We start from the raw sequence: 52,273 nt of genomic DNA on the forward strand, positions 1-52,273 counted from the left end.
TCTGCAGCACTCCACCCATCAGGCATTTTGGTGGAGTGGCAAGACGGAAGCCACTCCTCAATAAAAGGCGCAAGACATCCCAATTGGAGTTTGCCAAAAGGCACCTAAAGGACTCAGACCATGAGAAACATGATTCTCTGTTCTGATGAAACCAAGATTGAACTCTTTGACATGAATGCCAAGTGTCAAACCTGTAGGAAACCTGGCACCATCCCTACGGGGAAGCATGGTGGTGGCAGCATCATGCTGTGGGGATGTTTGTCAGCAGCAGGGACTAGGAGACTAGTCAGGATCGAGGGAAAGATGAACGAAGCAAAGTACAGCGAGATCCTTGATGAATACCTGCTCTAGAGCACTCAGAACCTCAGACTGGGGCGAAGGTTCACCTTCCAACAGGACAACAACCCTAAGCACACAGCCAAGACAATGCAGCAGGGGTTTTGGGACAAGTCTCTGAATGTCCTTGAGTGGCCCAGCCAGAGCCCGGACTTGAACGCTATCGAACATCTCTGGAGAGACCTGAAAATTGCTGTGCAGCGATGCTCCCCATCCAACCTGACAGACCTTGAGAGGATCTGCAGAAAATAATTGGAGAAACTCCCCAAATACAGGTCTGCCAAGCTTGTAGCGTCATACCCAAGAAGATTCAAGTCTGTAATCACTGCCAAAGGTGCTTCAACAAAGTACTAAGTATACGGGTCTGAATAAGTATGTAAATGTGATATCTCAGTTTGCAAAAAAATCTAAAAAGTAGCTTTTGCTTTGTCATTATGGGATATTGTGTGTAGATTGATGATGGGAAAAAAACGATTTCATCAATTTTAGAATGAGGCTGTAACTTAACAAATTGTGGAAAACATCAAGGAGTCTGAAGAGAAGAGTGCACTGTAATGTAAATATTTTACTTATTTTGTTCATACCACTTCACTTCATTGAGTGAAGAAGGGAAAAAAATCATTCACTATGCCAGATACACGTAGCTTTCTTCCAATCAAAAAACAAAACATATAGAGGTAGCAACCGAGATAGCGAAAGAGAGATATAAATAAAAAAGACACTTCAAGTACTTCTAAATATAAGTATATCTAAATATACATTAAATACATTAAATCATGATATCACGCTGATATTTGTTATTTTTTGAATGTCTATAAAGGCTCGTAGACATAATATACAGTGCCTTCAGATAGTAGTCACACCTCTTGAATTAGTCCAAATTTTGTTGTGTTAAAGCCTGAATTTAAAATGGATTAAATTCAGATTTTTTTTGTCACTGTCCTACACACACAATACCCCATAATGTCAAAGTGGAATTATGTTTTTAGAAATGTTTACAAATGAATTCAAAATTAAAAGCTGACATTTCTTGAGTCATGAACCACTTTGTTATGGCAAGTCCAAATAAGTTCAGGAGTAAAAATGTGTTTAACCTGTTTGGGCTAGGGGGCAGTATTGAGAATTTTGGAAAAAATATGTGCCCATTTTTAACTGCCTCCTACACCAACTCAGAAGCTAGAATATGCATATTATTGTTCAGGTTTGGATAGAAAACACCCTAAAGTTTCTAAAACTGTTTGAATGGTGTCTGTGAGTATAACAGAACTCCTATGGCAGGCAAAAACCTGACAAGGTTTCATGCAGGAAGTGGCCTGTTTGTCAAGGAGTCGTGCGTCTTGCATCTGTTTATTGAAGAGTAAGGATCTTAGCTGTAACGTGACAATTCCCAGGGCTCCAATAGGCTCTCAGAAGCTGGGAAAATCATGAAGGTTGACGGGGCAGCCTCAGGCTGAAACAGATTATCGCGTTATTCAAGTGTCCCATTAGGTGACAATGGAATGAGGAGCGTGCGCGATTAGCCCCCGTGGAGTATTTTCATTAGGCTGTTTAGTTTATTGCAGATTCCCGGTCGGAATATTATCGCTTTTCTACGAGATAAATGGCATAAAAATTGGTTTTAAACAGCGCTTGACATGCTTCGAAGTACGGTAATGGAATATTTAGACATTTTTTGTCACGCCATGCGCCATGCGTGCGACCGTGGATTACCATTCTGATAGTGTCTAGAACGCACGAACAAAACGCCGCTATTCGGATATAACGATGGATTATTTTGGACCAAACCTACATTTGTTATTGAAGTAGAAGTCCTGGGAGTGCATTCTGACGAAGAACAGGAAAGGTAAGAACATTTTTCTTATAGGAAATGTGATTTTGGTGAAGGCTAAACTTGCTGGGTGTCTAAATAGCTAGCCGTGATGGCTGGGCTATGTACTTAGAATATTGCAAAATGTGCTACATCCGAAAAGATATTTTAAAATCGGACATATCGAGTGCATAGAGGAGTAATGTATCTATAATTCTTAAAGTAATTGTTATGCTTTTTGTGAACGTTTATCGTGAGTAATTTAGCAAACTGTTAGTAAATTCCCCGGAAGTTTGCGGGGGGTATGCTAGTTCTGAACGTCACATGCTAATGTAAAAAGCTGTTTTTTGATATAAATATGAACTTGATTGAACAGACATGCATGTATTGTATAACATAATGTCCTAGGTGTGTCATCTGATGAAGATCATAAAAGGTTAGTGCTGCATTTAGCTGTGGTTTGGGTTTTTGGTGACATTATATGCTAGCTTGAAAAATGGGTGTCTGATTATTTCTGGCTGGGCACTCTCCTGACATAATCTAATGTTTTGCTTTCGTTGTAAAGCCTTTTTGAAATCGGACAGTGTGGTTAGATAAACGAGAGTCTTGTCTTTAAATAGCTGTAAAATAGTCATATGTTTGAGAAATTGAAGTAATAGTATTTCAAACAATTCAAAAATTGCGCCACTGGATACAGGTGGCTGTTACGTAGGTGGGACGAATTCGTCCCGCCTAGCCCATAGAGGTTAACAACTCACATAATAAGTTGCATGGACTCCCTCTGTGTGCAATAATAATGTTTAACATGATTTGTGAATGCCTACCTAACCTTTGTACCAACACACATACAATTATCTGAAAGGTCACTTTGTCGAGCAGTGAATTTCAAGCACAGATTCAATCACGAAGACCATGGAGGTTTTCCAATGCAAAGAAGGGCACCTATTGGCTGATGGGTAAAAATCAACAACAACAAAAAGGCAGACATTGAGTATCCCTTCGAGCATGGTGAAGTTATTCATTATGGACGGTGTATCAATAAACCCAGTCATTACAAAGATAGAGACGTCCTTCCTAACTCAGTTGCCGTAGAGGAAGGAAACCGCTCAGGGATTTCACCATGAGACCAATGGTGACTTTAAAACAGTTACAGAGTTTAATGGCAGTGATAGAAGAAAACGGAGGATGGATCAACACCTTTGTAGTTACTCCACAATACTAACTAACCTAAATGACAGCGTGAAAAGAAGGAAACCTGTGCAGACTAAAGATATTCCAAGACAGCATCCTGTTTGCAATAAGGCACTAAAGTAAAACTGAAAAAATAAAAACTTGTCATCGGCAAGGACTAGAGAATTTTTTTAGGATAAAAAGAAAGTAAAGCACAAGCTAAATCCTAAAGGAAATCCTGATTCAGTCTGATTTCCAAAAGACACTGGGAGACAAATTCACCTTTCAATAGGACAAAACCCTAAAGCATAAGATCAAATATACACTGGCGTTGCTTACCAAGATGACATTGAATGTTCCTGAATGGCTTAGTTACAGTTTTGACTTAAATCGGCTTGAAAATCTATGGCAAGACTTGAAAATGGCTGTTTAGGTATGAATATTTTCTGAAGGCACTGTAAATATATTAATTTTAAGAGAAATAATCCAGGTACTTCATGTTGGTTTGACCTGCGTCACAGCACTTTGGGCCCCTCTTCTGAGCAGCTTCTTAACCGATACCTTAAACTCCTCCGTCTTCAGAACGTATATGATGGGGTTGAGCATTGGTGGCAGTACCGAGGTCAGGGAGAGGTTGATGATCCGGGCGTTGGTTGGTATGATGGGGTGGAGGACGTATGTTAAAATAACAGGCAGGTAGAATATGGACACCAGTATTAGGTGTGAGGTACATGTCTTTATGGCTCTGAGTCTGAGAGACAGAGAGACAGAGAGACAGAGAGAGAGAGAGAGAGAGAGAGAGAGAGAGACAGAGAGAGAGAGAAAGAGAGAGAGAGAGAGAGAGAAGGAGGTGGTCGAAGAGAGGGAGTGAGAGAGAGGTAGAGGGAGAGAGAGAATGTGTGCCAATATAGTATGTGATTATCTATACAGTTTAATTGCATTCTCAATATTTCCCAGCATGTATCATTCTTGTAACAAGTCCATCACTCTAAAAACATATTTCTGAGGCCTCACACCAATCAGCATATGGGCCGTTCTGGCTTGGACAAGTCTACTTACTGACTTGACTTGACTTACTTATTCCAGTCAGTATTACTTCTCACCTGTCCTGGGGCAGTGTGATGGTAAACAGGGCGTGTGTTATACAGATGTAGGATGATATGATGAAGATCATTGGGAGATAGAGAACTATACAGGTGTTGATTTCGCTCATCACTATGTTAGGGACCACATCAGAACAGGGGGCCGCCAGACGGAACAGGGGACCGTGGTCACAGAAGTAGCTGTTGATCACCAGAGACCTACAATACAATAAATTATACAACATTTTATTACCCAGATATTAGAGCGAACAACAGAAATGTGTCTTTAGCAGGTTCACCTCCTTACCCACTGGAATTTCTATGACATTCAAGATGAACTGAGGTAAAGACAACATTAAACAATCAACTTTTACAGACAACCTGACAGATGACAACAACCACATAATATATATATTTTTTATCTCCTTTATTTTATTAGTTTACTGTAAAGTGTTTTGAGATTTTAACTTTCAATAAAGTTTGATTTGATTTATCTCTACAAGGTGTTGATGCTGAACAAAGAAGAGCTCTCCTGTATGTGTACCAAAACATTCACGGGCCATTTTCTCAAAAGTCAGGTTACAAGTTTATCAACTTTCAAAGCAGAATTACTTTCCCATTGTTCCACAACTGTATGATATACCATTTTCTAGTTCTTAGCCATTTCTAATTGTTGCTCCATAAGACAGAATCGAGGTGCTGGGTCACATTTAATGAGCTAAATGTAAAAAAAAAACTGTTGATTTCACAGGTTAAAAAAGGAATGGAAAGGAACAATACCAGAACTTTTTGGGGGTTCGAACAGGTTTAGAAATGTATTTTTCTGGTTGGAACAAAAATAGTTGTTCTGTTCAGAATGAAACGATTGGAAAATAATTTAGATTTTAATCCCTGATTGTATAGATGGGTGAGAAATTAAATGAATCAATTTTGAATTCAGGCAGTAACACATCAATATGTGGAATAAGTTAACCTGTTGGGGCTAGGGGGCAGTATTTGCACGGCCGGATAAAAAACGTACCCGATTTAATCTGGTTACTACTCCTGCCCAGTAACTAGAATATGCATATAATTATTGGCTTTGGATAGAAAACACCCTAAAGTTTCTAAAACTGTTTGACTGGTGTCTGTGAGTATAACAGAACTCATTTGGCAGGCCAAAACCTGAGAAGATTCCTTACAGGAAGTGTCCTGTCTGACCATTTCTTGCCCTCCTTGATCATCTCTAACAAATACATGGGATCTCTGGCATGACGTGACACTTCCTACGGCTCCCATGGGCTCTCAGAAGGCGGGAAAAAGCTGAACGATGTAATTCCATCCCCAGGCTGAAACACATTAGCGTGTTTGGCAAGTGCTCTATCAGAGGGCCATTAGACTGAGGCTCGTGCATGAGGGGATAGCATGCTTTTACTTTCACTCTCTTGTAAAAAAAAACGATATCCCGGTCGGAATATTATCGCTTTTTTACGAGAAAAATGGCATAAAAATTGATTTTAAACAGCGGTTGACATGCTTCGAAGTACGGTAATGGAATATTTCGAATTTTTTTGTCACGAAATGCGCCATGCTCGTCACCCTTATTTACCCTTTCGGATAGTGTCTTGAACGCACGAACAAAACGCCGCTATTTGGATATAACAATGGATTATTTGGGACCAAACCAACATTTGTTATTGAAGTAGAAGTCCTGGGAGTGCATTCTGACGAAGACAGCAAAGGTAATAACATTTTTCTTATAGTAAATCTGACTTTGGTGAATGCTAAACTTGCTGGGTGTCTAAATAGCTAGCCCTGTGATGCCGGGCTATCTACTGAGAATATTGCAAAATGTGCTTTCACCGAAAAGCTATTTTAAAATCGGACATAGCGAGTGCATAGAGGAGTTCTGTATCTATAATTCTTAAAATAATTGTTATGTTTTTTGTGAACGTTTATCGTGAGTAATTTAGTAAATTCACCGGCAGTGTTCTGTGGGAATGCTAGTCACATGCTAGTCACATGCTAATGTAAAAAGCTGGTTTTTGATATAAATATGAACTTGATTGAACAAAACATGCATGTATTGTATAACATAATGTCCTAGGGTTGTCATCTGATGAAGATCATCAAAGGTTAGTGCTGCATTTAGCTGTGGTTTGGGTTTATGTGACATTATATGCTAGCCTCTTAACGATACCCTAGGATAGGGGGCGCCACAGCGCATTTTGAAAAAAATTCGTTCCCATTTTCAACGGCCTACTAATCAAACTCAGAAGCTAGGACATGCATATACTTATTATATATGGATAGAAAACACCCTAAAGTTTCTAAAACTGTTTGAATGGTGTCTGTGAGTATAACAGAATTCATATGGCAGTCAAAACCCCGAGACCGATTGAAACAGGAAGTGGAGTTCTGAATTGTGGACTCGACTTCATCACTTTGCCTATTAATCACACCGTGAGCAATGGTTCACTGAGCACTTCCTATTGCTTCCACTAGATGTCCCCAGTCTTTTCACAGTGGTTTGAGCCTTATACAGTCGAAACTCAGTGAATGAGACGCATTGGAAATTGGTCACAGGGGATGGGCCATCACCATTATGACGTCGGCGGCCCAGTCTACCCCCACCTTTGGAAATGTTTCAAAACACTCTGCAATCGTCCCCGTCGAATCTTATTGGCTCTCTTGGTGTTACAGGCCCTGAAGATGAATGTTTTACAACGTTTGACATGTTTGAACGAACCTAGAGGAAGTAAAAAGTACATTTTCTGAAACTACTGTCCCGCGCACGTCGGATGATTTGGAGATAGCCCTAGGACACGCTACCAACAGCAGGCTAATGGAACATGAATTATGGACTTTTTCGACCGAAAATACATCTGTTGTGGACCTGGGATTCCTGGAAGTGCTTTCTGATGAAGACAACTAAAGGTAGGCGATTATTGACAATATTATACAAGATCAGATGTGACTTGCGATTGTTCCAAGATGGCGCGGCGCTAGTTTTCCAGGCTCATTTTCTGAGTATCGCATCTCCTTTTATCGCAAAGTGTGATTACCCAGTAAAGTTAATTTAAAATCTGGTATGACAGGTGTTCTCAAGAGATATTCATCTATAAATGTTAGATTGACAATATAAATTAAAAAAATTGGTTTCGAATAGTAATAAAAGGATGTATGCACTGTTTCCTGGGACGCATTTGAGGGGAAAATGGTTAGTCAATGTCAAATGCTGTTTTTATATATAAATATGACCTTTATTGAACAAAAGAATGCATGCTGTGTGTAACATGATGTCCTAGGTGTGTCATCTGATGAAGTTTGTAAAAGGTTAGTGCTGCATTTAGCTGTCTTCTGGGTTTATGTGACATTATATGCTAGCTTGAAAAATGGGTGTCTGATTATTTCTGGCTTGGTACTCTGCTGACATAATCTAATGTTTTGCTTTCGTTGTAAAGCCTTTTTGAAATCGGACAGTGTGGTTAGATTAACGAGAGTCTTGTCTTTAAATAGCTGTAAAATAGTCATATGTTTGAGAAATTGAAGTAATAGGATTTTGAAGGTTTTGAAAATCGCGCCACAGGCTTAAAGTGGCTGTTACGTAGGTGGGACGAATTCGTCCCGCCTAGCCCAGAGAGGCTAGCTTGAAAAATGGGTGTCTGATTATTTCTGCCTGGGTACTCTGCTGACATAATCTAATGTTTTGCTTTCGTTGTAAAGCCTTTTTGAAATCGGACAGTGTGGTTAGATTAACGAGAGTCTTGTCTTTAAAATGGTGTAAAATAGTCATATGTTTGAAAAATTGAAGTTTTTGCATTTTTGAGGTATATGAATATCGCGCCACGGGATTACACTGGCTGTTGAGTAGGTGCGTCCCACCTAGCCCATAGAGGTTAAGTGGTATGCACTGAATGTACAAAACATTAGCGACACCTTCCTAATATTGAGTTAAACCCCCTTTTGCCTTCAGAACAGCCTCAATTTGTTGGGGGCATGGACTCTACAAGGTGTCAAAAGCGTTCCACAGGGATACTGGCCCATGTTGACTCCAATGCTATCCACAGTTGTGTCAAGTTGGCTCAATGTCCTTTGGGTGGTGGACCATTCTTGATACAAACGGGAAACTGTTGAGCGTGAAAAACACAGCAGCGTTGCAGTTCTTGACACAAACCGGTGCGCCTGGCACCTACTACCATACCCTGTTCAAAGGCACTTAAATCTTTTGTCTTGCCCATTCCCCCACTGAATGGCAGACATACACAATCCATTTCTTGCATGTCTCAAGGCTTAAAAAACATTATTTAAATTAACATGTCTCCTCCCATTCATCTACAATGATTTAAGTGGATTTAACAAGTGACTTGTCACGCCCGCTCTGCCTCCCCCTGGAGCTCGAGGGCGCCAGGATCCCCAGCATTACGCACTCAAGCCCCCATCAGTACCCACACCAGCCTTCCCCCGTCACGCGCATCAGCGATTATTGGTCTCACGTAGACTCAATTACTTGTGTCATTACCTTCCTTATATCTGTCTGTTTCCAAGCTCTGTTTCCTGCTTCGGGTGTAATTGTCTCATGTTCGTGTTACCCGTGTTCTGACGCTGTTCCTGTCTTGTTTCCTTGTCTGTTCCCAAATAAATGTCTGACGACCCGTACCTGCTTCTCCTGTCCCACGTCGGTCTTTATAGAATCCTGAAGCCATCACACGAAGCATCGGGGAGTACTGGCGTTCCGGTTGGTGGTGACGGCGGTCCTGGGTCACCGCCGATGGAACTGGGGGTGCCTAGCCAGCTCGTCTGGCTTCCACTCCCTAGCTGGCTCGAGAAGTTTCCTTGACCCGGTTGGCTCGGAAGGAGCCCATCCCACTTCGAGCCTCAGCCGGCTTGCCAGGCTCCCAAGCCCCTGCCGGTCCGTGGGGAGTTGACCCCCAGCCGGCTTGCCCAGGGCCCATATCTCGGCCGGCTCGCCCAGGTGGGACGCTGGGTGGCGCCCCAGGAGAGTGGGGTACTGTCACGCCTGCTCCCGGTCTGCCTACCCCTGGCGCTCGAAGGCGCCAGGATCCCCAGCATTACGCACTCAAGCCCCCATCAGTAACCACACCTGCCTACCCACTGTCACGCGCATCAGTGATCATTGGACTCACGTGGACACAATTACTTGTGTCATTGCCTTTCCTATACCTGTCTGTTCCCAAGCTATGTTCCCTGCTTCGGGAGTAATTGTCTCATGTCCGTGTTGTGTTACCCGTGTTCCGATGCTGTTTCCTTGTCTTGTTTCCTTGTCTGATCCCGAATAAATGTCTGACTCCTCTCCTGTCTGACGAGGGTCTTTATAGAATCCTGAAGCCATCACACGAAGCATTGGGGAGTACTGGCATTCCGGTTGGTGGTGACATCGGTCCTGGGTCACCGCCGATGGAACCGGGGTGCCTAGCCAGCTCGTCTGCTCGGGTTTCCTGCCCCGGTTGGCACGGAAGGAGCCCATCCCACGTCGGGCCTCAGCTGGATCACCAGGTCTTGTTCGCCCAGCCGGCTCGTCAGACTGTTACGTGTCCGCCGGATCATCGGGCTTCCATGCTGCAGCAGGATTAACAGGCGTTCATGCCTCAGCTGGATAGTCAGGCTCCTACGCCCCTGCAGTTTGATGGGAAGTTGACTCCCAGCCGGCTTGCCCAGGTGGGACGCTGGGTGGTGTCCCACCTGGGCGACTTTCCTTGTCTGTTCCCAAATAAATGTCCGACGACCCGTAGCTGCTTCTCCTGTCCGGCGTCTGCCCTTACATGACTTCAATAAGGGATCATAGGTTTAACCTGGATTCACCTGGTCAGTCTACGTCATGAAAAGAACAGATGTTGACCAGAACGTCTTTATCAAGTCCGACAATAAAACAGCGGGAGCATTCATCAACGTAAGGAGAATTATATTTTATCATGAATAGATTTTTTTGGGGACCAGCAAGTCATTGGACACTACGTCTGCAACCAATAGTTTTATGTGATTTAACAGATAAAGCTATAATTCACAGAAGCTATGCTTTTGTAGTGGAGTCGTTGCACTACAACACAATACATACTAACCTACAGAAAGAGAGCCGGGTGATGAGACACACAGAGATCAACAGCATCAACACAGCAAACGTCCAGGCGGCGCCCGTCAGCTGGAGCATGGACCTGTGAGTGACCATCATGTGGTACCTGGAAAGAACATTACAATGGAACTGTGTGAGTTGATGACACAAGCCCCTCTGGTCATTTAATAGGATCTCTGTGGGGAAAAATATGTTCAACTTTATCTTGTTATTATCGTCAATGGTTGATTATTATTATTTTATAATTATTCAGTCGGGATTCCCACATTTTGGGGAACTTGCAGGGGTCAGCACGACCAGAGTGCATTTGCCGAGCCTCACCCTGGGTAAACCTCCTTTGTGATCAAGGTGTCTCCCCTGCCAGGTAACTATATCCTTATATATGATTTTAGCTGCAGTGTAACCATGTTAAATCGTAATTTTTTATATAATACATTTAATAAATACATTTGAATAAATTGTCAAATAAATCAAATTATTCAATTAAAAAAAAAAAATCATCCCAGAAGGGTCAAATAACATAATCTTTCTGAATGTTATTTTAATTTAGTTAATCATTTGATGTATTATCTGAGACCTGAGCGGGCAGCAGATGGCCACCAGTCTGTCATAGGAGAGGATGGTGAGGTTGAAGGACTGCATGGTGATGAAGAGGAAGACGAAGAAGAGGCTAGTGAGACACTGGTCGTAGGAGATGAGCTGTCTGCTGAACAGGAACATGTCCAGCAGCTTGGGAACCAGGGCCGTGCTTTCACACACGTCTGTGAAGGCCAGGTTGAACACAGCAATGTACTTGGGGCTGTAAGGTTAGAACATAAATATATTTTAAGTCATGTAACGGAGATCGGGGAGCAGGGCAGGCTCCCACACGTGTCTGTGAAGTCCAGGGGAACTGAGACTTCAAAACGATAGAATGTCCAACAAAGGAAGTTTTACACTGTATTGTGTTAATGAGATTAAAGAGGGCAGATTACCTGTGGAGACTGCGGTCCAAGTAGATACCAGTCATGACGAAGGTGTTGCCCACCTAGACCCACCGCGCCACACACACACACACACACACACACACACACACACACACACACACACACACACACACACACACACACACACACACACACACACACACACACACACACACACACACAGAGCAAAAATGATCCAACATGGATAAACAGGTACATTCATCAGGCCATTGACTATGGGTGGTGCTCTATGTCCCCACATAGTTGAGCTGAAATAACACCAAAGTAATAGGATTTCTGTTCTATAGGAAAGTTTATCACCTGGACCAACAAGCTGACGCTAACCGCATGTAACACCCAGGACCAGAGCTAGTTAGTAACACCGTGGACCAGAGCTAGCCAGTAACACCCTGGACCAGAGCTAGTCAGTAACACTCTGTACCAGAGAACACCCTGGACCAGAACTAGCCAGTAACACCTGGACCAGAGCTAGCAAGTAACACCCTGGACCAGAACTAGCAAGTAACACCCTGGACCAGAACTAGCCAGTAACACCTGGACCAGAGCTAGCAAGTAACACCCTGGACCAGAACTAGTCAGTAACACCCTGGGCCAGAGCAAGCCAGTAACACCCTGGACCTGAGCTACGGCCTTACCAGAGAGATGATGTAAACAAAACAGAGGAAAAAGTAGTAGTATTTCATGTAGGGGATGTCTATGAAACCACTGATTAAGAAGTAAGTGGGTCGGATGATGGTGTTGATGTCTGTCTGGTTAGGGTCAGAGGTCAGGGAACTCATCCTGACTGGAGGTGTTAAAGTCTCCCTCTGGCTGATGATAATCTGTGGGAATACATAACCATGAATACATTATTACAAATAAAGATATATTCAAAACTGTACATTAATTCACCTGTTGACAAAAATACAATTGAAGCATCGTTAGTGCAAAAGGAATGGTCCAAGCTCATCAAAAAGGTTCATTACAAATAATTTACAAAAATGTATAAATTAATATTATATTTCAATTGTTTTTATGTATTCAATGTTACCGCATTCGATACCAGTTGCTAAAAAAAGAGTTAAACAACTCACTTCAGACGTCAAACTAAATACCAGAATGTCAACATCTCCATCAACTACTAAAGCCACTTTTTATCATGTAAATGTAAAGTTGAACCCACCTCCTCAGGTGATATGCTGAACCTGACAGCCCAGGTCTAGTGTGAGTACCTGGGCAGAGACAACAGGCTTATATACTGTCTCATCTTTACCTGCTGGTCATTAGTAGAACACATAGAGTTACATCACTGGTTCCCAATCCTGGTCCTGGGGACCCAAAGGGATGCACATTTTAGTTACTGCACTAACACACCTGATTCAGCTAATCAACTCATCATCAAGCCTTTGATTAGATGAATCAGGACAAAAACCTAAATGTTGTTGACCCTTTGGGAAGCACTGAAACACGGAATGACACGTATAATAATGTATATTGTTCGGTCTACAATAGGCTACGTTATGTTAGTTTTACAATAGCCTACATTATGTTGGTTTTACAATAGCATACATTGTTAGTTTTACAATAGGCTACATTATGTTAGTTTTGTAAAATGTGAAATGATACTTGACTTAGATTGAGTGAAGTAAAACGGTTGTATTCTCCAGCTCAGACGTAGCATGAATCAACTAAGGTTTGCCTTCCACATCGGACTGTGTTGTTAGATTGCTATCAAATAAAATCAAATGTATTTATAAAGCCCTTCTTACATCAGCTGATATCTCAAAGTGCTGTACAGAAACCCAGCCTAAAACCCCAAACAGCAAGCAATGCAGGTGTAGAAGCACAGTGGCTAGGAAAAACTCAGTAGAAAGGCAGGAACCTAGGAAGAAACCTAGAGAGGAACCAGGCTCTGAGGGGTGGCCAGTCCTGTTCTGGCTGTGCCGGGTGGAGATTATAACAGAACATGGCGAAGATGTTCAAACATTCATAGATGACCAGCAGGGTCAAATAATAATAATCACAGTGGTTGTCGAGGTTGCAACAGTTCAGCACCTCAGGAGTAAATGTCAGTTGACTTTTCATAGCCGATCATTCGGAGTATCTCTACCACTCCTGCTGTCTCTAGAGAGTTGAAAACAGCAGGTCTGGGACAGGTTGCAAGTCCAGTGAACAGGTCAGGGTTCCATAGCCGCAGGCAGAACAGTTGAAACTGGAGCAGCAGTGTGGCCAGGTGTACTGGGGACAGCAAGGAGTCATCATGCCAGGTAGTCCTGAGGCATGGTCCTAGGGCTCATATCCTCCTCCAAGAGAGAGAAAGAAAGAAAGAAAGAAAGAAAGAAAGAAAGAAAGAAAGAAAGAAAGAAAGAAAGAAAGAAAGAAAGAAAGAAAGAAAGAAAGAAAGAAAGAAAGAAAGAAAGAGAGAGCATACTTAAATTCACACAGGACACCAGATAAGACAGGAGAAAAACTCCAGATATAACAGTCTGACCCTAGCCCCCCGACACATAAACTACTGCAGCATAAATACTGGAGGCTGAGACAGGAGGGGTCGGGAGTCACTGTGGCCCCATCCGACAATACCCCCGGACAGGGCCAAACAGGCACGATATAACCCCACCCACTTTGCCAAAGCACAGCCCCCACACCACTAGAGGGATATCTTCAACCACCAACCTACCATCCTAAGACAAGGCCGAGTATAGCCCACAAAGATCTCCGCCACGGCACAACCCAAGGGGGGGTCGCCTACCCAGACAGAAAGATCACGTCAGTGACTCACCCCACTCAAGTGACGCATCCCTCCTAGGGACGGCATGGAAGAGCACCATAGCGTACGCCAGTGACTCAGCCCCTGTAATAGGGTTAGAGGCAGAGAATCCCAGTGGAGAGAGGGGAACCGGCTAGGCAAAGACAGCAAGGGCGATTCATTGCTCTAGTGCCTTTCTGTTCTCCTTCACACTCCTGGGCCAGACTACACTCAATCATAGGACCTACCGAAGAGATCAGTCTTCAATAAAGACTTAAAGGTTGAGACCGAGTCTGCGTCTCTCACATGGGTAGGCAGACCATTCCATATAAATGGAGCTCTATAGGAGAAAACCCTGCTTCCAGCTGTTTGCTTAGAAATTCTAGGGACAGTTAGGAGGCCTGTGTTTTGTGACCATAGCGTACGTGTAGGGATGTACGGCAGGACCAAATCGGAAAGATAGGTAGGAGCAAGCCCATGTAATGCTTTGTAGGTTAGCAGTAAAACCTTGAAATCAGCCCTTGCCTTAACAGGAAGCCAGTGTAGAGAGGCTAGCACTGGAGTAATATGATCAAATTTTTTGGTTCTAGTCAAGATTCTAGCAGCCGTGTTTAGCAGTAACTGAATTTTATTTAGTGCTTTATCCGGGTAGCCAGAAAGTAGAGCATTGCGGTAGTCTAACCCCTGACAAAAGCATGGATACATTTTTCTGCATCATTTTTTGACAGAAAGTTTCTGATTTTTGCAATGTAACGAAGATGGAAAAAAGCTGTCCTTGAAACAGTCTTGATATGGTCGTCAAAAGAGAGATCAGTGTCCAGAGTAACGCCGAGGTCCTTCACAGTTTTATTTGAGACAACTGTACAACCATCAAGATGAATTGTCAGATTCAACAGAAGATCTCTTTGTTTCTTGGGACCTAGAACTAGCATCTCTGTTTTGTCCGAGTTTAAAAGTAGAACATTTGCAGCCATCCACTTCCTTATGTCTTAAACACAGGCTTCCGGGTAGGGCAATTTTGGGGCTTCACCATGTTTCATCGAAATGTACAGCTGTGTGTCATCTGCATAGCAGTGAAAGTTAACATTATGTTTCCGAATGACATCACCAAAAGGTAAAATATATAGTGAAAACAATAGTGGTCCCAAAACAGAACCTTGAAGAACACCGAAATGTACAGTTGATTTGTCAGAGGACTAACCATCCACGGAGACAAACTGATATCTTTCCGACAGATAAGATCTAAACCGGGCCAGAACTTGTCCGTGTAGACCAATTTGGGTATCCAATCTCTCCAAAAGAATGTGGTGATCGATGGTAACAAAAGCAGCACTAAGGTCTAGGAGCACGAGGACAGATGCAGAGCCTCGGTCTGACATCATTAAAAGGTCATTTACCACCTTCACAAGTGCAGTCTTAGTGCTATGATGGGGTCTAAAACCAGACTGAAGCGTTTCGTATACATTGTTTGTCTTCAGGAAGGCAGTGAGTTGCTGCGCAAACAGCTGTTCTAAAATTTTGAGAGGAATGGGAGATTCGATATAGGCCGATAGTTTTTTATATTTTCTGGGTCAAGGTTTGGCTTTTTCAAGAGAGGCTTTATTACTGCCATTTTTAGTGAGTTTGGTACACATCTGATGGATAGAGAGCCGTTTATTATGTTCAACATAGGAGGGCCAAGCACAGGAAGCAGTTCTTTCAGTAGTTGTCACGTCCGTTGTTGGAATGAGACCAAGGTGCAGCGTGGTAGGCGAACATTTTACTTTATTAAAATGAACACCGACAAAACAACAAAATACAAATGAACGTAAAGTTCTGCAGGCTACAAAGCAGCTATACAAAATCAAGATCCCACAATCACAGGTGGGAAAAAGGGCTGCCTAAGTATGATCCCCAATCAGAGACAACGATAAACAGCTGCCTCTGATTGAGAACCATACTAGGCCAACAAAGAAAAGAAACATATATATGCCCACCAAGTCACACCCTGACCTAACCAAATAGAGAATAAAAAAGGCTCTCTAAGGTCAGGGCGTGACAGTAGTTCAGTTGGAATAAGGTCCAGTATGCAGCTTGAAGGTTTAGAGGCCATGATTATTTTCATCATTGTGTCAAGAGATATAGTACTAAAACACTTGACTGTCTCCCTAGATCCTAGGTCCTGGCAGAGTTGTGCAGACTCAGGACAACTGAGCTTTGGAGGTATATGCCGATTTAAAGAGGAGTCCGTAATTTGCTTTCTAATGATCATGATCTTTTCCTCAAACATGTGATGTGGTTAACTGATGCGTAAAATCCCACAGATGTCAATTCAACATCTATTCCACGTTGGTTCAATGTCAATTCATTGAAATGGCATAGAAACAACGTTAATTCAACCAGTGTGTTCCCAATTCAGCTACCTTTGCAGGAGTTGTAAGATCTGGCATGCGTCAGCAACGTCTGAGCAGGGGAACACAACCAACATGTCAGAGCTGACTGCCCTTGATGTTGCTGTTGTTGTCATAGGACACACTGCAGAGCCCTTTCAGAACTACATTGTACCAGCCCCATAGGCTGAATAGGCTACAATTTATACTTAGCTGAGACAGGAGGAAGGAGTGAGAAAGAGAGGAGGTAGGAGAGAGAAAGAGAGGAGGAAGGAGAGAGGAGGAAGGAGAGAGAAAGAGAGGAGGAAGGAGAGGGAAAGAGAGGAAGTAGGAGAGAGAAAAAGGAGGTAGGAGAGAGAAAGAGAGGAGGTGGGAGAAAGAGAGAAAGAGAGAAGGTAGGAGAGAGAAAGAGAGGAGGTGGGAGAGGGAAAGAGAGGAGGTAGGAGAGAGAAGCGAGGAGGTAGGAGAGAGAAAGAGAATAGGAAGGAGAGGGAAAAGAGAAGAGCAAGGAGTAGGAAAGAGAGGAGGTAGGAGAGAGAATGAGAGGTGGAAGGAGAGGGAAAGATAGGAGGTAGGAGAGAGAAAGAGAGGTGAAAGGAGAGGCAAAGAGAGGAAGTAGGAGAGAGAAAAAAGGAGGTAGGAGCGAGAAAGAGAGGAGGTAGGAGAAAGAGAGAAAGAGAGAAGGTAGGAGAGAGAAAGAGTGGAGGTAGGAGAGAGAACGAGAGAAAGAGAGGAGGTAGGAGAGAGAAAGAGAGGAGGTAGGGAGAGAGAAAGAGAGGAGGTAGGAGAGAGAAAGAGAGGGAGGTGGGAGAGGGAAAGAGAGGAGGTAGGAGAGAGAAGCGAGGAGGTAGGAGAGAGAAAGAGAAGAGGAAGGAGAGGGAAAAGAGAAGAGCAAGGAGTAGGAAAGAGAGGAGGTAGGAGAGAGAAAGAGAGGAGGTAGGAGAGAGAAAGAGAGGAGGTAGGAGAGAGAAAAGAGGAGGTAGGAGAGAGAAAGAGAGGAGGTAGGAGAGAGAAAGACAGGAGGTAGGAGAGAGAAAGAGAGGAGGTAGGAGAGAGAAAGAACTGAGGTAATGAATGTCTGCTCAGGTCAATGCTAGCTGCTCCATGACATGATCTGCTGCTGGGTCTTCAGGCTTTCTCTCCAACCCTGCTCTAACACACCAGATACTACTAATTGGCTGATCATCAGGACCTTGATCCCGACAGCGGATACACATGCTAAAAATGTATGCGATCACTGTACTATCGTCTGCTAATGAAATTATTTTGGAGAAAAGATTGTGCCTAGATCGGATCATTGTAGAGAACGGGCCTAGATCGGATCGTTGTAGAGATCAGGCCTAGATCGGATCATTGTAGAGAACGGGCCTAGATCTAATCATTGTAAAGATCGTGCCTAGAACGGATCACTGAAGAGAACGGGCCTAGATTGGATCGTTGTAGAGATCAGGCCTAGATCGGATCGTTGTAGAGATCAGGCCTAGATTGGATCGTTGTAGAGATCAGGCCTAGATCGGATCATTGTAGAGAGTGGGCCTAGAACGGATCACTGTGGTGATTGAGTCTAGATCGGATCGTTGGGGAGATCGGGCCTAGATCAGATCATTGTAGAGGTCGGGCCTAGATCAGATCATTCTAGAGGTCGGGCCTAGATCGAATCATTGTAGTGATTGGGCCTAGATCTAATCATTGTAAGGATTGTGCCTAGATCGGATCATTGTAGAGAGTGGGCCTAGATCGGATCATTGTGGCGAGTGGGCTTAGATCGGATCATTGTGGAGAGTGGGCCTAGATCGGATCATTGTGAAGAGTGGGCCTAGAAAAGTTCATTGTGGAGAGTGGGCCTAGATCCGATCATTATGGAGAGTGGGCCAAGATCGGATCATTGTGGAGAGTGGGCCTAGATCGGATCATTGTAGAGACTGGGCCTAGATTGGATCATTGTGGAGACTGGGCCTAGATTGGATCATTTTAGAGAACGGGCCTAGATTTGACTCTTTGTGTTACTCAGTGTTATCATAGAGGATGACTACTAGACCTCTATCTATAGTATCATAGAGGATGACTACTAGACCTCTATCTATAGTATCATAGAGGATGACTACTAGACCTCTATCTATAGTATCATAGAGGATGACTACTAGACCTCTATCTATAGTATCATAGAGGATGACTACTAGACCTCTATCTATAGTATCATAGAGGATGACTACTAGACCTCTGTCAATATGTCAACACGTGAGTCTCCTACTGAGAACACAGTCAGTCTAACGAGATATCTAATGAGGACCTGTTTATCCATACTGCTTAGAAACGCTCTCTGCAGATGATGACACAGGGATGGAGGGAGGGAGGGAGGGAGGCAGGGATGGGGAGGGTGGGAGGGGTGTTTGTTGACACTGTGTCTCTAGTCTGCAGAGGATGACACAGGGAGGGAGGGAGGGAGGGAGGGAGGGAGGGGAGGGAGGGAGGGAGGGAGGGAGGGAGGGAGGCCGGGAAGAAGGCAGGGAGGGGTGTTTGTTGACACTGTGTCTCTAGTCTGCAGAGGATGACAGTTACAGTAAAGCTGACCTGTGAGAATACCGCTTTCTCTACAGAATACTAACGTCTACATATCTCATTAGTTCAGTGGTGTAAACAGAAGTGGAGGGAGGGAAGGAAGGAAGGAAGGAAGGAAGGAAGGAAGGAAGGAAGGAAGGAAGGAAGGAAGGAAGGAAGGAAGGAAGGAAGGAAGGAAGGAAGGAAGGAAGGAAGGAAGGAGATCAATGTACACAAACAACAAGTGTGCAGTTAAAATTGGCAAAAAACACACCGATTTCTATCCTCAGGGCAGTGGAGAGAGATAGAGATCCAGCCCCACCCTCTTTATATCAATGAATTGGCAAGGTCACTGGAACAGTCTGCAGCACCCAGCCTCACACTACTGGACTCAGAAATCAAATGTCTGCTGTTTTCAGATGATCTGGTGCTTCTGTCCAGAACCAAGGAGGGCCTACAGCAGCACCTAGATCTTCTGCACAGACTCTGTCAGACTTGGGTCCTGAAAGTGAAAATCAGTTAAGACAAAAATAATGGTGTTCCAAAAAAGGTCCAGTAGCCAAAACAACGAATACAAATTTTATCTAAACACTGTTGCCCTGGAGAACACAAAGAATTATACCTACCTCAGCCTAAACATCAACACCACAGGTAACTTCTACAAGGCTGTGAACGATCTGAGAGACAAGGCAAGAAGGGGCTTCTATGCCATCAAAAGGAACCTAAAACTCAACATCCCAATTAGGATCTGGCTAAAAATAATTCAGTTCGTTATAGAACCCATTGCCCTATATGGTTGTGAGGTCTGGGGTCCACTCACCAACCAAGAATTCACAAAATGGGACAAACAACCAATTGAGACTCTGCATTGCAGAATTCTGTAAAAAAATATATACTTTGCGTCCAAACAATGAAATACCATACCTGCTAATTATCAAACTCCAGAAAAGAGATTCTAAAATTCTAGAACCAGCTGATGCCCAAACATTCCATCACAGAGCCATCACCTACAGAGAGATGAACCTGGAGAAGAGTCCCCTCAGCAAGCTAGTCCTGGGGCTCTGTTCACAAACACAAACAGACCCCACAGAACCCTCACCTACAGAGAGATGAACCTGGAGAAGAGTCCCCTCAGCAAGCTAGTCCTGGGGCTCTGTTCACAAAACACAAACAGACCCCACAGAACCCTCACCTACAGAGAGATGAACCTGGAGAAGAGTCCCCTCAGCAAGCTGGTTCTGGGGCTCTGTTCACAAACACAAACAGACCCCACAGAGCCCTCACCTACAGAGAGATGAACCTGGAGAAGAGTCCCCCACAGCAAGCTGGTCCTGGGGCTCTGTTCACAAACACAAACAGACCCCCACAGAGCCCCAGGACAGCAACACAATTAGACCCAACCAAATTATGAAAAGCAAAAATGTACTATTTGACACACTGGAAAGAATCAACCACAAAAACTGAGCAAACTAGAATGCTGTTTGGCCCTAAACAGAGAGTACAAAGTGGCAGAATACCTGACCACTGTGACTGACCCCAAATTAAGGAAAGCTTTGACTATGTACAGACTCAGTGAGCATAGCCTTGCTATTGAGAAAGGCCGCCGTAGGCAGACCTGGCTCTCAAGAAAAGACAGGCTATGTGCACACTGCCCACAAAATGAGGTGGAAAACTGAGCTACACTTCCTAACCTCCTGCCAAATATATGACCATATTAGAGACACATATTTCCCTCAGATTACACACATCCACAAAGAATTTGAAACCAAATCAAACATTGACAAACTACCATGTCCGTCAGGTAAAATACCACAGTGTGCCATCACATCAGCAAGATGCGTGGACCGTTGCAATGCGATACGGGCAACCAGTGGAACACAAATAACATTGTAAATACCATGTATCTGTGTATTTATCTTCCCCTACTATTCGTACTACAGCCATTGGCACATTGCTAAAAAAAACACTGTACACAGCTGATAATATAACACTTGATATGTCTTGATCTTTTTCAAACCTTCGCGCAATGTGTTGTTGTTGATGTTGTTTTGTGTCCTCTCACTTTTGTTCACTGTTTATTTTCACTTGCTTTGGCATTGTAAAAAAAATATAAAAAATCACAGGATCTGATGTCACTGTTTCCAGAGTTAACAAACAGGTGGTCATCCGAGAGCCAATTAAAATATGTTGACACACCTGAAGAGAGTGTTTACAAGTAGACAGCTGGGGACAGACACACACACACACACACACACACACACACACACACACACACACACACACACACACACACACACACACACACACAGCAGTCAGCTGAGGATGACTGGTGACACTAATGACACTATGACACTGGGACTGACAACACTTAAAGTATTCCAAAATATATAGCTGTCAATAACAGCAATATACGGTAACATTGTCATCTTGTCTCATCTAAAGTCCTAGTTTGAAGTTGGGACCATTCATCATCGTTACACGTTCAGCTCCATCTTGAAAACGTCACTGCTGACATGGGGGGGGGGGGGGGGGGGGTATCAACAGTGGACTGATGAACAAAATACTAAAATATATTTTGTTAGTAAAGAGATCCTTTTAAATTAAACCAAGCTCTTCGGTCCTGTGTGGCTTAGACAGACATCCCAAAATGGCACCCTATTCCCTATATAGTGCACTACTTTTGACCAGAGCCCTATGGCACCCTATTCCCTATATATAGTGCACTGCTTTCTATGGACCCTGGTCAACAGTAGTGCATAATATAGGGTGTATAGGGTGCCATTGGGGATGTCTTCCAGCCACTCCACTTCATCCCTATAGGCCTCAAGAACCAGGTCCTAATCAAGAACCAGGTCCTAATGAAGAACCAGGTCCTAATCAAGAACCAGGTCAGAACCAGGTCCTAATGAAGAACCAGGTCCTAATGAAGAACCAGGTCAGAACCAGGTCCTAATGAAAAACCAGGTCCTAATGAAGAACAAGGTCCTAATGAAGAACCAGGTCCTAATCAAGAACCAGGTCAGAACCAGGTCCTAATGAAGAACCAGGTCAGAACCAGGTCCTAATCAAGAAACAGGTCCTAATGAAGAACCAGGTCCTAATGAAAAACCAGGTCCTAATGAAGAACCAGGTCCTAATGAAGAACCAGGTCCTAATGAAGAACCAGGTCCTAATTAAGAACCAGGTCCTAATGAAGAACCAGGTCCTAATTAAGAACCAGGTCCTAATCAAGAACCAGGTCCTAATGAAGAACCAGGTCCTAATGAAGAACCAGGTCCTAATTAAGAACCAGGTCCTAATGAAAAACCAGGTCCTAATTAAGAACCAGGTCCTAATCAAGAACCAGGTCAGAACCAGGTCCTAATGAAGAACCAGGTCCTAATGAAAAACCAGGTCCTAATTAAGAACCAGGTCCTAATCAAGAACCAGGTCCTAATTAAGAACCAGGTCCTAATCAAGAACCAGGTCCTAATGAAGAACCAGGTCCTAATCAAGAACCAGGTCAGAACCAGGTCCTAATCAAGAACCAGGTCAGAACCAGGTCCTAATGAAGAACCAGGTCCTAATCAAGAACCAGGTCAGAACCAGGTCCTAATCAAGAACCAGGTCAGAACCAGGTCCTAATGAAGAACCAGGTCCTAATCAAGAACCAGGTCAGAACCAGGTCCTAATCAAGAACCAGGTCAGAACCAGGTCCTAATTAAGAACCAGGTCCTAATCAAGAACCAGGTCCTAATTAAGAACCAGGTCCTAATCAAGAACCAGGTCCTAATTAAGAACCAGGTCCTAATGAAAAACCAGGTCCTAATTAAGAACCAGGTCCTAATCAAGAACCAGGTCAGAACCAGGTCCTAATGAAGAACCAGGTCCTAATCAAGAACCAGGTCAGAACCAGGTCCTAATGAAGAACCAGGTCCTAATTAAGAACCAGGTCCTAATTAAGAACCAGGTCCTAATCAAGAACCAGGTCAGAACCAGATCCTAATCAAGAACCAGGTCTTAATTAAATGAAAACATCCAGTCATTAAATAAGGGTCGTTATAGTGACGAATGATGATGCTCTGGGAATACACATAGCTTGAGGTTATTGACTACAACGGCAGGTAGCCTAGCGGTTATGAAAATTGGGCCACTAACCGGAAGGTTGCTGGTTCAAATTCCTGAGCCGACTAGGTGAAAAATCTATTAATGTGCCCCATGAGGAAGACATTCATCTCTTATAGTTCCTGAGAGTCACTCTGATTAAGAGCGTCTGCTAAATGACTTACAATATACTATACTGGTGGAGATTGTGACCTTCCAAAGCTGTGTGTAGAATAGTATAGCTATTCTAGCATAGCCCTAACTTCTTGACTTAATCATCTATCACCTTCTCCAAAAGCACTTGTGGGTTCGATGGTAAAGAATCATGTTACGATCAAATTATTTTCTATGGATTTTAATCCATCCAAGTAGCAGCAGCACAAACTTTAGTGACACAACGGCACGTTATCTCCTCACTTCACTTCTTTTGTCACTCACACATCTCTCACGTGAATCTCTTGTCATGCGCAGGTGAGTATGGGAAGGGTGTTTTCAGAATAAGAGCCCGAACATGAATTGTAAATGGCGATGTCATAACAAAAGTCTCAATTTTTGTAATTTTATTTTACCTTTATTTAACTAGGCAAATCAGTTAAGAACAAATTCTTATTTTCAATGAGTGGGTTAAATGCCTTGTTCAGGGGGCAGAACGACAGATTTGTTCCTTGTCATTGTAATTTTCTTTAACGGCCTAGGAACAGTGGGTGTAATTTACATTACATACAGTAGTTCTGATTACTAAACATATATTTCTGCATACCAAACAATGGCTAGAAATGATGGGTCAGGACCCACTTGGAGGTCACAGCTAATTGTTTTGGTTCTGGCTTTAAAACATTTTTATTGTATTTTTTCCTCTAAAGTCATATAAGAAAGCTTGAACAAAACCAGTTTCAAAAGTCATGAGCCAATAAGACCACGGACTGCTGGCTTCATCCGTCCCCTCTAACCATCCCCTGATAACCCATCAACTAACTAGGAAAGAGAATAGAAGAACAGCAGTACTGTAGACTGAGATGTCTGGATTTCAATATCACACAGTGTGTATCTATAGGAGGAAAACAAATGTAGTCCACTGGTTTATTCATGCTATGCTATGCTATGCTATGCTATGCTGTGCTGTGCAGTGCTATGCAATGCTATGGAGCTATGTTTTTTCCTGGGCTCAACACCTACAGTCCCCAGGTTCAGATGTCTATTTATTAGACTAATGGTTTTCCCTGAATCCCCCACCTCTCTTATTAAGGTTAATAAACGTCATCAGGGACCAGGATTAGTGCTTTCTCATTGAATTGATAGTCCCCACTGATCCTCTTAGATCCACTCGTAGAGTGGTCAACCAGTTGGCTCCATACAGTTGATGATTTGCAAGGTATAAGCTATCTCTAGATATACCCAGGCAATTCCAACAAGAAGGCACAACTTTGACGGTCCCACCCGCTTCCTACTGCAAGAAGGAACTGTGACTATCAGATTGTAACGGTAGAAGATGATGGCGTTGCAGTGAATAGCTGCAGTCTTACGAGCTCCGGACCAAATTTAGCTATTTTGTGTTTGTTTTTTTTACTCTGATCTTAACTTTTTTTGTACATATTGTTGGATGCAGAAACGTTGGTAAATACCCATTAAATTGCTGGTAGTTTATACATGGAGTGTGCGACTTTCTTTATTTTGATAGTTGATAGTTTATTCGCCGTTAGTCAGCACCTTCCACACAAACTACTATTCTGGGCGTACGCCAGCTCATGTTTTTTTTATATACATGTTTCCGCCATCATTTCCAATGACCGAAAACTGGTACCCGTGTGTATATAGCCAATTTATCGTTACTCATTCTGTATTTATTCCTTGTGTTATAATTTTTTCTACATTTTTCTCTCGGCATTGTTGGGAAGTAAACATTTCACTGTTAGTCTACACCTGTTTTTCACAAAGCATGTGACAAATACTCTGCATTGTTGAGGAGTAAACATTTCACTGTTAGTCTACACCTGTTTTTCAAAAAGCATGTGACAAATACAATTGTATTTTATTTGATTGGAAGTGAAAACCTAAAGTGTTGGGGCCAAATTTGTGGCCTAAAGTAAATCTACAACACAGCATGATGTAGCCAACAACAGTTCCATCATCACCTGCATGGCTACATGTAAACAAGTGAGGTGATGACTCAGCCATCCCAGGTGTACCAACACTCTAATTAGGTCTCTGATGACCACCTGTTTGTTGACGATGAATCTGAGGAATATGACAGGAACACTAGACCAGGTGGGAATACCGCTCTGCTTGTTACTGAGCGCTTGTTAGGACAGAGAGAGCGAGAGAGAGAGAGAGAGAGAGAGAGCGAGAGAAAGAGAGAAAGAGAGAGAGAGACAGAGAGACGGAGATAGAAGAGATGAGAGAGAGAAGGAGAGAGAAGTTAGAACGTTTTAATGTCAAAGTGTTAAACACCAAGGCCAATGCAAGTCAGCCAGTTTGTTCCAACTTGCAGTTTACTGCAAAGCTCTTTAAATAAACTACTGAAATTGTGGGACTAGACAAGGCTGTCCCTTCTCCCCCATTTTATTAATTACTACTGCACTGTTGGAGCTAGGAACACAAGCATTTCGCTACGCTAACAATAACCTGCTAAATATGTGTATGTGACCAATAAAATTTGATTTAATTTGATTTATTGATGAGAACATGAGGACAGTGAAATGGGAAGACAGGCCAATGAGAACATGAGGGCAGTGAAACGGGAAGACAGGCCAATGAGAGCATGAGGACAGTGAAACGGGAAGACAGGCCAATGAGAACATGAGGGCAGTGAAACGGGAAGACAGGCCAATGAGAACATGAGGGCAGTGAAATGGGAAGACAGGCCAATGAGAACATGAGGGCAGTGAACCGGGAAGACAGGCCAATGAGAACATGAGGACAGTGAAATGGGAAGACAGGCCAATGAGAACATGAGGGCTGTGAAACAGGAAGACAAGCCAATGAGAACATGAGGGCTGTGAAACAGGAAGACAAGCCAATGAGAACAGGGACCAGAAAGTCCTGACCCTTGGTCACTTTTAGAAAAATAGTGTTCCTATACAGGCTCAAAACATAGACACCTGTGTAGAAGGTCAGCTTCTCAGCTGTTAGAGACTTGTACTGCATCCCTACAAGTTATAAGACAGGCCCAATATTCCCCAATGAAAATGTATTTTGAGAAGCCAGTTCAGACAGCCAACCCATCAGCTGAGTTTGCACCAATCGTATTCACCACTCCTACCTTAGCATGGTGGTCTATTTAAGGTGACTAGATCTGATCACACATCCTCCGTTGTTGCGTTGCTGTTCACAACCTGTGTGCTGGTGTTTCCTGCTGGCCCACCATCATGTCCAGCACCAGCACCACCATGATCTCTGTCCTGCTGGCCCACCATCATGTCCACCACCAGCACCACCATGATCTCAGTCCTGCTGGCCCACCATCATGTCCACTACCAGCACCACCATGATCTCTGTCCTGCTGGCCCACCATCATGTCCAGCACCAGCACCACCATGATCTCTGTCCTGCTGGCCCACCATCATGTCCACTACCAGCACCACCATGATCTCTGTCCTGCTGGCCCACCATCATGTCCACTACCAGCACCACCATGATCTCTGTCCTGCTGGCCCACCATCATGTCCACTACCAGCACCAGCATGATCTCAGTCCTGCTGGCCCACCATCATGTCCACTACCAGCACCAGCATGATCTCAGTCCTGCTGGCCCACCATCATGTCCACTACCAGCACCAGCATGATCTCAGTCCTGCTGGCCCACCATCATGTCCACTACCAGCACCAGCATGATCTCAGTCCTGCTGGCCCACCATCATGTCCACTACCAGCACCACCATGATCTCTGTCCTGCTGGCCCACCATCATGTCCACTACCAGCACCACCATGATCTCTGTCCTGCTGGCCCACCATCATGTCCACCACCAGCACCACCATGATCTCTGTCCTGCTGGCCCACCATCATGTCCACTACCAGCACCACCATGATCTCTGTCCTGCTAGCCCACCATCATGTCCACTACCAGCACCACCATGATCTCAGTCCTGCTGGCCCACCATCATGTCCACTACCAGCACCACCATGATCTCTGTCCTGCTGGCCCACCATCATGTCCACTACCAGCACCAGCATGATCTCAGTCCTGCTGGCCGAGGTCAAAACCATCTCCTACTACTCTTGCATATCAAGCATGTACATCTACCACCTGGGTGACATCACAGAGTGTCTGTCCCTGTCCCTGATGACTTTGGACCAAACCATCTCCATCAGCACCCCTCTTAGGTACCACAGCATCCTGACCAATTGTGTTAGCAATAGCTTCCTGGTTCATAGTGTTCTCAGGAATTGAGCTTGCTTGGGCAGACTTTGACAGCCTTCCATACTGGCAGCCAATCATTCAATACAGGTTCTGTGAATCCCTAGCCTTAATCAGGGCTGCCTATGTCAACCCTGAACCTTACTTCCTGATGCCTACCATTCTGGCTCTATGGCTCATCACTGAGAAGTTTCCCTTAATTCTAGTGACGTACGTCAAAATAATTTACCCATTACTGAGACTGCTGTACATCATTGTGGTGTCACATCATTGTGGTGTCAAGTTACTACGCTCTAAAGTTAGACTCTGGGTTGTTGACCAGGACAGACCCGAGGCTGAGTCTGACGGAGCGTAATACCTTACTGGTTATAGCCCCGTTGTTACCTTCTCTGATCAACCTTACAGTCTACTGTCCTGAAGACAAGAGATTAGAGAGACTGGTTGTGATACTCTCTAGAAACAGAGTCACAGCATTAAAATAATACAGGGAATGGGAGGGGGCGAGCATTGATCCTGGGTCACTCTTGGGAAATGCAAACATGCTACACACGGTCCAATATGGGTATCACACTTGGGGGAGATTGTAACGTGTCTCATTAGTGAGGATCGCTACAATAATCTAATAAGGTAGCAACCTTTTGATGCTTTCCAGTAACCTGACATAGACCCTGACCCTGACATAGACCCTGACCCTGACCCTGACCCTGACCTAGACCCTGACCTGGACCCTGACCTGACCCTGACCCTGACCCTGACCTGGACCCTGACCCTGACCTGGACCCTGACCCTGACATAGACCCTGACCCTGACCCTGACCTGGACCCTGACCTAGACCCTGACCTGGACCCTGACCTGACCCTGACCCTGACCTGGACCCTAACCCTGACCTGGACCCTGACCTAGACCCTGACCCTAACCTAGACCCCTGACCCTGACCTAGACCCTGACCCTGACCGTGACCCTGACCTAGACCCTGACCCTGACCCTGACCCAGACCCTGACCTGGACCCTGACCTGACCCTGACCCTGACCCTGACCTGGACCCTGACCTAGACCCTGACCCTGACCTAGACACTGACCTAGACCCTGACCCTGACTACAGAGAGCAAACAGAAGCACCGTGACCTCCGTCCAGATCTCCAGCTGTTGAAACACAGTGACCTCCGTCCAGATCTGCAGCTGTTGAAACACAGTGACCTCCGTCCAGATCTCCAGCTGTTGAAACACAGTGACCTCCGTCCAGATCTCCAGCTGTTGAAGCACAGTGACCTCCGTCCAGATCTCCAGCTGTTGAAACACAGTGACCTCCGTCCAGATCTCCAGTTGTTAATCTTCACTCGCTACACTAGCGGCAGCTGTGTGATAGTCTTGGAGTCTCAAAATAAGAAACATCTTTTTCCAGAAAGTACATGTATTTAACATGTACCAGGAATTTGACATGGTGAAATGGTGCGACAACAATAAACACAATACACAGACAGAATAGAAAGACGAAGAGTTGACACCTGATCCACATTCAGTATATGCAGCAAAAACAGAACAATTATGCATAGTGAAAAGGATGCATAAACACATTTACAGTAGATGATGTACAATATGGAGTGGATATACACACTCACTGGACAGTTTATTAGGTACACCCATCTAATACCGGGTCGGACCCCCTTTGCCTCCAGAACAGCCTGAATTCTTCGAGGCATGGATTCTACAAGTCGGAAATGCTCCACAGGGATGTTGGTCCATACTGAAGCAATGGCAATATGCAGTTATTGCAGATTGGACGGTCGTACAGCATCGCCTCCAACCTGTACCGTTGACACCAGGCAGGATGGGTCCATGGATTCATGCTGCTTAAGCCAAACACTGACTCTGCCATCAGCATGATGCAACAGGAAATGGGATTCGTCGGACCAGGGTATGTTTTCACACTCCTCAATTGTAAGAAAGTGTTTGACCTGGGGAAAACCCCATACATTTAATGTCCTCTTCTTCTTCTCTTCAGGTCGACGGGGTCATCAGAGTCCAGGTTCAGGTCGGCGGGGTCATCAGAGTCCATGTTCAGGTCTGTGGGGTCATCAGAGTCCAGGTTCAGGTCGGTGGGGTCAACAGAGTCCAGGTTCAGGTCGGCAGGGTCATCAGAGTCCATGTTCAGGTTGGTGGGGTCATCAGAGTCCAGGTTCAGGTCGGTGGGGTCATCAGAGTCCAGGTTCAGGTTGGTGGGGTCATCAGAGTCCAAGTTCAGGTTGGTGGGGTCATCAGAGTCCAGGTTCAGGTCGGTGGGGTCATCAGAGTCCAGGTTCAGGTCGGTGGGGTCATCAGAGTCCAGGTTCAGGTCGGTGGGGTCATCAGAGTCCAGGTTCAGGTCGGCAGGGTCATCAGAGTCCATGTTCAGGTTGGTGGGGTCATCAGAGTCCATGTTCAGGTTGGTGGGGTCATCAGAGTCCAGGTTCAGGTCGGCGGGGTCATCAGAGTCCATGTTCAGGTCGGCGGGGTCATCTACTTCTGGGCTTCCCCCGGTGGAAGGCTTTAATACATTTGGAGTATCTGTCAACCATTACCAACATATATTTTATTTTATTTTACAGGCAGGCATGTGAACAAAAATAATTTACATATTTACAAACTTAGATGTTGGGCACAGATTTCTGCGGCGATTGTAGTCAATTTGGGTGCTACCATTATTTTCTACAAGCCCTTACCATTCCCCCCTTAGACCCATGACTCACACCGTGATTCATGCTTCCCAAACTAATAACAGTGCCAGTTAAATAAAAATAAACGAATCACTAATCATCCGAATCAGAATTATTGATCAATTATAAAGGGTAAAGAAAAAAGGTTAGGGATATAATATATATTTATATATTATATTAATAATATATATTGTATATTATATTAATAATATATATTGTATATTATATTAATAATATATATTTTAAATATATTTGTGAGATTTTTATCAACAAAAAGTTGGAGCTGGCTTATCAGCACTTTCTTGTTTTCCACAGCCCTGGTACTAAAACATTTATTTGGATCTACATGTATATAGAGACATATTACATACAGTTGAAGTCGGAAGTTTACATACACCTTAGCCAAATACATTTAAACTCCGTTTATCACAATACCTGACATTTAATCCTAGTAAAAATTCCTTGTCTTAGGTCATTTAGGATCACCACTTTATTTTAAGAATGTGAAATGTCAGAATCATAGTAGAGAGAATTATTTATTTCAGCTTTTATTTCTTTCATCACATTCCCAGTGGGTCAGAAGTTTACATACACTCAATTAGTATTTGGTAGCATTGCCTTTAAATTGTTTAACTTGGGTCAAACGTTTTGGTTAGCCTTCCACAAGCTTCCCACAATAAGTTGGGTGAATTTTGGCCCATTCCTCCTGACAGAGCTGGTGTAACTGAATCAGGTTTGTAGGCCTCCATGCTCGCACACACTTTTTCAGTTACGCCCACAAATTTTCTATAGGATTGAGGTCAGGGCTTTGTGAAGGCCACTCTAATACCTTGATTTTGTTGTCCTTAAGCCATTTTACCACAACTTTGTAAGTATGCTTGAGGTCATTGTCCATTTGGAAGACCCATTTGCGACCAAGCTTTAACTTGTTGCGGATTAGTGGGACGCTACCGTCCCATTTTGACAATTTCCGGTGAAATTGCAGAGCGCCAAATTCAAATTAAATTACTATAAATATTAAACTTTCATGAAATCACAAGTGCAATACATCAAAATAAAGCTTAACTTGTTGTTAATCTTGCCGCCATGTCAGATTTCAAAAAGGTTTTACGGCGAAAGCAAACCATGCGATTATCTGAGGACAGCGCCCAGCACACAAATGCATAACAAATCATTTTCAACTAGGGAGTTGCGACACGAAAGTCAGAAATAGCGATATAATATATGCGTTACCTTTGAAGATCTTCTTCTGTTGGCACTCCAAAAGGTCCCAGTTAAATTACAAATGGTAATTTTGTTCGATTATGTCATTCTTTATATCCATAAAAACTCCATTTAGCTGGCGCACTTCAGTCAATAATCCACTCGGTTTGCCTCCTTAAAAATGCATACAAAATTAATCCGAAATGTTACCAATAAACTTATCCAAACAAGTCAATCAACGTTTAAAATCAAACAATAGGTACCCTAATACGCAAATAAACGATAAAATTTAAGACGGAGAATCGTTATAATCTTTACCGGAAAAAAATACCAAAGAACACGCTCTCATTTACGCGCTTGGAACTGCAATCGGGCACGATTTCGCCCTATTATAAAAGTGCCAGCCATTGAAATCAGTGGTAGGTTGAATTTTATTTTTGGGGGGATGGTTTGTCCTCGGGGTTTTGCTTGCCATTTCAGTTCTGTTATACTCACAGACATTATTTGAACAGTTTTAGAAACTTTAGAGTTTTAGAGTTTCTAAAATTTTCTATGCATATCCTAGATCTGGGCCTAAGTAGCAGGCAGTTTACTTTGGGCACGCTTTTCATCCAGACGTCAAAATACCGCCCATATCCCAAAGAAGTTAACTTCCTGACTGATGTCTTGACATGTTGCTTCAATATATCCACATAATTTTCCTTTCTCATGATGCCATCTATTTTGTGAAGTGCACCAGTGCCTCCTGCAGCAAAGCACCCCCACAACATGATGCTGCCACCCCCGTGCTTCACGGTTGGGATGTTGTTCTTCGGCTTGTAAGCCACCCCCTTTTTCCTCCAAACATAACGATGGTCATTATGGCCAAATAGTTATTTTTTTGTTTCATCAGACCAGAGGACATTTCTCCAAAAAGTACGATCTTTGTCCCCATGTGCAGTTGCAAACCGTAGTCTGGCTTTTTTTTATGGCGGTTTTGGAGCAGTGGCTTCTTCCTTGCTGAATGGCCTTTCAGGTTATGTCGATATAGGACTCGTTTTACTGTGGATATAGATACTTTTGTACCTGTTTCCTCTAGCATCTTCACAAGGTTCTGGGATTGATTTGCACTTTTCGCACCACAGAATGCGTCTCCTTCCTGAGCAGAATGATGGTTGCGTGGTCCCATGGTGTTTATACTTGCGTACAATTGTTTGTACAGATGAACGTGGTACCTTCAGGTGTTTGGAAATTGCTTCCAAGGATAAACCAGACTTGTGGATGTCTACAATTTTTTTCTGAGGTCTTGGCTGATTTCTTTTGATTTTCCAATGATGTCAAGCAAAGAGGCACTGAGTTTGAAGGTAGGCCTTGAAATATATGTACAGGTACACCTCCAATTGACTCAAATGATGTCAATTAGCCTATCAGAAGCTTCTAAAGCCATGACATCATTTTCTGGAATTTTCCAAGCTGTTTAAAGGCACAGTCAACTTAGTGTATGTAAACTTCTGACCCACTGGAATTGTGATACAGTGAGTTATAAGTGAAATAATCTGTCTGTAAACAATTGTTGGAAGCATTACTTGTGTCATGCACAAAGTAGATGTCCTAACCGACTTGCCAAAACTATAGTTTGTTAACAAGACATTTGTGGAGTGGTTGAAAAACGAGTTTTAATGACTCCAACCTAAGTGTATGTAAACTTCCGACTTCAAGTGTGTATAGAGACATTACATAGAGACATATTACATATATATAGACATATTTCATATGACACATATATAGAGACCTACCCTTACCACCTGGGGGCGGCCCGTCGGAAAGTCCAGGATCCAGTTGCAGAGGGAGGTGTTTAGTCCCAGGGTCCTTAGCTTATTGATGAGCTTTGAGGACACTGTGATGTTGAACGCTGAACTGTAGTCAATGAATAGCATTCTCACATAAGTGATCCTTTTGTCCAGGTGGGAAAGGGCAGTGTGGAGTGCAATAGAGATTGCATCATCTGTGGATCTGTTTGGGCGGTATGCAAATTGGAGTGGGTCTAGGGTTTCTGTGATAATGGTGTTGATGTGAGCCATGACCAGCTTTCTAGACCGGAAGCTTGGCCCCCCCCCACTGCTTATTTTTCAAATTCATGCTTCCTTCTACCTGACATGAAGTGATGTGTCAATGGTAGGTATACTATACAGTGAATGAATAAATGGAATGTCTTGAGAGGTGTGGTTTGTATTACACAGTATTTTAATGTAATCTCTATTGCACTCCACACTGCCCTTTCACACCTGGACAAAAGGAACACCTATGTGAGAATGCTATTCATTGACGACATGGCATTGGTGCAGGCACGTTGGCTGATAGGTAATGTTTATCACACATACAACATATTAATGAATATTTCGTGTTTTATATCACTTGAACTTCCAAACTGGCAGTGAATACATGGAAAAACGGACCAAAACGCTCTACCATTTAAGGTTTAAAACTTCTTCGGGATAGGTGTCCCTTCCACGGGACGGTTGAGCTAACATAGGCTAACGCGATTAGCATGAGGGTGTATTACTACCACATACCAGTTAAGTTCATCCAGGAAGCTCTTGCTATATTTTGTGTGCAACAAATATAGCCTCTTACAAGGCATGACTCAATATATACTAATGAGCCAGAAACAACAATATCATGCACCCACTAGTGGTCAAAAGGTTTTGGGTGCTCCAAAAATACGGTATGGTACTGTATTCTGTGGGATGGAATTACAGTACCATTCAAAATACAGCCATTTTTTTTCCCAGCCCACAAAACCTTCCCACAATACATTATAATTTACCGTACGCTGCAGTAAAACGTTTTTTTTTCCCACATTATTTTACTGGTGATAATACCCCAAAATTACTGTATAAATTGCAGTTTTCCATCACAGTGTGATCAGTCAGTCCTTACATGCATCCGGAACTCTGTCTAGGTATTTGAGAATGGTTCTATTTCTCCAGTACATCTAATGTTCACATTACAATGTGCTCACATTACACATTACACCGTGTTCACATTACACCGTGTTCACATTACACCGTGTTCACATTACACATTACACCGTGTTCACATTACACATTACACCGTGTTCACATTACACCGTGTTCACATTACACATTACACCGTGTTCACATTACACCGTGTTCACATTACACCGTGTTCACATTACACATTACACCGTGTTCACATTACACATTACACCGTGTTCACATTACACCGTGTTCACATTACACCGTGTTCACATTACACATTACACCGTGTTCACATTACACATTACACCGTGTTCACATTACACATTACACCATGTTCACATTACACCATGTTCACATTACACATTACACCATGTTCACATTACACCGTGTTCACATTACACATTACACCGTGTTCACATTACACATTACACCATGTTCACATTACACCGTGTTCACATTACACCATGTTCACATTACACCATGTTCACATTACACATTACACCATGTTCACATTACACCGTGTTCACATTACACATTACACCATGTTCACATTACACATTACACCATGTTCACATTACACCGTGTTCACATTACACCATGTTCACATTACACCATATTCACATTACACATTACACCATGTTCACATTACACCGTGTTCACATTACACCATATCTGTTTAGATAGAGAAGACTTGCACAGCCCTAGAGAGGGGTGGCCGGGGATGAAAATTTCTATGACGGACATGAGTGGAGTGACAACAGTGACATCAGCAGAGGGCAGGTTTTTTATTGGCTGTTGGCTGTCTTGTCAAAAGGGCATGCTGGGTATAAGGCTGGGAGGTACAGAGCGGGACACGCCACACACCTCTGGGGGGCTCTTGTTGGGAGGGAGGTAAGGATGGAGAGATGTAGGCTGTCTTTTAATATTTGTGTCACTTCATGTATGTTACGTGGGAGGTAAGGATGGAGAGAGATCATACAAGGTCTTCAACATCTCTCTCTCTCCCTCCCTCTCTCCCTCCCTCTCTCCTGCAGCTGAAACAATTTTAACTGAGTAGTTAACCATTTCAGGACGTGGCTTTAGTGGCTCTATCTATCTTCATGTATGAGAGGCTTTCTCTCTGATTCTGTCTCTCCCCATCCCTCCCTCCCCCTACCTTCCCCAATACAGTATGTTTGAGGTAGATGACAACTACACACGTGTGTCAGAGTTTGTGATCGTTGGCTTCCCGGGGCTCCATCCATCCTTCTTCCACCTGGTGGCTTGGTTCTTCTTCTTCGTCTATGTGACCACGGTGGTGGGGAACTTCCTGCTGGTGGTGCTGTTTGCCCTGGAGCGCAGCCTGCAGAAACCCATGTACATCATCATGCTCAGCCTGGCTCTGTCAGATATAGGTAATATGCTCAGCCTGGTTCTGTCAGATTAAGGTAATATACTCAGCCTGGTTCTGTCAGATTAAGGTAATATACTCAGCCTGGTTCTGTCAGATATAGGTAATATACTCAGCCTGGTTCTGTCAGATATAGGTAATATACTCAGCCTGGTTCTGTCAGATTAAGGTAATATACTCAGCCTGGTTCTGTCAGATTAAGGTAATATACTCAGCCTGGTTCTGTCAGATTAAGGTAATATACTCAGCCTGGTTCTGTCAGATTAAGGTAATATACTCAGCCTGGTTCTGTCAGATTAAGGTAATATACTCAGCCTGGTTCCCCCCCCCCCCCTGTCAGATTAAGGTAATATACTCAGCCTGGTTCTGTCAGATTAAGGTAATATACTCAGCCTGGTTCTGTCAGATTAAGGTAATATACTCAGCCTGGTTCTGTCAGATTAAGGTAATATACTCAGCCTGGTTCTGTCAGATTAAGGTAATATACTCAGCCTGGTTCTGTCAGATTAAGGTAATATACTCAGCCTGGTTCTGTCAGATATAGGTAATATACTCAGCCTGGTTCTGTCAGATTAAGGTAATATACTCAGCCTGGTTCTGTCAGATTAAGGTAATATACTCAGCCTGGTTCTGTCAGATTAAGGTAATATACTCAGCCTGGTTCTGTCAGATTAAGGTAATATACTCAGCCTGTTTCTGTCAGATTAAGGTAATATACTCAGCCTGGTTCTGTCAGATTAAGGTAATATACTCAGCCTGGTTCTGTCAGATTAAGGTAATATACTCAGCCTGGTTCTGTCAGATTAAGGTAATATACTCAGCCTGGTTCTGTCAGATTAAGGTAATATACTCAGCCTGGTTCTGTCAGATTAAGGTAATATACTCAGCCTGGTTCTGTCAGATTAAGGTAATATACTCAGCCTGGTTCTGTCAGATTAAGGTAATATACTCAGCCTGGTTCTGTCAGATTAAGGTAATATACTCAGCCTGGTTCTGTCAGATATAGGTAATATACTCAGCCTGGTTCTGTCAGATTAAGGTAATATACTCAGCCTGGTTCTGTCAGATTAAGGTAATATACTCAGCCTGGTTCTGTCAGATTAAGGTAATATACTCAGCCTGGTTCTGTCAGATTAAGGTAATATACTCAGCCTGGTTCTGTCAGATTAAGGTAATATACTCAGCCTGGTTCTGTCAGATTAAGGTAATATACTCAGCCTGGTTCTGTCAGATTAAGGTAATATACTCAGCCTGGTTCTGTCAGATTAAGGTAATATACTCAGCCTGGTTCTGTCAGATTAAGGTAATATACTCAGCCTGGTTCTGTCAGATTAAGGTAATATACTCAGCCTGGTTCTGTCAGATTAAGGTAATATACTCAGCCTGGTTCTGTCAGAAAATGGAGTCATGTTAGAACGTCTGTTCTTTTTAAATGTGGACTCTCTCTTGCTCCTTCCTTCCCCAATGTGACTGCCGAGGGAGTTTAAACGTGTCTCGCTGAGCGCAGACATCAATGAGAGAGAGGAGAGCTGATGAGAGAAAGAGTGTGCTGTTTAAAATGTGTCCCAATACCTCCCTCCTTTAATCACGTGGAGAGTCCCTCTCTGATATCACAGTCATGTACAAAAATCTCTTATCAGTCAGTGATTATTTCCATCTAAGAAAGGTCATGAGAATTTTAGCAGCGTTGCTGAGTCAGTGGCTACAACTAGAGGTCCAGAGTGTTTTCACAGGAGGAGTGTTTGCACATTGATTGCCCCGATACTGGTGGGACAACGGGATGATCTCCTTCCCTACCTGTCTGTGTCTCAGTAGTCTAACGTGGACTCCTTCACCCTCCTTCACCCTCCCAACCCTTCCTCCGCCTCTCCTCACCCTACTCTCCCCTTCCCGCCTCTCCTCCCCCCTCCTCTCCCCTTCCCGCCTCTCCTCCCCCCTCCTCGCCTCTCCTCCCCCCTCCTCTCCCCTTCCCTCCTCTCCTCCCCCCTCCTCTCCCCTTCCCGCCTCTCCTCCCCCCTCCTCTCCCCATCCCGCCTCTCCTCCCCCCTCCTCTCCCCTTCCCACCTCTCCTCCCCTTCCCACCTCTCCTCCCCCCTCCTCTCCCCTTCCCACCTCTCCAGGTTTTGCCACAGTGGCCCTTCCCAATCTGATAGCTCGGTGGTGGTGGGACGACGGGAGGATCTCATTCCATACCTGTATGTTCCAGGAACAAATGATCCACTATTTCGGAACGCTCAACTCTCTCATTATGATGACCATGGCTATGGACCGGTACCTGGCTATCTGTCACCCTCTCAGGTAACATAGATCTATCTAAACCTAACCCTAACTCTCTCATTATGATGACCATGGCTATGGACCGGTACCTGGCTATCTGTCACCCTCTCAGGTAACATAGATCTATCTAAACCTAACCCTAACTCTCTCATTATGATGACCATGGCTATGGACCGGTACCTGGCTATCTGTCACCCTCTCAGGTAACATAGATCTATCTAAACCTAACCCTAACTCTCTCATTATGATGACCATGGCTATGGACCGGTACCTGGCTATCTGTCACCCTCTCAGGTAACATAGATCTATCTAACCCTAACCCTAACTCTCTCATTATGATGACCATGGCTATGGACCGGTACCTGGCTATCTGTCACCCTCTCAGGTAACATAGATCTATCTAAACCTAACCCTAACTCTCTCATTATGATGACCATGGCTATGGACCGGTACCTGGCTATCTGTCACCCTCTCAGGTAACATAGATCTATCTAAACCTAACCCTAACTCTCTCATTATGATGACCATGGCTATGGACCGCTACCTGGCTATCTGTCACCCTCTCAGGTATCTAACCCTAACCCTAACTCTCTCATTATGATGATCATGGCTATGGACCGCTACCTGGCTATCTGTCACCCTCTCAGGTAACATAGATCTATATAAATTCAGCACCCCTCACCTCTCTGATTCAGAGGGGTTGGGTTAAATGCGGAAGACACATTTCAGTTGAAGGCTTTCAGTTGTACAACTGACCAGGTGTCGCCTATTCCCCCTACCCCTAACCTTAACCCTCTCATCATGATAACCTTGGCTATGAACCGGTACCTGGCTATCAGGTACCAACAACAACAATATCTCATTAATATGAATTATGATGTCATTGATGAAAAATACATACAAGTGTGTTGGGAGAATTTGTTATTTTTTTGGTCCTCTTCCCATCCCTCGCTCTCTCTCTCTTTTCTCCCTCTTCTTCTCTCCCCCTCTCCCAATCCCTCTCGCTCTCTCTCTCTTTTCTCCCTCTTCTTCTCTCCCCCTCTCCCAATCCCTCTCGCTCTCTCTCTCTTTTCTCCCTCTTCTTCTCTCCCCCTCTCCCCATCCCTCGCTCTCTCTCTCTCTCTCTCCCTCTTCTTCTCTCCCCCTCTCCCCATCCCTCGCTCTCTCTCTCTCTCTCTCTCCCTCTTCTTCTCTCCCACATACCTTCATCTTCCCCATCTCTCTCTCTTCTTCTCTCCCCCTCTCCCCATCCCTCGCTCTCTCTCCCTCTTCTTCTCTCCTCCATACCTTCCTCTTCCCCATCTCTCTCTCTTCTTCTCTCCCCCTCTCCCCATCCCTCGCTCTCTCTCTCTTCTCTCCCCCATACCTTCCTCTTCCCCATCTCTCTCTCTTCTTCTCTCCCTCATCCCTCTTTCTCTCTCCCCCTCTCCCCATCCCTCTCGCTCTCTCTCTCTCTCTCCCTCCCTCTTCTTCTCTACCCCATACCTTCCTCTTCCCCATCTCTCTCTCTTCTTCTCTCCCCCCTCTCCCTCTCCCTCTTCTTCTCTCCCCCATACCTTCCTCTTCCCCATCTCTCTCCCTCCATCCCCTGCTCTCTCCTCTCCAGATATCCTATGTTGATGACCAACCGGACTATGAGTGGTCTGACAGTCTTCTCCTGGATATCAGCCCAAGTGGCACCTGCCATCGTCACCGTAGACTTCAGCAGGGTACTGTCATGATGTAGATGTTTTGGTTGTTTAGCATGTGTGCCACAATTGGGGAAAGTAAATTTAGTCTCCAAATGAATTGCACATAAAATGAACAATTGTTGTCACTCAAATACATCACTACAGTTGTTTGGATAGCTAGGTAGTGAATTTCAGCCACGTTAGCATGGACGTAACATCAGTCAAAACACCTCAAAACAAGACCTAGTATTATTGTTGCTAAATCTCTGACTGTTCAGAATCATAACACCAAATGGACTCTGCCTCATCGATGCATCCCAGGAGGGGATGGGCTTATGAGCCTTTAAGTCGGGTTCCTCTCAAATTGTCCTCCTCCTAGGGAGTTGTTCCTTCAATCAATCAATCAATCAATCAATCAATCAATCAATCAATCAATCAATCAATCAATCAATCAATCAATCAATCAATGTATTTATAATGCCCTTCTTACATCAGCTGATGTCACAAAGTGTACAGAAACTCAGCCTAAAACCCCAGACAACAAGCAATGCAGGTGTAGAAGCACGGTGGCAAGGAAAAACTCCCAAGAAAGGCCGGGGAACCTAGGAAGAAAGCTAGAGAGGAACCAGGTCAGTCCTCTTCTGGCTGTGCCGGGTGGAGATTATAACATAACATGGCCAAGATGTTCAAATCTTCATAGATGTCCAGCAGGGTCAAATAATAATAATCACAGTGGTTGTAGAGGGTGCAACAGTTCAGCACCTCAGGAGTAAATGTCAGTTGGCTATTTATAGCCAATCATTCAGAGTATTTCTACCACTCCTGCTGTCTCTAGAGAGTTGAAAACAGCAGGTCTGGGACAAGGTAGCATGTCCAGTGAACAGGTCAGGGTTCCATAGCCGCAGGCAGAACAGTTGAAACTGGAGTAGCAGCACGACCAGGTGGAATGATGACAGCAAGGAGTCATCAGGCCAGATAGTCCTGAGGCATGGTCCTAGGGCTCAGGTCCTCCTCCGAGAGAGAGAGAGAGAGAAAAAGAGAGAGAAAAAGAGAGAGAGAGAGATAAATAGAGAGAGCATACTTAAATTCACACAGGACACCAGATAAGACAGGAGAAATACTCCAGATATAACAGACTGACCATAGCCTCCCGACACATAAACTATTGCAGCATAAAAACTGGAGGCTGAGACAGGAGGGGTCGGGAGACACTGTGGCCCCGTCCGACGATACCCCCGGACAGGGCCAAACAGGCAGGATATAACCCCCACACTTTGCCAAGGCACAGCCCCCACACCACTAGAGTGATATCTTCAACCGCCAACATATGGTGCCTTTCCGTTCACCTTCATACTCCTGGGCCAGACTACACTCAATCTTAGGACCTACTGAAGAGATGAGTCTTCAATAAAGACTTAAAGGTCGAGACCAAGACCGAGTCTGCATCTCTCACATGGGTAGGCAGACCTTTCCATATAATTGGAGCACTATAGGAGAAAGCCCTGCCACTAGCTGTTAGCTTAGAAATTCTAGGGACAATAAGGAGGCCTGCGTCTTGTGAACGTAGCATATGTGTAGGTATGTACGGCAGGACCAAATCCGAAAGTTAGGTAGGAGCAAGACCATGTAATGCTTTGTAGATTAGCAGTAAAACCTTGAAAGCAGCCCTTGCCTTAACAGGAAGCCAGTGTAGAGAGGCTAGCACTGGAGTAATATGATCACATTTTTGGTTCTAGGCAAGATTCTTGCAGCCATGTTTAGCACTAACTGAAATTGATTAAGTGCTTTATCTGGGTAGCCAGAAAGTAGAGCATTGCAGTAGTCTAATCCCTGACAAAAGCATCGATTAATTTTTCTGCTTCATTTTTGGACAGAAAGTTCCTGATTTTTGTTACGAAGATGGAAAACAGTCTTGATATGTTTGTACCTGTAAGCCTCACCAATATCCAATGGTAGAGCGTGGCGCAAAATACAAATACCTTAAAAATGCTATAAGTTCAATTTCTCAAACATATGACTATTTTACACAATTTTAAAGACAAGTTTTTTATCCGGCCATGAAAATACTACCCCCTATCCCAAACAGGTTAAAAGACAGATCAGGGTCCAGAGTAACGCCGAGGTCCTTCACAGTTTTATTTGAGATGACAGTACAACCATCAAGATTAATTGTCAGATTCAACAGAAGATCTCTTTGATTCTTGGGACCTCGAACTAGCATCTCTGTTTTGTCCAAGTTTAAAAATGCTAAATTTGCCGCCATCCACTTCCTTATGTCTGAAACACATGCTTCCAGGGAGGGCATTTTTTGGGGCTTCACCATGTTTCATCGAAATGTACAGCTGTGTGTTAACCGCATAGCAGTGAAAGTTAACATTATGTTTCTGTATGACATCACCAAGAGGTAAAATATATAGTGAAAACAATAGTGGTCCTAAAACGGAACCTTGAGGAACACCGAAATGTACAATTGATTTGTCAGAGGACAAACCATTCACAGAGACAAACTGATATCTTTCTGACAGATAAGATCTAAACCAGGCCAGAACTTGTCCGTGTAGACCAATTTCGGTTTCCAATCTCTCCAAAAGAATGTGGTGATCGATGGTATCAAAAGCAGCACTAAGGTCTAGGAGCACGAGGACAGATGCAGAGCCTCAGTCTGACCCCATTATAAGGTGATTTACCACCTTCACGAATGCAGTCTTAGCACTATGATGGGGTCTAAAACCAGACTGAAGCGTTTTGTTTACATTGTTTATCTTCAGGAAGGCAGTGAGATGCTGCACAACAGCTTTTAAACATTTTTTAGAGAGGAATTGGAGATTTGATATAGGCCAATAGTTTTTTATATTGTCTGGGTCAAGGTTTGGCTTAGTGAGTTTGGTACACATCCGGTGGATAGAGAGCCATTTATTATGTTCAACATAGGAGGGCCAAGCACAGGAAGCAGCTCTTTCAGTAGTTTAGTTAGAATAGGGTCCAGTATGCAGCTTGAAGATTTAGAGGCCATGATTATTTTCATCAATGTGTCAAGAAATATAGTACTAAAACACTTGAGTGTCTCCCTTGATCCTAGGTCCTGGTGGTGTTGTGCAGACTCAGGACAACTGAGCTTTGGAGGAATACGCAGATTTAAATAGGAGTCCGTAATTTGCTTTCTAATTATCATTATCTTTTCCTCAAAGAAGTTCATGAATTTATTACTGCTGAAGTGAAAGCCATCCTCTCTTGGGGAATGCTGCTTTTTAGTTAACTTTGCCACAGTATCAAAAAAACATTTTGGATTGTTCTTATTTTCCTCAATTAAGTTGGAGAAATAGGAGGTTCAAGCAGCAGTGAGGGCTCTTCGATACTGCACGGTACTGTCTTTCCAACCTAGTCGGAAGACTTCCAGTTTGGTGGAGCGCCATTTCCGTTCCAATTTTCTGGAAGCTTGCTTCAGAGTGCGGTTATTTTCTGTATACCAGGGAGCTAGTTTCTTATGACAAATGTTTTTTGTTTTTAGGGGTGCGACTGCATATAGGGTATTAGGCAAGGTTAAATTGAGTTACTCATTTAAGTGGTTAACTGATTGTTGTGCTCTGACATCCTTGGGTAGGTGGAGGGAGTCTGGAAGGGCATCTGGGAATTTTTGGGTTGTCCTAGAATTTATAGCACGGCTTTTGATGATCCTTGGTTGGGGTCTGAGCAGATTATTTGTTGCGATTGCAAATGTAATAAAATGGTGGTCCGATAGTCCTGGATTATGAGGAAAAACATTAAGATCCACAACATTTATTCCACGGGACAAAACTAGGTCCAGATTATGACAGTGGCAGTGAGTAGGTCCGGAGACATGCTGGACAAAACCCACTGAGTCGATGATGGCTTCGAAAGCCTTTTGGAGTGGGTCTGTGGACTTTTCCATGTAAAATATTAAAGTCACCAAAAATGTAAATATTATCATGACTACAAGGTCCGATAGGAATTCAGGGAGCTCAGTGAGGAACGCTGTATATGGCCCAGGAGGCCTGTAAACAGTAGCTATAAAAGTGATTGAATAGGCTGCACAGATTTCATGACTTGAAGCTCAAAAGACGAAAACGCAGCCTTTTTTGTTGTAATTTGAAATTTGCTATCGCAAATGTTAGCAACACCTCCACCTTTGCGGGATGCGCGGGGGATATGGTCACTCGTGTAACCAGGAGGCGAGGCTTCATTTAACACAGTAAATTCATCAGGCTTAAGCCATGTTTCAGTCAGCCTGCTGCCTGGCCTGCACCCTATCTCATTGTGGAGCTAGGGGAGTTAGAGCCCTGTCTTTGTTCATAGATAAGATGAGAGCACCCCTCTAGCTAGGATGGAGGCCATCATTCCTCACCAGGCCAAGCTTGGTCCTGTTTGTGAGTCCCAGAAAGAGGGCCAATTATCTACAAATTCTATCTTCGGGACGGGCAGAAAACAGTTTTCAACCAGCTATTAATTTGTGAGACTCTGCTGTAGAGCTCATCACTCCCCCTAACTGGGAGGGGGCCAGAGACAATTACTCGATGCCGACACATCTTTCTAGCTGATTTACACGCTGAAGCTATGTTGCGCTGGGTGACCTCTGACTGTTTCATCCTAACATCGTTGGTGCTGACGTGGATAACAATATCTCTATACTCTCTACACTCGCCAGTTTTAGCTTTAGCCATCACCATCTTCAGATTAGCCTTAACGTCGGTAGCCCTGCGCCCTGGTAAACAGAGTATGATCGCTGGATGATTCGTTTTAAGTCTAATACTGCGGGTAATGGAGTTGCCAATGACTAGGGTTTTCAATTTGTCAGAGCCAATGGCGGGAGATATCGGCGTCTCAGACCCCGTAACGGGAGGAGGAGTGATCAGAGAAGGCTCGGCCTGACTCCGACCCGTTTCTTAATGGGGAGAACCGGTTGAAAGTTTCTATCAGCTGAATGGGCGACACCGGTTGAGCATTCCTGCAGCATTTCCTTCCAGAAGCCATGAGAAAGTTGTCCGGCTGCGGGGACTGTGCAAGGGGATTTATACTACTATCTTCAATTATTGGTGGCACAGACGCTGTTTCATCCTTTTCTACACTTAAATGACCTTTGCCTAACGATTGTGTCTGAAGCTGGGCTTGCAGCACAGCTATCCTCACCCTAAGGTGATCGTTCTCCTGTATATTATGAGTACAGCAACTGCAATTAGAAGGCATAACGTTAATGTTACTACTTAGTTTCGGCTGGTGGAGATCCTGACGAACTACGTCCAGATAAAGCGTCCGGGGTGTAAAAGTGTAATGAAAAAATTTGAGCGAGGGAAAATTTTTTCATATAAAACGGTAATTAAAAGGTAAAAACCGTCAAGTTGGCAGGTAGCAAAGTTAACAACAAACCGCACAGCGGCACGTAAACAAGTCTACAAGTTGTGACCGGAAACTACTACTTAACCCACTTCCTTGACACTCTGATTCTGTTTGCTCTTTGTGATCTATATTAGTCTTTTAATGGACATTGCTGGTGTAAAAAGGCCTATAAATGAATCTTATTGATTGGGAATGATATATATCTCATATCCCCTTTAAACTTTTCCAAGCTTCACCTCCCAGAAAGTAGTGTTGTGTGAACCCTACCTGATCTTTAGAACCTACGGTGCTCTTTGGGATCTGGGCTGGGTTGACATTGACAATGACTTTTGTTTGTTTTTATCTCCCAGAAAGTGGCGTTCTGTGGTCCCAACCGTATCCTTCATGCCTACTGTGATGCTATAGCACTGACTAGGCTGTCCTGTTCCAACATGGTGGTGATCAATAATAGCTCCTATGGGCTGGCCATGTTTGTCCTCCTCGTCCCCTTCTCCCTTATCATCTTCTCCTACGTCAGCATCATCGTCACCGTGATGCGCATGGCCAACGCACAGGTCAGAGACAGGATGTGTGGAAGGTGGGGGCTGGATGGGTTGGAGGGGAGGGAGGGAGGGGGTGGGGTCTTGTCTTGCCTGTGTCCCTAATTCCAACTACTCTGTCCTAACCCCTAACCCCTAACCCTAACCCCAGCCCTACCGCTAACCATAACCCCTAACCCTAACCCACTGCATCTCTCTGTCCTAACCCTAACCCACTGCATCTCTCTGTCCTAACCCTAACCCACTGAGTGATTTTCTCCAACTTTCTCCTCTCTAACCCAGGGCAGACGGAAAACCTTCTCTACCTGTGGTACTCAGGGATGTCTGATTATTATCTACTACATCCCGCGCTTCATAGTTTACTCCACGCCCTACATGCCCAACCTGACAATTACCCCTGACCTCCGCGTCGGACTCAGCCTCATCTGTAGGTAGGTAGACCACAGATTAGAGAGGTGCGCCATTGGGTTGGGGAAAAGGGTTGGGGAAAAGACAGAATACCAATTTCCGTTCAAATCAAACGGACAATAAACCTGTTCCAGGGGTGTGTGTTTCTCAGGGGGGGGGGGTGGATAAAAGGGGAGAGGAGAAAAATGTATTTCTGTGAACAACTGATAAAGTCAACTTGTTCTGAAGTTGGTATTCTATTCTACAGCCTGTTCCCTCCAGTGGCCAACCCGTTCATCTACTGTTTCAGGACCAAGGAAATCAGAACCATCCTGGGACGCTGGAGAAAGGGCTGGGGGAACAGCCGGACAGAACCGCGTAAACCCAACACTGTGGCTGTTATCACTAGATGAGATACCACACACTGGGGGTTATAGGGTTATATAACATGTTATAACATGAGTAGGATAGCCATCCTGGGGTGCTGGGGACAGGGCTGGAAGAACAACATCCTGCCTGTCATCACTAGATGAGGGGTTAGGTTATAACATGTTAATTCAGGGTTATAACATGTTAATACAGGGTTATAACATGTTACGTTTTGAACAGACAACGCAACTCTGTAGCTGTTATCACTAGATGAGACTCACTCAGATGTGGTTCTGTATCAGTGTAAAAAAAATATATATCTGTTTCATCTTTAAAATATGACTTATGGCATCGGCTTCTGACTGGTCTTATTGCTCCGGCTTTGTTAGATATTACTATTCTCAATGGATATGACGGAGATGACACTTGGCATTCTGAAAAAATAGCATTTATTTGTATTTTATATAGTATCATAACAAATAGTAAATCTAATTTTAAACAAGCCAGTTAATTGTGCTGTCTGATTAACTCTCAACCAGTATGGATAATGTGTAATAAACAGGGGAGTTGTAATGCCGACGTAGGGAATCAGGAAGCAGGTGCAGTTAACGAGTTTAATAATAACGAACATAGAACGATACAAAACAAGAGAAGCGTCTGACAAGGAAACAGAACCAATACTACCTGATAACTGATAACAGAAGCTCTATAAAGGGTAAGTAATCAGGGAGTAATGAAGTCCAGGTGTGATTGATGATGATTTTAGCATGTAAGTCTTGGTGGGAAAAACAAACAAAACAATTGTGGAAGCATGCCAGCAAAGCCACTACACGACACAACACTAAACATTCATTGCACTATAACGGTGCCAAACTGTGCCCACAAACGGTTAAGCCTACATAAAGCTGTCCCAACAGCGGAGTGCCAACACCTTACAACTGCTACTCCTGGCTATCAGCGGAGCCTTGTCTGGCAGCGAAACAGTTCATTCAACCTAATTTACTGCCTTTTAAAAAACATAGCTGATATGGCTGACTTGCTTAAACAAATGTGGTTTCTACTGACAATTGAGATGTACAAACTATGGCATAAGGGAACAATGAGCAGATAAGAGGCAATCCATAATTTTGATTAAGACATTGATGAGCTAGCTAAGATGGATGTAGTCAATATAACTATTTGTTCAGCACTTTTGAAATGTACAGCGACAGAATTCAGAACATGGGCCATTCTTACAGTATTCTCCCTGTACACCAAGTCAGAGCTGTTGGATAAATAAAGGGGGCATATAAACAGACAATGAAAGCTCTTACAATATTCAATGAGTACATTTCTCCAGAACAGGTTATAGGCTACATGTGCACCACCAAGTCAGAATAGTAGGCGAAATGAAGGGGGGAAAATAGACCAAATTATTTGGGTGAGGCACATGGGCTACTAACAGCTTACTACACAACATACACTTAATATTACCTTCTTAGCTACAGTATACATATCTCCCTGGAATATTACATTATTTATGCAGCAGCATAGAATACATTTTTGGACTCACCTTGCTGTGCTGTGCTCACTTGAACAGGAAGGTGGCGCGGTGGTCCTTTGTGGGCAAATTTTGTCATCAAACTTTTTCAAATTCTGTCATTCTCTGGATTTATGGCGCTTTCAAGACAACTGGCAACTCTGGAAAAAACAAGGTTGAATCATGATGACATCAGAGATCTTCGGGTCGTAGCTCTAGAAAGAGGCCTGAGTTCCTGACTTACAATTACACATTTCTAAATGCATTTTCCAAGTCGGAGCTAGATTTTTTATTTTTTATTTTTGCAATTGTTGAATGTTTATCATTTTAAGCTTGGAAAAGAGACCCTTAAACCCAGACTTGGGACCACACACCCACTCCACTGGATAGCAGGTTAGTGATTGCTTTACAATGCTTGCAGTTAGCAACTGGTTCTTTCCAAACCACTCATTGTTGAATTTGCAATTTCCAACTTGTGTAATGTTTATGTCCAATGAGCACCGATATGTTTTATATATAATTTATCTTCATATGACAAGGATAAAAAAAAGATTTGCCAGTAGATTGTCGACTTGATTCATGATGACGGATAGCTAAGATTTTGAAAGTATGACATTGACATGATCAGTCCAATCAAAGCTACTGTAGATATAACGTGATTTGACGTCATTTTACATTGTTTGCAAACTGATATGTGACATATATTCATGCCTAAATAACATGTAAAACAGGGGCTACAAATGTGGGGCCCAAAATGACGGGTCGCAACTGGATGAGATGCAGGTGTGCGAAGTGCAGGCCGGTCCGGAACAGCGAAGGTGGAATTCTCAGATGACGTCGTCCACCAGGTACAGGAGCCAACCCCCACGACGTCGGGAGTCCAGGATGATCTTACGGCATAGGCAGGGCTCCCCTTGATGTCCAAGTGAGGCGGAATGGTGTCGTGGGGCGAGGGCATCAGCCAAGGGACCAGGAACCACCGGCCTGATGGAAAACATGAAAAAAGGGTGAGAACCTGTAATTATTGGGGAGTTGTAATCTGTAAGTTACCTCATTGACCTCTCTGAGGACCTTCAATGGCCAGGGACTCAGCTTCTTACAGGCAGACAGATCACCAGGATAGAACATGGGAAACGCCTGATCTTTCTGATGGCGGACGGTGCGTTGGGGTCTCATGTGGGCATCGTTTCATACATCTTCTGCACGGCTGATCCACTCGTCCACTGTAGGAGCTTTGGTCACTGGAAGGGGAGTCAGCCTGGAGGAATCATATCAAATCAAAGGTATTTCTAAAGCCCTTCTTACATCAGCTGATATCTCAAAGTGCTGTAAAGAAACCCAGCCTAAAACCCCAAACAGCAAGCAATGCAGGTGTAGAAGCACGGTGGCTAAGAAAAACTCCCTAGAAAGGCCAGAACCTAGGAAGAAACCTAGAGAGGAACCAGGTTATGATGGGTGGCCAGTCCTCTTCTGGCTGTGCCGGGTGGAGATTATAATAGAACATGGCCAAGATGTTCAAATGTTCATAGATGACCAACAGGGTCAAATAAAGGAGTGTGGAGGAGTGTTGCAGTGAATTCTGGGGGCCCACTCCCCCTGCCGGTCCTGGCAGTGAGTCCTCAGGAAACTCCCCAGCTCAGCAACCTGGAGAGAGGTAGGGATACCAGAGAGAGGGATTAAACGTCATGATTTAGAGAATCTGTCCAAAACCACCATAATGGTGGTGGAATCATCAGAGGGAAGATCAGAGACAAAATCAATGGATCGATGAGACCAGGGAAGCTGAGGAAAGGGAAGGAATTTACCCGCTTGAGCGTGCCGGGGAGATTTAGATTGAGTACATACTGAGCATGAGTTGACATAGTGTGCGACGTCCTGCGCCAAAGTGGGCCACCAGTATTTCTCAGAAAGGGATTGAGTGCAGCAGGGGATGCCTGGGTGTCCAGCGGCGATCTCTGACCCACGTGGGGACGTAAATGCATTCTGGAGAGCAGGAGGCAGGAGCGGGTTCCCTCTCCAGAGCCTGGCGGATGTCCACATCTATGTCCCAAAACACAGGGCCGACATCCTGGTCCCCAGGTGGTAATCCTCCTCTCTACCAGGAGATGGTGGGATTATGGAGTTGGAGCCACGGGAGGCTTTGTGCACGGGTGAGGCGGTGATGAGGAAGGGAAGGCTTTCCTGGTGCTTGGGTCCCGCGGTGAGAGTGAGTGGAGCTTTGACTTGCGTAAATGTTTTGGATCCCAACAGAGCCATGGTCACCTCATAGGAACACAGCTCCACCTCTCCTCTCTCCCAGACGGCCGTAGCCCACTCCAACACCCATCCGGTCAGCAGGAAAATAACCGTGGTAACCTTGTACCTCTCCATGGTCGGGGCCGGATAAAAAACATACCCGATTTAATCTGGTTATTACTACTGCCCAGAAACTAGAATATGCATATCGTTATTGGCTTTGGATAGAAAACACCCTAAAGTTTCTAAAACTGTTTGAATGGTGTCTTTGAGTATAACAGAACTCATATGGCAGGCAAAAACCTGAGAAGATTCTGTACAGGAAGTACCCTCTCTGACCATTCCCTGGGCTTCTTGGCTCTGTTTATTGAAAATTTTGGATCTTTGCTGTAACGTGACACTTCCTACGGCTCCCATAGGCTCTCAGAACCCGGGAAAAAGCTGAATGATGTAATTCCAGCCGCTGGCTGAAAAACTTTAGCGCCTTTGGTAAGTGGCCGATCAGAGGACCGTCAGACTGAGGCGTGTGCACGAGGGGATCCCATGTTTTTATTTTCTCTCTCTTTGAACGTAAACACGCTTTCCCGGTTGGAATATTATCGTTTTTTTACGAGAAAAATGGCATAAAAATTGATTTTAAACAGTGGTTGGCATGCTTCGAAGTACGGTAATGGAATATTTAGAATTTTTTTGTCACGAAATGCGTCGGGCGCGTAAACCTTATTTACCCTTTCGGATAGTGTCTTGAACGCACGAACAAAACGCCGCTATTTGGATATAACTATGGATTATTTGGGACCAAACCAACATTTGTTAATGAAGTAGAAGTCCTGGGAGGGCATTCTGACGAAGAACAGCAAAGGTAATAACATTTTTCTTATAGTAAATCTGACTTTGGTGAGGGCTAAACTTGCTGGGTCTCTAAATAGCTAGCCCTGTGATGCCGGGCTATCTACTTAGAATATTGCAAAATGTGCTTTCACCGAAAAGCTATTTTAAAATCGGACATAGCGAGTGCATAGAGCGGCAACATTATGTACAAAATAAGTAAAAAAAAATAAGTTATCAACAACGCAAATAAACAAACAAAAAACACAATCGGTTGGGGACACGTTAACTTCTCTAGGGCCAGTGGGACGTCCCACCTACGTAACAGCCAGTGGAATCCTGTGGCGCGTTATTCAAATACCTTAGAAATGCTATTACTTCAATTTCGCAAACATATGACTATTTTACACCATTTTAAAGACTCTCGTTAATCTAACCACACTGTCCGATTTCAAAAAGGCTTTACAACGAAAGCAAAACATTAGATTATGTCAGCAGAGTACCCAGCCAGAAATAATCAGACACCCATTTTTCAAGCTAGCATATAATGTCACATAAACCCAAACCACAGCTAAATGCAGCACTAACCTTTGATGATCTTCATCAGATGACACTCCTAGGACATTATGTTATACAATACATGCATGTTTTGTTCAATCAAGTTCATATTTATATCAAAAAACAGCTTTTCACATTAGCATGTGACGTTCAGAACTAGCATACCCACCGCAAACTTCCGGTGAATTTACTAAATTACTCATGATAAACGTTCACAAAAATACAGAACTCCTTTATGCAATCGCTATGTCCGATTTTAAAATAGCTTTTCGGCAAAAGCACATTTTGCAATATTCTGAGTAGATAGCTCGCCATCACGGGCTAGCTATTTTGACACCCACCAAGTTTGGCCCTCACCAAACTCAGATTTACTATAAGAAAAATTGGATTACCTTTGCTGTTCTTCGTCAGAATGCACTCCCAGGACTTCTACTTCAATAACAAATGTTGGTTTGGTTCAAAATAATCCATAGTTATGTTCAAATATCCTCTGTTTTGTTCGTGCGTTCAAGACACTATCCGAAGGGTGACGAAGGGTGAAGCGCCTGACACGTTTCGTGACAAAAGAATTCTAAATATTCCATTACCGTACTTCGAAGCATGTCAACCGCTGTTTAAAATAAATTTTTATGCGATTTTTCGCGTAAAAAAGCGATAATATTCCGACCGGGAAACCCTGTTTTCGTTCAAAGACGAAAAAATTTAAATATGGTGTCGGCTCGTGCACGCGCCCCCAGTCTCATTGTT

General features: G+C 43.9%; 2 protein-coding genes and 2 pseudogenes across 2 annotated transcripts; 2 read left to right on the forward strand and 2 right to left on the reverse strand.

The window, feature by feature from the left end:
- Window positions 1-3,178: 3,178 nt before the first annotated feature.
- LOC106604013 (olfactory receptor 1f45-like) lies at window positions 3,179-12,242 on the reverse strand. The gene is made up of 6 exons (XM_014198342.3): window positions 12,087-12,242; window positions 11,440-11,492; window positions 11,043-11,264; window positions 10,455-10,571; window positions 4,417-4,614; window positions 3,179-4,064 (listed from the first exon to the last, which is right to left on the reverse strand). The coding sequence occupies exons 1-6, from the start codon at window positions 12,228-12,230 to the stop codon at window positions 3,809-3,811; spliced, it is 990 nt and encodes a 329-aa protein (XP_014053817.1). The 5' UTR covers window positions 12,231-12,242; the 3' UTR covers window positions 3,179-3,808.
- On the reverse strand, window positions 10,707-10,837 carry LOC145878701 (uncharacterized; annotated as a pseudogene).
- A 15,076-nt stretch (window positions 12,243-27,318) lies between the features above and the next one.
- Window positions 27,319-28,578, forward strand: LOC123742369 (olfactory receptor 10A4-like; annotated as a pseudogene).
- Window positions 28,579-35,573: 6,995 nt separating this feature from the next.
- Window positions 35,574-46,895, forward strand: LOC106604014 (olfactory receptor 1500). The gene is made up of 6 exons (XM_014198344.3): window positions 35,574-35,796; window positions 37,913-38,090; window positions 39,676-39,778; window positions 45,442-45,645; window positions 45,913-46,061; window positions 46,286-46,895. The coding sequence occupies exons 1-6, from the start codon at window positions 35,574-35,576 to the stop codon at window positions 46,428-46,430; spliced, it is 1,002 nt and encodes a 333-aa protein (XP_014053819.1). The 3' UTR covers window positions 46,431-46,895.
- The last annotated feature ends 5,378 nt before the right edge of the window (window positions 46,896-52,273 follow it).

Source organism: Salmo salar, chromosome 04 (assembly GCF_965601325.2).
Source record: "Salmo salar chromosome 04, fSalSal1, whole genome shotgun sequence".
Lineage (NCBI taxonomy): Eukaryota > Metazoa > Chordata > Actinopteri > Salmoniformes > Salmonidae > Salmo > Salmo salar.

Coding starts and splice junctions, on each gene's coding strand:
- LOC106604013 (XM_014198342.3), bottom strand. CDS start 12,230: ATGAGTTCCCTGACCTCTGACCCTAACCAGACAGACATCAACACCATC. Junction 11,493..12,086: donor TTGTTTACATCATCTCTCTG/GTAAGGCCGTAG, acceptor CGGTGGGTCTAG/GTGGGCAACACCTTCGTCAT. Junction 11,265..11,439: donor TTGGACCGCAGTCTCCACAG/GTAATCTGCCCT, acceptor CTAACCTTACAG/CCCCAAGTACATTGCTGTGT.
- LOC106604014 (XM_014198344.3), top strand. CDS start 35,574: ATGTTTGAGGTAGATGACAACTACACACGTGTGTCAGAGTTTGTGATC. Junction 38,091..39,675: donor GCTATCTGTCACCCTCTCAG/GTAACATAGATC, acceptor TCTCCTCTCCAG/ATATCCTATGTTGATGACCA. Junction 46,062..46,285: donor GGACTCAGCCTCATCTGTAG/GTAGGTAGACCA, acceptor TCTATTCTACAG/CCTGTTCCCTCCAGTGGCCA.